Below are 72,089 nucleotides of genomic sequence, written 5' to 3' on the forward strand. Positions count from 1 at the left end.
TGGAACCAATGCTTTGCTTTATTTTTAGGTGTGAAAGGGAAAATGAGTAATTTAAGAACTTCCTCCGGGGCATCCATGTACCTCACGGTGGAACATAGTTCAAGAAATTCATTAAGATGCCTATATGGTTCCTCTTCATCCAACCCATAAAAGAGTGGACACATTTGAATGGTCTCGGGCTTGATTTCATATTGATTAGTCTCAAAATTAGGCAACACAATGCAAGTAGGTGCATGGTATGCATGAAGATTATAATGATCACGAAGGACCATTGGAGGAATTGGAGCTTGAACTTCGGGGTCATGTTGATTAAGAGGTAGGTTTTGCATGAAGCGTGGGCCTAAGTAGCCAAAATTACCCTCTAGATTTTTCATGTGAATGCCTAGAATGTATGATCTGACAAGGTCTATACAAAACTACAAATGACACACAAATCACAACAAAACAAGAAAGCACTCCTCCTTTGCAACAAATCAACAATGAACAAACTTCCCCCACATACAATGTTCCCATACTCCCATGCTTTGATACCAGTGCAAAGAAAAGTAAATAGCCTCCACACGGGCTCACGATTTATCTAAGAAATTAAAAACTAACTTCCACGCGGGCCGACGATTTGACTAAGGGATTGAGTAAGAAAGTCTCACAAAGGTCCTTTAGCACTTCAACTCCAAATTTAAAGCTTAGCTTAGCAATTTTTTTAAATTTTAGCACTTTTCCTTGCTTACTTAGCTCCTTTACTTGATGGCTCCTTTGCTTGCCTCCTAGCTCAATGCTCCTTGTCAAAGATGAACAAACACAATAAGTAATCTAAAGAAAAATAAAAACAAAGTAAAGACACGATCAAAAGAGTCCTAATTCCTAATGAATTCCACAAATACGACGCGCCTAATCCCCGGCAACGACGCCAAAATTTGACGATGGCCGTTCCTATATGCCAAAATAATGTAGTGAATGTGCAGTTCAAGAAAAGCCTTTTGGGTCAAGTTTAAATTTATAAAAACCACTACCAACACTATTACTAAAGTAGCAAGAGTGAGTAGGGATCGTCCGAAGGGATTGGAGTCGTACTTGGTTGTGGAATCGCAATTAGGGTTAGTAGGTCGAGTGATCAAACAAATGGTTGGTTGGTTGATTAAACTAGAGAGCAAATTAAACTAAATAATTGAATGCAATAAAGAGTAAGTAAGAGAGAGAGATCTTGGGGTTTAGAGGTCACCACCAAGCAATGCTTTTCTACACTTCTAACTAGTGACTAATGAGGGTATGTGTGTTGCAATATTGGTGTGTGTGTGTGTTTGGTTGATTCAATTAGCAAGGGTGACCAATTAAGCATACATTGTCTAATCAACATGTGAAAAGCACAATATATCTAGCAATTAAGTATATATTGTCTAAATAGCATGTGAAAAGTATAACATATCTAGCAAGTCATTAATCCTTTCATTAAGCTCACAAGCCAAATACATCACAAGGTTAGAGACATATGCTACTTGCATTAAAAGTATGGAACATCAAACAACTAGCATGGATTGTCCTCTCATCTAACAACTATGCTACCACTACACTACAATTAGGCTAATGACATGAAATTAAACTAATTAAGCTAAGGGAGAGGCATAATCCATCAAGAAATGAGCATGGACCATCTAGAAAATCACAAGAGCATTCTTTTAAGCACAATGTTTTGACAATCTCTAAATCTATAGCACTAATACACATAGACATGTATCAATAACACAAGAAATAGAGGCAAACACATGAACATCTATTCTAGCATACATAGACATATGGATAGAATGAAATGATCAATTGGAAGCATTAAACCACATAAATCATTGAATAAACAAGATATATATATATCAAAGTGTTAAAACATTAATTACAACACTAATCCCTCAATAATACACAAGATTAAGATATAGAAAGCATGCTTGGGGCTAACTCTAGCCCGAAGAGGATGTCTAGCCACTCATGGTGATGTTGCTCTAACCCTCAAGGGCTAACTCCATGGAAGAGATTTGCTCCTTGGTTGATGAAGAGTCTCCAATGGTGTTTCTAGCCTCCTCCTCCTCTAAGCTTGCCCTCTAAGAGAATAAACCCTAGAATTGTATATTGGCCCTCTTTGTAAAAAATAATCCTTATCCTTTTATAGGTAGGCCAAATGACACCCAAAATGAGCTGGGGTCGTGCACACAATATTTCCTAATGATTGGATAAAGGACAACTTTCAATGAGATGGAAATTTAACTTTTTCGCACTGGAGGAAGTTCGATCGATTGAACCTTGGACTTGGATCGATCGAACTAGCTGAGATCCATCAAACTTAGGCTGGATCGATCTAACTGGTTGAGCTTTTTGGGAAAAGACAAATCCGAGATATTTTGGGAGATATTTTTGGGAAAAGGAAAAAAGCGGTTAGTGGGTGGTACAGCTGTGGATAAGATCAATCATTTGAATAAGGACAAAAGTGTTCGATCGATCAAAGGGTGGTATTGGATCGATCGAACTTTGGACTTTTTGCCTTTTGGGCCAATGCTTGGATCTATCTTGAAGTGCTGAGATCGATCATTGTTCGATTGATCGAACCTTGAAGTTGGATCGATCGAACTTTGCTGCTTCCCACCTTTAGCTTCATTTGCTTTCTTCTTTCTCCACTTTGCTCCTTTCTTTGTTTAATCCCAGAATTGCTTCAATTAAGCTCTTATTTGGCTGAGTTAGCTTATTTTTGGGATAAGTGCCTGAAAATGGAAATAATACGAAATCAATCTAAAACGGTAAAGTAAGATAGATAAAGGTGCTAGAATGCCTAAGCTTATGGGGGTTTAAATATGCACTTTTCAGTGCTCATCAAATCTGTAAGACTATCATAGAAAATCTGTATTAAGTGCCATTGAGCAATATCATGGTGTGGACACTTTCTTAGAAGATCATTATATCTCTCCCATACATCATGGAGCTGTTCTCTCGGGATTTGAGAAAGTGCTATGATTTCTCTTCTTATTTGTGTGGTTTTACCCATAGTGTAGTACTTTTTTATGAACTCCTGTTACAACATGTCCCTTAAAGATATAAAATTTGTTGGAAGGGATTGCAACCAAGTTCTTGCTTTATCCTTAAGAGAAAAATGGAAAAGACGCATCCTGAATGAATCATTGGTAAGAGTGGTCAACTTGGTAGTTAAACATAATTCCAAGAACACATCCATGTGCTTATAAGGATCCTTTTTTGCAAACCCATGGAAGGTAGGAAGCATTTGGATCATAGCAGGCTTGATCTCAAAATGGGTTGCATCAGCATTCGGAAATACAAAGCACGAAGGGGAAGTATATGTGGTTGGAATAAAATGATCCCTCAATTATGGTTGCGGAGGAATAGGTGGAACCTGTCCTTCATTACCATTGCCATTACCCAGTGCATCACGCTAATCAGCCATATTATCAAAGGAACTTCCTATTGAATTCAAATGTCTTTTAAGTTTTCTTAATTGACTAAGAGTTCTCTTTATTTTAGGATCATGCACTAAAGGTTTTGACCGATTATGGCGAGTTAACATGCATTAATTCCACTAATCCTAAAAATGACAAAAATAAAAATTTCCAAGTAAAAAGAAAACAGTAAAAACTCACAAAAGGTTTAATAAACTGAAGCTTTCTATCCCTTAAGCGTCTTTGTCCTCACTGCTAATTTGTACCTGAAAATAAAAAGAATTAAGGTGAGATATGAGAAAGTCCGAAGACTGGTAAATCAAAAATAACTAATTAAAAACTAAACTAATAACAAATCTCCCCGGCAATGGCGCCAAAAATTGTTGTGTGTTTTTGTATACTACTTATAAATTTACCACTCGCAACAGCATGAATCCTTGTAGAATAGCACTATATAGAAGGGTGTCGAACCCACAGAGAGATGAGTTATTAAATTTTGTTTTTAACTAATTCCTATTGGTCTACAGGTAACTGGTTGAATAGATTGATTTGGTTATCACAATTATAAATTGAAAATTGAACTAAAATTGAACTGAATTAAACTAGAATGATTAAGAAAAGAAATCTTAGGGCTTTGACTTCACCACAATCATCATACTACGGTTAATTGTTTCACTTTGGGAATTTAACAAATTATGTTTTAAATGAATTGAACTCAATAACATTCGTTTAATTCGGGTTTTAAAGGAAGATGTTTTATAAAATTCAGTTAACTATAACCTATCTACGGTTAGCATGGACTATCCACCTACCTACTCTAGCTATTTTAACTACTTTGTAAATAATCCATCTTTCCTTAGCATAAACTATGAAAAAATTCTTTTATAAAAATGTTCGAACACCATTATATGACCTCTACGCTTATGTCCGGCAGGGCTCCACCAGATACCATCGAATAAGATAGGTTGAGAATAGAAAATAAATAGTTATATCTAAGACAAGGTAATAATAGTTTGTAATCTATTTAAAGCATTAAAACCAATTGAGTTGTCTCAATTACTCATAGTTATATAATCAAAAACATAATATACATTAAAATAACCCCAGAGTTAAGAACAATCAAACCATAATACTAGATTGGGTTACATCAGTACCCTAAGAGAGGAATTAGCTACTTATGATGATGTCGGATATCATCTGTGTTGTAATCATCTCCATCGTCACGGACAACACTTCTCTTCTCAGGATTTTCACTTTCAAGGTTATGGAAACCCCTTGAGCCACCACAGTATCGGCCTTCTGAATCATATAAGAAAAAGGATTTGGAATTTTGGACCTATTCTATCAAGGCTTATGCCTTCTTTTATAGAAGAAAATAAGGATCTGGTGGGCTTTTAGGTCTTGTGGCCCATCTAGAATGATATATGACGTGAAAAGAGAACAATCCCGTAACTTAAATAATCTGACATGTCATGGAAGGCTCGAGCTTTAGGAACACAGGCTCGAGCTTTGAGGTTCAGGCTCCAGCTTTAGGAACAAGGCTTGAGCTTCTTTGGATTGGTGCTCGAGCTTCAATGGATAGTGCTCAATCTTTACTTTGACACTTAGCCAAATTTCTTCAACTATTTTCTGAAGCGTCTTTTTCTTCAATACTTAGAATATTTTTGGGATTGAAATCTTTTAACATTGCTCGATCCAAGCTTCATGGGCTCTAGCACTAGGTACCAGGCTTGAGCATTTGGTACTCAAGGCTCGAGCTTTAAGTGATGGTGCTCGATCTTTGAGGTGTGGCACGAGGCCTGGGAGCTTGGTTCTTCAATTAAAAACAACTCTTCAAATTCTGACGCTTTGTGCTCAAGCTTGAGGGCCAAGGGTCGAGCACCCTTAGGTAAGGTTCGAGCACCCTCTATTAAGGCTCGAGCTCTAAGGTACAAGGCTCGAGCTTCAATGCCTTATTGACATTTTTTTTCTTCTTTTGTTGTAAGGCTCGAGCCTCAACACTTGAGCTCGAGCTCTGGGCCTTGTATTCTTCCAAACTTCTCCATTTAAGCTCTCGGCTTGCTCTGAATGACTGGCAATGACTCTGTAAGCGTTGATATCATCATAAAGTCCCGATTTTAACCATTTCTCTGGGAAAGTACCTACAAACACACATTAAACATAAATCAGTCTAAATATGGATAGAAGTATCACTTTAGGCTTTAAGATACGTATATTTAGGGGCTCGAATATGCAATATTCAGTGCTCATCATTGACTTCTAATATCAGTAAGTTTATCACAGATCAATGGTGCATGGATTCAGTTATAGAGTTAGCTTTTAAAGATGCTCCATTTTAGGCAATGAGTGCATATGTAGGCTATTGGTACCTGACTAACTGTACTATTCACAGATAAATTGGAGGGTGGATGCAAGGACTGAGATTTACGGCTTTTCGTTCTTTATTCATCCAGGTGGAAATACGATGCATCACGATATGAAGCAGATGATTGGAAAATAGGCAGGAGGAGGGACGTAGTGATTTTTTTTTCTCCATGTCTAATATTTATTAGATAGTCGAGGTGGACTATCAGAGATCACCAGATCATTGCAGACATTTCCTATACTAAAGTGGAAATGAGAGAGCATTCTACGGATTTTGTTGAGGGATTGCTGATTTTACACTAGTGTCAAGATTCTAGATGGGATATTATTTGACTGATAAATTACGTCAGCTTAATTCTTATCTATTTCGAACTGGTAGGACTTTAGTTCATACGAATAGAATGGATCACGAGACAGTTTAAATAAATAGAAGTGGTACGGTGATTTAAACTTTATATCAAGTTCCGTTTAGTGGAAGCAATTATTGAAGTAGATGCTCTCAACAATCAACGAGATATTTAATTTTTTGATTAGTTGATGAGTTATCAATTAAATTTATACAATGTGTAATAATAACACTTGTTATTTCCAAGGTAATTCTGGAGGTTAACTTTGAATATCGGAGCTGACCCTGGAGAAGGTGTTGCCTTACTCAGATGGAGTTTAAGGTACTGGAGGAGGATTTAGCAGTTTTTTTAAATAGTGATATGACGGTCTGGCGACTGAGATGGAAAACTTGTAATTTTTCTCAGTGCACTCAGACGGTTAGAAGGTACATCCCGACATCAAATGTCAGTTTTGGTGAACAGGTACGGATAGGGACATGTATATAATTGTTTTAAGTGTAACACCTGCTAGAAAGGTGGGAAAGTTGATCACCAGATATCATAGGAATCTTTAGCCACTTCCTATAATGAATATGGAAGTAGGACTAAACAGGAGTGGATGGTCGGTAGGGATTATCAAGAAAGTTCACTTGAGGACATTAATTAGAGTAATGTTCATTTTAGAGCTTCATAGTAGTTCTATAGTACAGTGATAATGGTGTTATAGCATGTGGATGTCCATTATAGTGGATGCAAAGTGTTATTTCGAAGGAGATTTATAAATATTTTGGAGCAGCAACTTTGCTTCATGTCTATAGACAGAGGAATTGATCAAGAGATTAAATTAGACCATAAAGGATATGTTTGAGGCATATATCTTAGGTTTTCACGGACAATTGGGAGCATTTACTTCACTTTTTAGTTTTTTCTGTGGTAATGTTGGCACAAGGAGGTTGGAGTGACAATGTTTGAGGTTTTGTATATTACATGGTGCAGACCTCTCATTTATTGGTTTGAAATGGTAACTAAGGTCATATAATTAGACCTTGATTTTATTTAAATACATATCGGAGAGAAATATTCTCCTCTGTAATGGTTTGCGCGCGGTTTGGAGGGGGCAACAGATTTTCGTTAATAGTCGAACTCGTATACTAGAGCTTTATATTAGGGAATAGTTTGCTCGTTATATTTTCTGTATAGAAAGCAAGACGATTTTTGGAGAAAAGTTAATTTTACTTATTACATTGACTTTTAGAGGATTGTGTTAATAAATTGAGGCATTAGCCTATGGATTAGCGTTGCCAAATCATTAATGCTAGGTGTATAGGAGTTTTGTGCATATATTCTATGGAACTTGGAGGAATATAGATTATTACTTTGTCAAATTGGGTGGGAAACGTTGTTGTTCGATACAACCTATGAATCGTATGATTATTGTGTTTCTTAAATATAGGAACCATGTATACTACTTGATACATTGGAGTTAAGTGGAGCCATTATAGTGAGGCTGCGTCTACTTGGGAACAGGAGGATGTAATTCACTCACAGTTTCTAGAAATAATGGAAGAAAGTAAGGGCGAATTCTGAGGACGGAATTCCTTTCGTTAGGGGGGAAGAATGTAATACGCCTAATTTTAAAATGATAGTCTCGGTATTTATTTGTTTGTTTTAATTGCATTTTAATTGTTTAATTGATTATTTGACTAATTGCTTATGTGTTTAATTGAATTAAGTGTTACTTGATTAATTGGCTATTTGTCTATGTGTTATTTGTATTATTTGTTTAATTAAATTGGGTACTTAAATGATGTGTTTGATTAATTGTAATTTATTGTAGATTAAATGATTAAATGTTTATTTTATTTTATGGTTATGGTTAGTATTAATGGGCCAACCAATTAGGTCCCATGGACTACTTGGATAGGAGGTTTAATGGGTATGGATAATTACCCATGGATAGTTGTATATGTATATATATAGATATATATGTATATATAAGGAAAGTAGTTTATTAATTAATATTATGATAACATTAGTATTAATAAATAATCTGATGTATATATTTATATAATAAGGATATACATAGATTATATACATAACATATTTTAAGTTACCTTTTTAATATTTTAATATTATTTTTTTCTTCATTAAGTTGACTTAGATTGGGAAAAGGATTAGGGTTATTTTAGTTGTCTATAAATATGTAACTATAGGGATGTAAAAGGGGCTGGAGAATAGAATAAATCACGTAATATAATTTTTAGAGAGAGAGAGAGAGTTAGAGAGAGAACGTGGAAGAGGAAGAAAGAAGGAGGAGAAGAACCATTAGAGAAGAAAATCAGAGAAGAAGGAGTTTGAGATTTTTGATTCGGAAACCTTAAGAGGCAAATTCTTCCTCTATCTTTTTCCCTTTGATTTGTATTTCTATACATGCCTAGGAAATTCAAGGATGCTTAAACATTTAAAATTGAATAATTATGCTTGCTTGAATTGGTTTAGAACAGAAAGTTTTATGTGTTTAAAGCCAACCTCGGTGGTACTTCAATTAGCCGATAGATCTATCAAAACACCTAGGGGCATGGTTGAGGACATACTTATCAAAGTTGACAAGTTCTACTTCTCGGTTGATTTTATGATTTTTGATACCGAACTGGTTGCCAACCCTACCAATCACATTCCAATCATCTTAAGAAGACCATTTCTTACCACCGTGAATGCAACCATCAATTGTAAATTCGGGGTTATATGGACCTTTCTTTTGGTAACATGATGGTTAAGCTTAATGTTTTCAATGCAAGTCGACATCCTATAGATGAAGACGAGTGTTGTCTTATAGATGTCTTGGATGAGGTTGTTGAAGAGTCCATTCCTTCTATTATTACGAAAAGTCAACCGAGGACAATCTTTTATCTCTTCTCTCTGAGGATTCTCTTGCAACTTGTCTTCTTGAAATGTATGGGAATAGTGGATTTGACAATGAGGGGTTAATGAGTGAGGTAAGTGATTTAATGGAATCTGTTGCAAACTTGGATTTTCCACCTTGGAAAGCTCCAAAAGAACCTCTTCCTCCACTCTTTAGCATTCCACCGATCCCATCTTCAGTTTCTCCACCCACTCTTAAGCTTTAAACTATTTCTTCCAATCTTAAGTATGCCTTCTTGGGCCCAAAAGAGACTTTTCCAGTCATCATTTCTTCAAGTCTTGAAGAAGACCAAGAGAATAATCTTTTACATATGCTTAAAGAAAATAAGGAAGTTATTGGATGGAGTCTGGCATATCTAAAGGGAAATGATCCTTCCATTTGTATGCATCGCATTCTCATGGAAGAGGATGCAAAACCTTTTAGGGATGCCCAAAGGAGATTGAATCCAAACCTGAAAGAAGTAGTTAAGAAGGAAGTTGTAAAGCTTTTAGATGTAGGTATTATTTATCCAATCTCTGATAGCAAATGGGTGAGTCCAACCCAAGCAGTTCCTAAGAAATAAGAATTACGGTAATTGAAAATTCAAAAGGTGAGCCCATTTCCAAGCGTACCGCCAATTCATGGCGTGTATGCATTGATTACCGAAAGTTGAATGCCGCCACTAGAAAAGATCACTTCCCTCTACCTTTTATTGATCAAATTCTAGAGAGATTGGCAGGGCAACAATATTATGGTTTTCTTGATGGATATTTGGGTTACAATCAAGTAGCCCTTGACCCTTTAGACCAAGAAAAAACCACCTTTACTTGTCTTTTTGGTACATTTGTTTATAGGCGGATGCCATTTGGTTTGTGGAATACTCCAGGCACATTCCAAAGGTGTATGATGTCAATTTTCTCAGACATGGTGGAAGAGTATCTAGAGGTTTTTAAGGATGATTTTTCGGTCTTTGGGTCTTCATTTGATACATGCCTTAAAAATCTATCTTTGATGCTCAAATGATGTCGTGAAACAAACCTTGGTCTTACTTAGGAGAAAAGCCATTTCATGGTTGAAGAAGGTATTGTTTTGGGTCATGTCATCTCAAAAAGGGGTATTGAGGTTGATAAAGCAAAAGTTGAACTCATTTTTGAATTGCCTCCACCTTCTACAGTGAGAGAGGTTCACTCCTTTCTAGGTCATGCCGGCTTCTATCGTCATTTCATCAAAGACTTTAGCAAAATTGCTAGACCCATGTGTAATCTTCTCGCTAAGGAGACCTCTTTTGTCTTTGATCAAGCATGCTTAGATGCTTTTCATACACTTCATGGTCTATTGTCATCTGGCCCTATTATGCAACCTCCTAACTGGTCATTACCGTTTGAAATCATGTGTGATGCCTCTGATTATGACATGGGAGCAGTTTTGGGACAAAGGGTAGGAAAACATCCATGAGCCATATACTATGCAAGTACGACTTTCTCGGGAGCTCAATTGAATTACTTTACTACCGAGAAGGAATTATTTGCCGTAGTGTATGCTCTTGATAAATTCCGGTCCTATCTTTTAGGGTCTAAAGTCATTGTCTATTCTGATCATGCTACTTTGAGGCATCTTTTGACCAAGAAAGAAACAAAACCTCATTTGATAAGATGGATTTACTTCTTTAAGAATTTGATTTTGAGATCAAAGATAAGAAAGGTACCGAAAATGTAGTTGCCGATCATCTTTCGAGGTTAATGGTAGAATCTTTCCCAAGCCCACCAATTCGTGATTCATTTCCGGATGAACAACTCTTCCAAATTTCTAATGGACAAATGCCTTGGTTTACTGACATTGTGAACTTTCTTGTAATTGGCAAACTTCTAACTAATTGGTCAAAGCAAGAAAATAAGCGTTTCTTTGCCAACATCTGGAATTACTGTTGGGAAGATCCTATCTTGTTTCGATATTATCCGGATCAAATAATAAGAAGATGCATTCCGGAGAATGAAATTCCAAGTGTCCTTGTGTTTTGTTATACCCTTGCATGTGGTGGGCATTTTAGTCCAAAGAAGACCGCCTTGAAGGTTCTTCAAAGTGGGCTATTTTGGCCTACCGTCCATAGAGATGCCTACAATTATTGCAAGGAGTGTGAGAGATGTCAAAAGATGGGGTCGATGTCAAGAAGAGACATGATGCTCTTGACAAATATTTTTGTTGTTGAGATCTTTGATATTTGGGACATTGATTTCATGGGTCCTTTTCTTATGTCTTATGGATTTCAATACATTTTACTTGCTGTTGATTATGTTTCTAAGTGGGTGGAGACTTGTGCTACCAAAACTAATGACCACTCCGTGGTTGTTCCATTCATTAAATCCAACATTTTCACCCACTTTGGTATGCCAAGAGCCATGATTAGTGATAGAGGGAAACATTTTTGCAATCAATTCTTAAGGCAATTATTTCTTAAATACTCCGTTACTCATAAAGTCGCCACCCCTTACCATCCTCAAACAAGTGGGTAAGTAGATGTTTCAAACCGGGAAATTAAACATATTATTGAGAAAACGGTAAACACAGCCCGAAAAGATTGGTCATGCAAGTTGAATGATGCTTTGTGGGTTTACCGAACGGCATATAAGACTCCCATTGACATGTCTCCTTATAGACTTGTATATGGAAAGTCTTGCCATCTTCTGGTTGAGCTAGAACACAAGGCTATGTGGGCAGTTAAAAAGCTCAATCTGACCTTGACAAAGCCGGAGAGAATCGGTTACTTCAATTGAATGAGTTAGAAGAGTTGAGACCCAATGCTTATGATAATGCCAAACTCTACAAAGAGAGAACTAAAGCTTTTCATGACAAACACATTGTGAAAAAATCTTTTGAACCCTATCAAAAAGCATAGCTCTTCAACTCTAGATTAAAACACTTTCCTGGGAAGTTACAAACCAAATGGGAAGGCCCATATGAGATCATTTCTGTTGCGCCTCACGGGGCGGTTGAAATACACAGCTTAAAAGATGGAACTACATTCAAAGTGAATGGACAAAGGTTAAAGCCCTACATTGAGGGGCAAGTTTTTCAAAGACATATAGAAGCCGCCCTTTTGGTAGATCCTATCTATGAAGAGATATAGTGATGCACTCGATGTTATCAAGGGATGCTCAATTTGTTTCTCCTTGGGTATCATTCATTCTTTTTGTTTTCATCATCATAAACTTGCTTGGATTAGTTATGCAATGGAAAATTTTAGGGTTCTTGCCTGTTCGATCGATCACAAGGGATGTAGGATCAATCAAACATCTATCTGCATACAATCATCTCTCTGTTCTATCATGCGAAGAGTCTCTGCATATTTCATCTCTCTGTATATCGTGCGAACTTTTCCTCCGATGGATCCAAGTTTGCCTCGATCGATCCAGCTCTCCCATGGATCGATCGTAGTTTTGTACTTAGAAAATTTTTGGATCTCTGAAAATTTCATCTCTGTCTATCGTTCGAAGCTGTTTGCGAACTTTCAAGTCTTGGATCGATCGAAGTTTGATCGATCATTCTTCGATCGATCAGAGTTGTTTCTAAAAAAAAAAGAGATAAAAAATAATAATAATTATATATATTTGTTTCAAAGTGGCATTCCGTCTTGCGAGAGATGTTAAACTTAGCACCCATTTTGCATATTTCTTAAATTTTTCGTTTTTCTTTTCTTAAAAAAAAAAAAAAAAAAATTTATCACCATTGTGCCCTTATGTGTAGTCATGCTACTTTCATAATTTCTATTGGGCTTGATCTCATATCTCTTTTTTCATATTGTACTATATTGTCTTAGAATGCTTTATTTGCATATTTCTTAAATTTTTCGTTTTTCTTTTCTTTTTTTTTTTTATTTAAAAAAAACAATTTATCACCATTGTGCCCTTATGTGTAGTCATGCTACTTTTATATTTTCTATTGGGCTTGATCTCATATCTCTTTTTCATATTGTGCTATCTTGTCTTAGAATGCTTGATTTGGTTATCTTTATCCCATTTGATATTTGATGTAAGTTTGCTAGTGTGGTTATTCAAATAGGTTGTTAATTCCAAGTTTGGGGGTACACTTTTTCCCAATGGATCATTGCTGGGCTTCATGTCTTTTCCACCACGGTATATTCTTTCCATCTTTTTCATTATTCTCATTGCACATTGTGGATAATGTGCATTTAAGTTTGGGGGTAAGGTGACTCTGTTGCATTCTGCTTAAGTTTGAAACTTAATTGCATGATTGAGATGTGGAATCCTGACTAGTTATGATTTTGATCTTTTGAGGACTATATTGCTTATAATTTAAAAATTGCTTGATTTGAGAGTTCAATACTCATTGTATGCTTTGTGGATGCCATTTATGAGTAAATTTTTCTGAAAGATTGATATCATACTTGCACTTGTGGTTCACATCATCTTGATTTTGTGATTTTTTTGAGATTCACTCTAGGATTCTACACCAGCACAAAAGCACACTAGCATTCATTTTTGGGGTACATGCTTTGTTGATTATTGATTTGGTTATATCCCAATTGAGCTAGTAGTGCATTGAAAGCTTTCATTCTTGATAAAGGTAGATAAGAAACCCTTTTTATTGAGTAGCTGGGATTCTAGCCTCATCAAGCACTGAATTTCTCACGTCAAAAGGTGGAGGGCCCAAACTCTAGGTTAAAAAAAAAAAAAAAAAAATTTGAAAAAGTTGTAAAAGCAAATAAAAAAAGTGAGGACTTCTCCCAAAAGGAGAGAAGTGGGAAATGATTAGATAGAGGTTGTTTTGATTTGTAACCTAGTTGATTTGAGCTTGTAAATCCTTAGGGGTGTTTAAACACCTAATGCCCTAAAGCTGTTCAGTTTGGGAGTCATTGACCTAATGCTCGACCTCATGGATCGCTAGAAAGCTTAATAGATCAACAAATTGCATTATAATTCCATCTTTGATTTTAGGGATAGGAAAAAGAAAAGAAAAGAATAAGCGCACCTAGATGAATAAAGCTTTAATAAAAGGTACATTCTTTGTCTTGATGATCGGTACTAGATTTGTATGTTAGCTTGAGACTGGATATGATCATTTCTTTAGTTGGCTTAGATAACAACATATTACATGCCGGTTCACTTAAAAAGGAATCTAGAGTTGTTTTGATTTGCATGATCATTGTTTTGATGTGTAGAGGACCATATTTGTTTGCTTGATGTTGAAATTTTGGGAGATTGCTTGGAAATAGTTGAAAAATTGCATACTTGAGGTAGAAAATTTCTCCCAATGCTTGTTTGGAATATTGGTGCCTCTTTTGTGAGAAAGAGCTTAATGTTTATGGGTATCATTTCTGGAAACCCTCACAAGACTTCACTCGTCCACTAGGGGTAACCTAGGGGTTTAAATGGCTTGTTGCATGTGAAATGCAATCATGTTCCCCACAAAAGTGGCATTTTCCATTTATTACTTTCTAGTTCATAGTTGTATAGTTGTTCATTTCTTTATTTTATTTGTAGTTCATTGTTAGGGACTAGAAATATTTAAGTTTGGGGGTGTGATAACCGCTGAAAAGTGCGCATTTAAACCCCTTAAGCTTGAACATTCTAGGACCTTATTCTATCTTATTTTTTCGTTTTTGTCTAATTTTATGTTATTTCCCTTTTCAGACACTTATCCCCAAAATAAGTCAATTAAGTTGAATTAGAGCATAAAAGGTGCAATCTCAAGCTTAGTGGAAGAATGGAGCAAAATGGAAGCAAAGTTGTGACAGCCCTGGCTTTTCAAGCCAGTGCGTCCTGTGATGAACCGAAGATTGACCCGTTAACGGATCCAGATGTAGAAAGAAGAAACAAGACAACGGTCTCCCAAGGCACAACACACCTCTAAGACCCTAAAATGACCTTCCAAGAGGTCACGGAACCCAAAGGAATAAAGTGCAGAAGCAAGAGATTGGAAAAATAACAATTAAGCCCCCAGAGCCAAAATAGTCATTTCTAAAAATATGGATTCTGGTGCCAGTAAGCACACCGCTAGAAAGATAACGAAAAACTAATCAAGACGGACTCAAGAATTACATGATTCGGAGTCCGGACGAAGGAGAAACGGCAAGACGAAGAAAAACGAGCACTTAAAGCTAAAAGGGTAAACTGTTAATTATTCAAAAATATCCATTTACAACTGAGCATACTATTAGATAGACGACAAAAAATAAGTCAAGTTCAAAAAAAAACTTATCTCATTTGGAGTTCGGACAAAGGAGAACGAGCGAAAACAAAAATTGACGTTAGGACTAAGAGTATCCCCACGAGCATCCTGACAAGCACCCGGACATGCTAAAAAAAAAAAAAAAAAAGGTTTTCTAGAATTGAGGCTTGAAACGGAGGCCGAAACAAATTTTTTTGGAAATACACGAAGAAGAAACCCCCCTAGAATTGAGTTTTCTACCCGGCTACATGAAAGAAAACAAAGAAAAACATGCTGTGAAATTTCCAAAATGCCCCTAGATCAGAATAGGTCAAGAGGGTCAAAAAGCTGCTACATAGGCTTTTCTGAAATCTGCCAGAACAGAGAGCAAAAATGGGGTCCTTAACGACATTTTTTGGAAAAACACGAAGATGAAATCTCCCCTAAAATCGAGTTTTTTACCCAGCTATGTAGAAGAAAACAAAAAAAAAAAAAACACTGTGAAATACCCAGAATGCCCCTAGATCAAAAAAGGGCAAAAACTCAGAAAATGCAACTTTGCACCAAGTATACATTTGTTCCTAAATGTATTTCTAGGTTGAAACGAATGTGCATGCAAGTGTAATAAATGATATCAAGTGCGCGGGAATGGTCCGCGGCTCCCGTGAAGACCTAATTCAAAATCCGACCCCTCGAAGGCCAAAAATGGCTAAAATGGACTTGGATTCGAAAATTTGAAAACCAAAATTAACAAATGATTTCAAATTACCGTTTGGCCTTTGGCCACACTTCATACATGATTAATGAGACCCTATAAAAGAATAAAAATGAAATTCCACACCCGATGCAAACATGGTGAAGCAATGACTTGTCATTTTTTAATATTTTCATAATATTTCATGAAGTTAAAAGTTACATAGGATGCAGAATAATAGTCATTGGCCTCTGGCCTCATCTCATACATGTCAAATGAATGGTAAATGATGAATTTCATACACAATACACACTCCTATGCAAAAATAACATGTTAAAACCCTAGTTTTCATACTTTTTTCATTAAAGACAAAATTTAACATTTTTGGATATACAAGGATTTCAAATGAAATTTGGCCCTTGGCTATATATCATATACATGGAATGAGTGTCAAAAAGTGTGTTTAGGCACACATTACAAGTCGAAGGCAAATATTTTATTTTTGTCCTAACTATATATTACAACCTTAAAAGGAAAACTCAAACATGCTAACACTTACATGTGAACAAGAATGCATTTAAATGAACTTCAATCAAACGAAACAATTTAGGGATGTTGTGCATCCCAAACCAAGGTATCCGTACCTGAAAACAGCTAGATAACTTTGGGGTGACTAAATAAGTTACTCGTAGGGAATGAGCATGCATAGACCTAACATTTTACAATATTATCACATTAACGTGAAACAATTCAAAGGGATCATGCTACTTAACGTCTATGTCATAAGTGAGACTCAGGAATCATCCTAAGCTACTTTAAAACATTTCTAGCATAAACTACAATATTTATGTGAGTGAACAACATAGGAGTATATAGTGCAACGCAACGAGACATAGGTATCCAAAGTTGTCAAATTGTAACCTAGAATGCGATAACAACCGAAACGGTTCATGCCACCTAGAATCTAAGTCAAGATGCTTACATTGGATCATTCCTAAGTCATATCAACATGAAGCAACATGAATCATGAGATCTATGAAATTGAACAAGGTTGGGACATCTCACACAACACGACAAGATTTAAATCTTCAAGAAATACTACTTGAAATTTAAAGAGTGAAATCAAGGATAAAACATGATGTCTATGTAATTTAAACAAGGTTGGATCATTCCATATAATACGAAAAAGTTTTAAATCTTCAAGGAATGCAACACTTGAAATTTAAAGAGTGAAATCAAGGCAAAGCATAATATCTATGCAATTAGACAAGGTTCGAACATTTCATATAACACGAAATTTTTTAAATCTTCAAGGAATATAACACTTGAAATTTAAAGAGTGAGATCCAAGATGAAGCATAAAGTCTATGCAATTAAACAAGGTTGAAATATTCTATATAATACGAAAAGTTTTAAATCTTTAAGGAATACAACACTTGAAATTTAAAGAGTGAAATCAAAGATGAAGCATAAAATCTATGCAATGAAACAAGGTTGGAACATTCCATAAAACACGAAAAGGTTCTTAAATCTTCAAGGAATAACACTTGAAATTTAAGGAGTGAAATGAAATAATGTGGATACTCGGATATCGCTCAGATTAAAACCGTACTCTCGGGATCACTTTAGGGCTACTAACCCATAGGTACATTCCCTTAGTGCGCACTATAATGTAGGAAGCTCTCTATCTCCCGTACTAGAACCAAGTCCTAGCCATGTCAAGTCTTGATTAATATCGCCAAGTTTTCAAAATCAACAAGTTGTGCAAGTCAAAATCGTATCAAGATATAAGTAATGCGTTAAACCACATTCCATGCACTACCAAGATTTTGGAACACACAAGTCATGCCCTAAGTCTTCAACTATAAATGCATGTGAAATGTCAAGAAATCATAGTATGAATCTACATAAACTACAAACTAGGATATATAGCATATAGAATCCCTTGATGTAAATATACCACTAATAGAAGACACATGATTTAATTATTTGTCTAGCCATACATGAATAATTAAATTACTCCAAGACAATTATGCAAGTTCATTACCTACATTAGTGAAATCAAGATACAATAAGTCATGATGCATGATAAAAAAACAAAAGCCCCATGAAATACAAGTCCAATTCATTAGAACACTAAGTAGAAATTAATTAACCTAATTTATTAATTTCTCTAGAAATCAAAGTTGTCCAAAAATTCTCAAAATAATATATTTGAATGTCCATTCCATGGTGATTGCAAATATCACATCAATTTCACAAAGTGAGCAAGATATAATCATGTGGAATTTAATTAACATAAAAATAATTAAATTACTAATTTTCAATAGTTGCCCAAAAATTCTGAAAATAATATATGTGAATGTCCATTCCATGGTGATTGCAAATATCACATCAATTTTACAAAGTGAGCAAGATATAATCATGTGGAATTTAATTAACATAAAAATAATTAAATTACTAATTTTCAATAGTTGCCCAAAAATTCTCAAAATAATATATGTGAATGTCCATTCCATGGTGATTGCAAATATCACATCAATTTTACAAAGTGAGCAAGATATAAACATGTAGAATTTAATTAATTTAAATTAATTAAATCTCTAGTTCTCAAAAGTTATTCAAATGATTTCAAATTAATATATAACAAAGATCAAGTCATGGCCATGCCATATAACAAGTTTAAAATGGAATACAAGTAAGGTACAATTAAGTAGAATTTAAATTAAATTAAATTAATTAAATCTCTAGATTTGAAAACTCGTTTAAATCATCCCAAATTAATATATAACAAAGATCAAGTCTTAGCCATGCCATTTATCAAGTCGAAAGTGAGTTATATACAAGCTATAATTAATTATTAATTTCTCAAATTAATAAAAGACATACGTACAACTTATATTTCACTACAAAAGTAAGTAAATCCCTTAAAAAAAAAAAACTTAGAACACCCCCTACCTTACTAGAGAAAGGTATCTCTAGAATCTAAGGCTAGCAAGCTCCAAATGATCTACCCTTCAAGGGTTATGTAGAGGAGGATGAGGGGAACAAAAAGTATTCCCAAGGCTAAGGCTAGAAATGAGTGGAAGGCTTCCAAAAATCAAGGTTTTAGCTTTAGGCTTCAAGGTGCTCTAATGGAGGCTAGAGTTTTTGGTGAGAAAGACAAAGGAGATAAGGTGTGATAAAATGTAAGTGGAGGAAATAGAAATTATCCACTCACTATGTGGTATTACACCAAAGTCAACACACACAAGAATGATCAATTACATAAAAACCCCTCTTTAATGTAAAAATCCCAAAGTGGCCCAAAAATATTTGCAAGTAGGTCCCTCCTCTAAATATCTTGCAAACTTAATTGTAAAATGATCCTTAAGACAAAAATAATTACTTTAAGTAATTACACTAGTAACCCAAAAAATAAGAAAGTTTTCAAAGAAAGTGTGCATTTACACCCTAAGGAAGAAAGTGTACTAATGGCATGCATTTCTAGGAAAGTAAAAATACATGTTTCTAAGAAATCATATATCATTAGTGCATGCAAAAGTGGAAGCAAAACCAAACACGAAAAGTGAGGTTACGTGAAAGAAAACACTAATCGGAAAAGAAAAAATTAAATAAATAAATAAAATAATAAAATGAAAAAAAAACAAAATGTGGAAAAAGGTGAGGAGATGTCACATCCCTCATGAAACAACACAAGACATCCACAAGGAAGAGCGTCGAGATCATTCCCGAACACTCAAGATGACACGAAGGGCTAAAACTCGAACTTCGCAAGAAAACTTTAATAGAAAAAAAAAAATCCAAAAAAGTGGAGAAAAGGAAAGGAAGGAAAATAACCAGGTTATTACAAAAGTGGTTAAAGGAAGTCTTCTTCGATCGATCGAGTCAAGCTTCGATCAATCACACAGTGATCGTTCCAGCCATGCCATGATGGATCGAGCCTTTTGTCCTTATCCTCAGAAAATTTCCCTTTTTAATCGATCCAACATTCTTTCGTTCGATCAAACATTTTTGATCTTATCCTCACCTACCACTTTTGTTCTTTTCCCAAAATATCCCGATAATATCTCAGTTCTATCATTATTCCAAAAATGCGCCACCATAGTTCGATCGATCGAAGCACCTTTGTGATCGATCGAACCTCCTCAAGTGTGAGAAAAACAGAGCTCTAGCCAATTAAAAGGTGTGCTCGTGGTTCAATCATTGAGAGGTCCTAGTGCATGAGGTCTGACCATTAGGTGTGACATTTGAGCTACCTATATAAGGATTTTGGCCATTTGGAGGAGATATACAACCAATGAGAGAATTAGATAGCACATACAACATAGAGGTTGGAGAAGTCTAGAGGGAGAGAGGGAGAGATACACACCAATTTGGGAAAGTTCTTCCACTCATCTAGGATTTCTACCAAGAAGAAGAAGATCGTTTCTACCATGGAGATAGCCCTTAAGGGTTGGATGACAAAATCAATGAGTGGCTAAAACATTATCTTGGGGCTAGAGATAGCACTAAGCATGCTTCATAGACTTTGATGTTTGTAATTAAAGGGGATTTATGTTGTACTTGTTGTCTTGACATCTTATATATATAAATCTTGTTTCTACAATGATTTATGTGGTTTTATACTTCTAATTGATCATTTAATTCTATACATATGTCTATGTATGAGGATGAATGTTCATGTGTTTATTTCTAGATTTTGTGACATTGATGCATGGCTATGTGTGTTGATACTATGAATCTAGTGATGGTCAAGGCATGGTGCTTCAATAGATTACGCTTGTGGTTTGTTTGATGGTACATACTTATTTCTTGATGGATTGTGCCTCCTCCTTAGTTTAATTAGTTTAATTTTCATGTCACTAGCTTAGTTGTAGTGTAATTTCCTTACTTTCTTTAATAGGAGGACAATCCATGCTTGTTACTTGATGTTCCATGCTTATGAATACAAGTAGTATATTTCTCTAATTTGATGATGTGCATTAATTGTGGACTTAAGGAAAGGAATAATGGCTTGATTTGATATGTTGTGCTATTCACTAGTTTGGCTAGACAATGTATGCTTACTTGGCCATCCATGCTTGTTAATTCAAGTAATGGCACATATTTTCATTTAAAACATATAATCCCCCTAATCCATCAAACATTGAATGTCTAGGAATGTAATGCTTAGTGGTGAACTCTAAGTCCCAAGACTCCTCTCTTATATTCTTTACACCTCATTTTACTTTAATTGCCTTACATTGCATTTATTTAGTTTAAATTGTAGTCTAATTCAACCAATCAAACCATCTTTTAATCATTTGACCTACTAACCCGACATTGATCTCCAAGCAAAAGTACACTTCCTTTCCCTTAGGATGATCCCTACTTACCCTAGCTGCATTTAAAGTTAGTAGTGGTAGTGGCATTCTCTTAATTTAAACTTGGCCACACTATACACTTCACATTTTTGCAACTAGTGCTTGACACATACCAAGTTTTGGCGCCATTACCGGGGATTGGCACTGTCGTATTTTGGAAATTAATTAGGTTTTAGTACTCTTTTGATCTTGTCTTTATTTCATTTTATTTTGGTTACTTATTGTATTTGTTCTTGATTGGCTCGGTGCATTGAGCCAAGAGGGTGAAGCAAAGGGAAAATTCAAAAGCAAAAAAAGCAAGCTAAGTTAAGCCAAGTATAAAAAGCTAAAAACTCTAAAAATTGCAAGGCAAAGCAAAACAAGGCAAAAATTGAAAATAAATTGAAGTTGCTTAAGGACCCTTTGTGAACTGTTCTAACTCTATCTCTAGTCAAATCGTTGGCCCGCGTGGAGGCAAGTCTTTAAATTCTTAGGTAAATCATGAGCCCATGTGGAGGCAATTTTATTTTTCTTGTATATTGTTGAAAGCATGGGAGTATGGGATCAATATTTGTGGAGGTTTGTTAATTGACTTGTTTTGAAGGAGAAGTGCTTCTTTTTGTTGTTTTTATTGGTGTGTTGCTTGAATATTGTGCGGATTTCATGGAACATCCTCCTTTCAACCAATTTCCTCCCGGAGTTCAAGCTTCGGTTCCTCGAATAATCCTTCATAATCATTACAATTTCCATGAATACTGTGCACCGACTTGCATTTTGCTTCCTAACTTTGGGGCCGATCAATATGAAATTAAGCCTGAGACTATTCAATTATGTCCACTTTTCTATGGCCTAAATGATGAGGAACCATATAAACATCTTGATGAATTTCTTGAGATATGCTCCACCGTGAAACACACAAATGTCCTAGGGGAAGTCCTTAGGTTACTCTTTTTCCCCTTTACTCTTAAAAACAAGGCAAAACAATTATTCAACAACTTAGGGGCAAATTTAATAACTTCTTGGATACAAATGCAAAATGAATTTTTTTTTTTTAAAATTTACCTCGTAAGTTTGACCAATTCAATGAGAACCGGCATTAGAGAATTTTTTCATGGGGAAGGAGAACTTTTTCATGAGGCTTGGGAAAGATTGAATGACTTGTTAAGAAAATGTCCCCACCATGGCATTCCAAAATGGCAAGTGGTTCAATACTTTTATGAAAGCCTATCTGACACTCATAAGGACATAGTTGATACATCATGTGGAGGTTCATATTTTGGAAAGCATGAAGATGATGTTTGGCACCTTTTGAAAAAATGAATGAAAATTCATTGCATAAATACCACACTTCTCAAGTAAGTCATGATTCTAATGAAAAAAAGAAAAAAATGAAAGTGTGTCAAATTGAAAGTCCAATCCAGATTGTAGTCGAGGTCAAAACTCTTTCTCAAAGACTTGATCAATTCTTACGGAGTCAACAACCGGTTATCAAATCATCTCCTTTTCATCACTCCCATCATTCTTATGAGCCTTGTATGATATGTTATAGTGTTTTACATTCTACTTTCAATTGTCCCCATGGACATGTGTTTAACGAACACTTTGAACAAGTCAATGCTACATTTGCTTACCCTCATTCAAATGTTTATGTTCTGGTGTGGAATGAAAATTAAAGTCTTTTTCAAGCTAAAAATTTTCAAAGTAGATATGTCCTTCCTCATAAAAGAAATGAAAGTTCTCAAGGATTTGTTTCATCTTCTTCTTATTATCAAAGAATGAATCACTATTCTCATCCTCAAGCTTATGATTCTCAAAATTGTTTTCATCATCCTCATGCTTTTTCTAGTAATTCTACATTTAAGGATAAGGTTTTGGTGGCTTTGGGTAGCTTAGAAATGAACACTAAAATGTTGCATTCTCATTCTCAATCAATATCGAAGCTTGAATCCCAAATCGGGATGATAGTTAATGCATTGAATGCAAGAGAAATTGGTAAACTACCTAGCCAACCCGAAAGGAACCTAAAAGCCCAATACTTTATGGAAGCAAACCCTACATCGGGGTGTCCTTCCTAAGAGTAAGTGCAAGCTATTACTTCTTTGAGAAGTGGTTGGCAAATTGACAATAAGGTTAAAAAACCAAGTGAAGATAGTGAACTAGTGCAACCCAAAGTTAGCACCCGTCCCGTTTCCGATCCTATTCCTACTTCCTTGGAATAAAATATTCCCATTAAGAATTCTTAACCTTCTTCATCATCTCCTTAAATTGAAAAATCTTATGAGCTGAAAGCTCCATTTCCATATGCCTTGAGAGAGACTTTGCCTTTTGGGAGGCAAGAAGGAAAAATCCGTGACATGATGGAAGTATTTAAACAAGTTCAAATTCCGCCTTGTGCAAAATTTTTGAAAGACCTTTGCATACAAAAAAGAAAGAACAAGGGACAAAGCCCTAAAAAAGTGTTCCTCATGGAGCAAGTGAGTTCCATCATTCAACATAACACTCCACCTAAGTTCAAAGATCCCGATGTTCCGATCATTTCATGTGTGATTGGAAACCATGAGGTTCGTAGAGCTCTTCTTGACTTAGGAGCAAGTGTTAATTTGATTCCTTACTCTATGTATGTCCAGCTAGGTTTGAATGAATTAAAGCCAACCTCGATGGTACTTCAATTAGCCGATAGATCCATCAAAACAGCTAAGGGTATGGTTGAGGACATACTCATTAAAGTTGACAAGTTATACTTCCCAGTTGATTTTGTGGTTCTTGATACGGAACCGGTTGCCAACCCTACCAATCACATTCTAATCATCTTCGGAAGGCTATTTCTTACCACTACGAATGAAACCATTAATTGCAGATCCAGGGTTATGGACCTTTCTTTTGGTAACATGATGGTTAAGCATAATGTTGTCAATGCAGTTGACATCCAATCGATGAAGACGAATGTTGTCTTATAGATGTCTTGGATGCAGTTATTGAAGAGTCCATTCCTTCCATGATTATGAAAAAGTCATCCGAGGATAATCTTTCATCTTTTCTCTCCAAGGATTCTCTTACATCTTGTCTCCTTGAAATGTATGGGAATTGTGGATTTGACAATGATGGGTCAATGAGTGAGGTAAGTGATTTAATGGAATCCGTTGCAAGCTTGGATTTTCCACCTTGGAAAGCTCCAAAAGATACTCTTCCTCCACTCTCTAGCACTCCACCGGTCCCATCTTTAGTCTCCTCACCCATTCTTGAGCTTAAAACTCTTCCTTCCAATCTTAAGTATGCCTTCTTGGGCCTCAAAGAGACTCTTCCGGTCATCATTTATTCAAGTTTTGAGGAAGACCAAGAGAATAATCTTTTATAGGTGCTTAAAGAAAATAAGGAAGCTATTGGATGGAGTATGGTAGATCTAAAGGGAATTGACCCTTCCATTTGTATGCATCGCATTCTCATAGAAGAGGATGCAAAACCTTTTAGGGATGTCCAAAGGAGATTGAATCCAAACATGAAAGAAGTGGTTAAAAAGGTAGTCGTAAAGCTTTTAGATGCAGGTATCATTTATCCAATCTCTAATAGCAAATGGGTGAGTCCAACCCAATTAATTCCCAAGAAATTGGGAATTATGGTAATTGAAAATTCAAAAGGTGAGACAATTTCCAAGCGTACTGCCAATTCATGGCGTGTATGCATTGATTACCGAAAGTTAAATGTTGCCACTGGAAAAGATCATTTCCCTTTGCAATTTATTGATCAAATTCTAGAGAGATTGGCCGGGCAACAATATTATTGTTTTCTTGATGGATATTCGAGTTGCAATCAAGTAGCTTTTGACCCTTTAGACCAAGAGAAAACCACATTTTCTTATCCTTTTGGCACATTTGCCTATAGACGAATGCCATTTGGTTTGTGCAATGCTCCAACCACATTCCAAAGGTGTATGATGTCAATTTTCTCAAACATGGTGGCAGAGTATCTAGAGGTTTTTATGGATGATTTTTCAGTCTTTGGGTCTTCATTTGATACATGCCTTAAAAATCAATCTTTGGTGCTCAAAATATATCGTGAAACAACCCTCATTCTAAGTTGGGAAAAGAGCCATTTCATTATTCAAGAAGGCATTATTTTGGGTTATGTCATCTCAAAAAGGGGTATTGAGGTTGATAAAGCAAAAGTTGAGCTCATTTATGAATTGCCTCCACCTTCTACGGTGAGAGAGGTTCGCTCCTTTCTAGGTCATGCTGGTTTCTATCGCCGTTTCATCAAAGACTTCAACAAAATTGCTAGACCTTTGTGCAATCTTCTCACCAAGGAGACCCCTTTTGTCTTTGATCAAGCATGCCTAGATGTTTTCATACACTCCATGGTCTATTGTCATCTGCCCCTATTATGCAACCTCCCAACTGGTCATTACCATTTGAAATCATGTGTGATGCCTCTGATTATCCCATGTGAGCAGTTTTGGGACAAAGGGTAGGAAAACTTCCATGCCTCATATACTATGCAAACAAGACTTTCTCGGGAGCTCAATTGAATTATTCCACTACCGAGAAAGAATTACTTGGCGTAGTGTATGCTTATGATAAATTTTGGTCCTATCTCTTAGGGTCTAAAGTCATTGTCTATTCTGATCATACTGCTTTGAGGCCTCTTTTGACCAAGAAAGAAACAAAACCCCGTTTGATAAGATGGATTTTACTACTTCAAGAATTTGATTTCGAGATCAAAGATAAGAAAGGTACCGAAAATATGGTTGCCAATCATCTTTCGAGGTTAATGGTAGAATCTTTCCCAAGCTCACCAATTCGTGATTCATTTCTGGATGAACAACTCATCCAAATTTCTAATGGACAAATGCCTTGGTTTGCCAATATTGTGAACTTTCTTGCAATTGGCAAACTTCCAACTAATTAGTCAAAGCAAAAAAAGAAGCGTTTCTTTGCCAACATCCAGAATTACTATTGGAAAAATCTTATCTTGTTTCGATATTGTCCGAATCAAATAATGAGAAGATATATTCCGGAGATGAAATTCCAAGTGTATTTGTGTTTTGCCATACCCTTGCATGTGGTGGGCATTTTAGTGCAAAGAAGACCGCCTTGAAGGTTATTCAAAGTGGGTTATTTTGGCCCACCATCTATCGAGATGCCTACAATTATTGCAAGGAGTGCTAGAGATGTCAAAAGGTGGGGTCGATGTCAAGAAGAGACATGATGCCCTTGACAAATATTCTTGTCGTTGAGATCTTTGATATTTGGGGCATTGATTTCATGGGTCATTTTCCTATGTCTTATGGATTTTAATACATTTTACTTACCATTGATTATGTTTCTTAGTGGGTGGAGGCTTGTGCTACCAAAACTAATGACCACTCCGTGGTTGTTCAATTCATTAAATCCAACATTTTCACCCGCTTTGGTATGCCAAGAGCCGTGATTAGTGATGGAGGGAAGCATTTTTACAATCAATTCTTAAGGCAATTATTTCTTAATTACTCCGTTACTCATAAAGTCGCCAACCATTACCATGCTCAACCAAGTGGGTAAATAGAAGTTTCAAACTGGGAAATTAAACATATTATTGAGAAAACGGTAAACACAGCCCAGAAAGATTGGTCACGCAAGTTGAATGATGCTTTGTGGGCTTACCGAACGGCATATAAAACTCCCATTGACTTGTATATGGAAAGCTTTGCTATCTTTTGGTTGAGCTAGAACACAAGGCTATGTGGGCGGTTAAAAAGCTCAATCTTGACCTTGACAAAGCCGGAGAGAATTGGTTACTTCAATTGAATGAGTTGGAAGAGTTGTGACACAATGCTTATGATAATGCCAAACTCTACAGAAAGAGAACTAAAGCTTTTCATGACAAACACATTGTGAAGAAATATTTTGAACCTGGTAAAAAAATATAGCTCTTCAACTCTAGATTAAAACTCTTTCCTGGGAAGTTACTGATGAGTGCTCAAATGTGACGTATTTTAGCACCTAAGTTAGGGTATTTTAGTCCAATCATCTATCTTACTTTTATGTCTTAGATACTTATTTATGTTATTGCCTATTTCAGGTGAATAATGTTCAAACAGGCTAACAAGAGCCATTTAGACCATTTTTGGAGTTAAGGAGCAAAGTTATAAAGAAGCCAAGAAAATTGCATCAGAGGAACTTCGATCGATCGAAAAGAAGGCGGTGCCAGCTTAGCAAAGTGGATAAGTCCCGAAGATATTTTTGATGCCACGTCAGCTTCGATCGATCAAAGTTAAGTGTTTGATCGATCGAAATGCCTGCTGGCAGTAAGCTGTCTAATTCCTGAGTGCGCCAATTTCTACCTACTGTGCATAGCTGCGAATTTCCTCCAATCAGAGGCTATTATTCTACTTGGTCCTTACTCAAAGGAGTGTGTAATTAATTTACTGAACATATTGTAGTAGATAGAAGAAAATGATTATTTTTTACCAATTATAGAATAGATAGTTTTTCTCTCTAGAATTAGGGTTTTGGGGAAGAAAGCAAGGATGCAGATGATGATGCCAACCTCCAAGATAGCCCTTTAGGGTTCCAATTTCACTACAATAAGTGGCTAAATCGTTCTCTTGGGGTTAGAGATAGCCCCTAGGCTTGCTTCTCAAACCTAGCTTTTGTGTATTTTTGGGGATTTTAGTTGTAATAAATGTTTTGACCATGAATAAATATAGATCTTGTGATTTCTACTTGATTTATATGTATTAAAGCTTTCAATTGATCATTTGGCTCTAGTCATATGTCTATGTATGCTAGAATTAATGTCTATGTTTTTATCTCTAGATTTAATGAATTTGATGCTTGTCTATGTGTATTAATGATGTTAATCTAGTGATGGTCAAGGCATGGTGCTTAATGGAACACTTCTGTGATTTATTTGATGGTTCATACTTGTTTCTTGATGGATCGTATCACATCTCTAGTTTAATTAGTTTAATTTCATGTCTCTAGCCTAGTTATAGTGTAATTGCTTTAATTTCTTAGGTAGGTGAACAATCCATTCTTGTTTCTTGGTGTTCCATACTTTTGAATGCAAAGAGTGTATATCTCTAGATATTTGTGTGTGCATTAGTTGTGGTTTAATTGAATGGAATCTTGGTCTCATTTGATAGGTTGTGCTATTCATTAAAATTGGCTAGATAATCTATAATTATTTGCCATCCATGCTTAGTTTCAATTAATATCACACACACACACACAAAGTTACAATTTAAATTTCCCCATTAATGTACAATTGCTAGTGTTTGATGAAGTGAAGCTTAGTGGTGACTCTATGCCCCAAGACCTCTCTCCTATATCTTTTCCCTATTTCTAGATTGCTCTTTTTACTTGCATTAATCTTTAATTGCATTGTAGCTTAAGTAATTAATCACCAACAATATTTGATCATTCGACCTACTAATCTAACATTAATTTCCATCACAAATACACCTCCAATCCCTTGGGACGATCCCTATTTACTCTAGCTATATTTTTAGTTAGAAGTGGTAGTGGCATTTCATAAATTTAAACTTGGCCACACTACACACATTTTCATTGCAATTTAGTGCATCGACACGACAAACACCAAGTTTTGGTACCATTACCAGGGATTTGGCACAGTCGTATTTGGAAATTAATTAGGAATTAGTACTTTTTTGATCTTTTATTATTTTTATTTTCATTTTATTTTTAGTTACTTATTGTGTGTGTTCTTGATTGGCTAGGTTAATTGAGCCAAGAGAGTGAAGCAAAGGGAAATTGAAAAGCATGAGAAGCAAAAGAAGCTAAGCAAGAACATAAAAGCTTAAGAATAAAATAAAAATTGCAAAGCAAGCAAGGCAAAGAAAAAATTGAATAATCATTTGAAGTTGCTTAAGGACCTTTTGTGAGCCTTTCTAAATTCAATCTCTGGTTAAATCGTGAGCCCGCGTGAAGGTAATTTAATTTTTCTTGCATAGTGTTCAAAGCATGGGAGTATGGGATCATCGTATATGGAGGATTGTTGATTATTGATTTGTTGCAGAGGCGAAGTGATTGCTACTTGCTTGTTGCTTATTTTTGTTTTATTTATGCATACATGGTCGTAGGTCATTAAATCCTACTCTTGTCCCACTTAATTTGAATCTTGAATCATTTGTTCGTCATTCTAAGGGAAAGGGTAATTCTGGTCATTCCATTTCATCAATGGAAGACATCAATGATGACCAGGTGGAAGACCTTAGTCACATAGACTAACAAGGTATCCTACACCATAATGTGCATCATGACAATATTCAAGTACCATTAGGCATGCCAAGGCCTTTCATTCCACCACAACAACAAGGCCAAGTTCCATTGGGAATGCCTTGGCCAATTTTTGCTCCACAACCTCCTATTCTTCAAAGCAATGAAGGTGCTTATGTAGCACCATCGGTTGTGAATCCTCTTCTTGCTTTACGTGACCATTATGTGCCTATTGAATATAATGCACCCACTTGCATTCAATTACCCCCTTTTAGAGCACATCACTATGAAATTAAACCATAAACTATTCAAATGCTTCCCAATTATCATGGACTTCCAAGTGAAGAACCTTATAAGCATTTGGATGAGTTTCTTGAAGTATGTTCCACCGTGAAATACATGGACATACCGGAAGAGGTTTTGAGATTAAAAAATTTTCCTTTAACTCTTAAAGATAAGGCAAAATATTGGTTCAACAATCTTAGGCCTTTTTCGATAACTTCTTGGGCAAAAATGCAACAAGAGTTCTTGAAGAAGTACTATCCAGTTTCAAAGACCAATGCCATGAGAACTTCAATTCGAGAATTTTCTCAAGGGGAAGGGAATTGTTTCATGAGGCATGGGAGCACCTTAATGATTTGCTTAGGAAGTGTCCACATCATGACATTCCTAAATGGCAATTGGTGCAATTTTTCTTCGAAAGTTTGTCGGATAATTTCAAGGGTATGGTTGATGCATCTATGGGTGGTTCTTATCTTGATAGACATAAGGATGATGTATGGCGTCTTTATGAAAATATGAGTGAAAATTCAATGCATCGATCCTTGTTTTCTAAAAATGGTAGAAATTTAGGTGGAAGGTAGAATGTCAGCTTGTATCAAGTTGATAATTCCAATGACGTAGCTGTCGAGGTCAAGTCTTTATCTCAAAGGTTTGATTAATTTTTGATCAACCAAAATTCGGTGAATCAAGTGTCTTCCTCCCCTAATCATGTTCATCATCATAATTCTAATAAATCATGCATGACTTGTTCTAGTGTCTTACATTCTACTTCCAATTGTCCCCATGGACATGTGCAAAATAAGAACCATGAACAAGCAAATGCCGTCTTTGTCAACCAAGGGAATAATCCATATGGCTCACATTACAATCCCGGGTGGAGGAACCATCCAAACTTCTCTTGGAAAAGCCAAGGGGAAGGCTCAAACCCTCCTTAAGGTGGTTTTCAAGGAAAGTATGTTCCACCTCCAATGCAAAGCCAAGGTTCCCAAGGTTATATATCATCTTTTCAATCATCACATGGAAACCAATTTTCAAACTCTCATTTTTCTAATCAATCATCTTATTCTCAAGGAAATTCTAGGAGTCTCGCTTTTGAGGAGAAAGTGTTGACCGCTTTGGGTACTTTAGAGACAAACACTCATTTGCTTCATTCCCATTCCCAATCCATTGCTAAGCTAGAAACCCAAGTTGGGCAAATAGTTAGTACTTTGAATGCTAGAGAAAAGGAAAGATGCCTTTAAATACCCTACCAAAGTAACAATTTGTTGTGGAGACCAATTCCTTATCGGAAGGTCACACAATTGAACATGTCAATGTGGTGACAACCTTGAGAAGTGGAAAAATTGTTGACAACCAAGTTGATGTCCAAAATGAAGTGTGTGAACCGGTGCAACCAAAAGTTGACACCCATCTCATTTCCCATTTTATTCCTCCTTCATTGCATGTGCATGAGCCATTTGTTGAAAAAGTTTTGAAAGATGATTTGAAAACTTCTTGTGTTGAAAGTGATTCAAAGAAAGATTTTAAAAAAGCTTTTGAGCCTAGGGCTCCATTTCCGGATGCCCGAAAAGGGTCCATTTCTCTTAAAAAGCAAAAGACCAAAGTGAATGAAATAATTGAAGTGTTTAGGCAAGTGAAGATTAATCTTCCACTCTTGGATGTATTCAAAAAAATTTCGACTTATGCCAAATTCTCGAAAGATCTTTGCACCCAAAAGAAGAAAAACAAAAACTAATTACCAAAGAAAGTGGTCTTGACTGAGCAAGTTAGCTCCATTTTGCAACATAACACTCTCCCAAAATTTCAGGACCCCGGTTCACCTACTACTTCTTGCATCATTGGTGACCATGTCATTAATCGGGCTCTTCTAGATTTAGGAGCAAGTGTTAACCTTCTTCCATATTCGGTGTATATCAAATTGGGCTTAAGAGACTTGAAACCGACGTCGGTAGTTTTGCAACTAGCCGACCGATCCATCGAAAAGCCCCGGGGTATTATTGAGGATGTCTTGATTAAAATTGATAAATTCTTCTTCCTGGTTGATTTCGTTGCCATTGACACGGAACTGGTCCCGAATCCCAAGAGCCAAATTCCAGTTATCCTTGGCCGTCCCTTGTTGTTAACTTCAAATGCCAACATTAATTATAGGACGGAGATAATGAAAACTTCATTTGGGCATATGAAGGTGAAGTTGAACATATTTAATCTAACCCGTAGTTCAATAGATAAGCATGAAGAAGTGTGTGTTATGGAAAAATGTCTTGACAATGAATTTGAAAAAGTTGAGTCGTTGCTTGAAGATGAAATTTCCAAAAGTTTATCTTCCAAAATGATTTCAAAGAATGTTGTTTTGAAAACAAATTTTGAAAGGGCATGGAAGCCTAAGAGTAGCATTAACAAAGGACCATCAATCTCCTTTGAATCAAATCCAACAAGTTCTTTAGGGAACAATTTGTTTGGTGGGATTCAAAAGTTAATTCAACCCATTAAGGAGGGGATGCTAAACAAGATTTTTGATTCGGGCTAAAAGAGCCCAACGTCTTGCTAGAGACGTTAAAGACTTGTGGATTTCGTAGGGTTTGACAACTCTATTCCTCCCCCATTTCAGTTTTTGCATGTTTCTGCGTTGTCTAGATATGTGTTGCATTGAAAAATCCGGCTTAAGAGCCATTTTCTGTATTTTGAGTACCGCTAGGGACATTTTAATCGATCAAACTTAAGTTCGATTGATCGAAGTCTCACTTCGATTGATCGAATCCCCTGTGATGAGGACTCTTCAGTTTCCATTTCAATCGATCAAGGGTAAGTTCAATCGATCGAAATCCATTTTGGATCGATTGAAGTTAAGGGTTCGATTGATCGAAGTATTTCGATCGATAAACAATTCGTCTTTTGAAATTTTTGGAAATCCCTTTTGGCCGGTTCAGCTTCCTATTTTTATTTTTCTTTTCACCCTATTTTTCCTATTTTTCTTTTCTTTTTATATTTTCTTTTTCTCCCTCCCTATTCACCTTCTCCTTCATTCAAACCCTAGCCTCTATAACCATCTCTCTCTCTCACCAATTCTCTCTTATACCCTCTCATCTCTCTCTTAATATCTTATTCTCTCTCCCTTAACACCACCTCACCACCTTTCTCTCATCGCGGCGAAACCCCAAGAAGCCAAAGCCACCGTCGGTAACCTCTTTTAACGCTGACGATGCTTTTGGCCATTCAGCCAAGCTCCTTTTCCACTAATCTCTCTATTTCTCTCTCGTTTTACATTTTATTCATCACCTCCGGCCGATTTAGGCCAAGTAGGACCCGAATCAAGATCCGGCGAGTTCCTGAAATTCTGGTGAGACTTCGGTCACCTTTTCTGACGCCGGCGAGGTTGAAAAACCTTTGTTTTCACTCCCGATCTGTTTCTCCACTCTTTTCTTCTCTCTAAATTGTTCGGTGAGCTCCAAATCTTTGATTTTTATTTTTGCATCAAGTTTATTTTTTTATTTCTTATTTTATTTCTTATTTTTATGTTGTTTGTTGCTTTCTTTTTAATTTTGATTTTAGTTTTGCATAATTGTCATTTTATAAATTCTTGTACATAAAAAAATTGATTGAAAACAAAATAGAAAATTAAAAACAACAAAAAAACAAAAATATATATAAAAATGCAAAAAGTTAAAAAAAAAAATTGGAAACAGTTGAGTTGGGCATGACCTTTGATATATGTTGAATAGTGCTGGAAAACTTTGGAATGAGATGAATCTAGTTGATTGTAGTTGTTAAAAGGAGAATAGGCAAATTAAATTCGTTTTGTGGATTGTTGTGGGCGGTGTCCCTTCTTAATTGTTGAAATTGCTTGAATGGATTGTTGAAGTTGATTTAATTGTTGAATTGTTGTGTTGAAAATTTTTTGGGATGTTCATTTTTAAGGGGAAACCATGCCGGATTTTTGAAAAATTTCTACACTTTGATTTTAAAATAAAAAAGGGCATGTGATTTGATTCTTAGACTTTGAGATGGAATTTGAAAAGAATTTTAAAATTGATTTTGGATTAAAAAGAAAGAAAATTTTTTATTTGTTTCAAAAGAAGAAATGTTGATGTTGATTTTGAAATGGCTGTGAAAGTTTAAATTGTTGTGAGCATAGTTCCATCTTGTCTTATTTGTTTTTGAAAAAAAGAATACATGGGTTTGTTCTAAGTTGTCTCCATTGATTGTAAGCATGACTTGATTTGATTTTGTGCTTTTGAAATTGAAAATGCTAAGTCTTGTCTTAATGCATGTAAAATGTTTCAAATGGACTTTTTTGCAAAAATCTTGATTGGATTGAGTGCATTATTTTTGTAAAATGAGCTTTCATTATTAACATGCTTTGTGATTACACTTGTTGGGTTTTAAATGATTTAAAAAGTGAAATTTTTGAGCTTTGATTGAAAAATATGAAGTTGAATTGCATGATTCCTTCTTTTAGTTTTCAGACATTGCATGATTCTTGTCATAAGGTTTTTCTACAGTGCAATTGAATGTCTTGACCCCAAAGTTTTCAAAAATTCCAATTTTACCCCAAAAGTGTTGAGAAATTCCAAAGTTGACCAAAATGCCCTTGAGTAGGTTAAAATTTGTTCCATTTGATTCCTTTGCATCCATTTGCATGTTCTAAGTGCCTTTGGACTTGTATGTGATCCAATTCTTAATTCTTGCCATGCTACGGCAGCAATTTGATATCTCTTGACATTCTTTATCATGATTTGGATGTTATCTCTATTCTTTAGCCTTAGTTGAGATTTTGAACTAAAATGTGAACCAAGTTAGGACCGCGTTTACTTGATATTGCTGTTTATCTGATTACATGCCATTGTCCTGATATCTTATACACTGGTGATCTATTCTTCATGACCGAGGTTTTGTCTAGTCTATATTTTGATTTACAGATGGTAAGCTTCTTGTTTTCTCAATATTTAACCATTCTCTGCTTTATTTAAGCATTAGAGGAGGTCACGAGCCATAAGTGATCATAGGATGTTGATTTTGTTGCATTACTATACAGGATATTTCTTTGTCTAGAGTTGTTCTTATTTGTGCATCATTTAGATATATTATATCTAGTTGCATACCATGTCCACGATTCTTTCTTGAACTTGTTTATCATAACATGCCTTGGATTGCTGTGTTTTGCAACCGTGCATTTCACTTAGTTTTTATTGCATGACATGCCTATTTCTTGAGTCCTAGGTTGACACTTGCCATGCCTATATGTTCTATGTTATCCTGTTGCTCTATTTTGATCTTCATTGTTGCACCTGTAGACATTCTTGCTAGGAATTGATACGATGTCATCCTAGAGTCTACTTGTCATTTCATTACAACATCTTCTTGAGTTTTAGGTTTGTGACTGCATGTTGCATCATTTATGCACATCACAGCCCATGCTTGTCCTGTTGATCATATTTCTACTCATCTATTTCATATTTGACTTTTCTGCCCTCTATGCTATTATTGCCTATATAATCTGTTTTGTTTAGCTGAGGTATGTAGAATGTTGATTCTGAAGCTTTCTTAATCATTTCTTGCACAAGGATGATCCTATTTATCTATTCACCATTTCTATCTGTTTCAGGCATGCTTTGTGTTTCCTTATCAGTTGCTTACAATATTTTTTACCGGTGCACTGATTTATAATTATTTTTGCAGATGCAGCTTAGAAGAAAGACTTTTGCCAGAAAGAGAGTTCCTAGAGTGCCACAGCCTGCATATCCAGTTGCAGAATCTTCCTCTTTATCTTCTTCTTCTTCATCATCTTCCATGGATGCCAAACATGCCATTATCAGAGGGGTCCCACTTGAGTCTTACGCCAATAAGACACAGGATACCGAGTACAGATTTGATACAGAGCTATTCACTACACTTGACCAAACTAAGTGGTCATATGAGGAGCTCATGAGGTGGGGCATTAATTCCATCATGACTCCAGTAGATACAGTTGTCTACCCCCGGTTGGTTGCTCTAATCTACCAGCACCTCTGGATGGATGAGGGTGACAGACTTCTTCTACACCTTACCATTGACGGTCAGGAGATCGATATTTCTCTCCCGACCATAGCTGCTGCCAGTCGATGCCCCCACACTTCTCCACTGGCTGATGATACTCAGGAGCCACTGTTCCCTGACCATCCACTATTTCCCACTGAGTTGACCATGGTAGCCACACTATCTCCACAGGTGGCATATGAGGGGCACACATTTGTAGACTGGGTTAAGATTGATCCCCGGTACTGGTTATTCAATTTTATGTTTCACCTCAATGCTTTCCCTACTGGTTATGGCACTCAGAGGAGAGAGGGGATCTTCCAAGCTTTATATTATTTAGATCAGGGTTACTGGTTCTCCATTCCTGCACTCATCTGGGAGCTTATCCACAAGTTTTGGAAGAACTTGCATTTTTCACCTACCACCAGAGCAGAGACTTGGCCATTACCGTTTGGCCATTTGATCACACAACTACTCTTAGACCAGGGGTATCAGTTTGACCCTTATGAGTGCTGAAAAATACGTATTTAAACCCCTTAAGCTTGAGTATTCTACGACCTTTATCTATCTTATTTTCCCATTTTAGATTAATTTCATGTTATTGCCCTTTCCAGGTGCTTATCCCCAAAATAAGTTAATTCAGCCAAATTAGAGCATAAAGGAAGCAATCTCAAGCTGAATGGAAGAATGGAAGAATGGAGCAAAGTGGAAGCAAAGTGGTGAAAATCAGTAAACTTCGATCGATCAAGAATATTTTCGATTGATCCCACCTCACCAAGATAGATCATATCCCTTGTCCTTATCCTCAAGAATTCCCATCTTTGATCGATCTAACTTTCTTCAGATCAATCGAGCTTCTTTGATCTTATCCTCACCTACCACTCTTGTCTTTTTTCCAAAATATCCCAAAAATATCTCAGATTTGTCTTATTCCAAAAAGGTGCCGCCAAGGATTGATCGATCTGGCCTTACTTTGATGGATCTGGTCACAGTTCGATGGATCTCATTTGAATTCGATCAATCGAACCTCTTCAAGTCCGAAATAAAACAGAGTCCACGAGACCTGACCATTGGGTGTGACACTTGAGCTCCCTATATAAGGATTTTGAGCCATTTTTACATATAACATAGATATCTCAATATAGAATATCATATCTATCTTGGAGAGGAGGCTAGAGCTTAGAGAGATATACATTATTTTGGGAGTTCTTCCATTCTTCTAGGGTTTCCATCAAGAAGAAGATCATTCCTACCATGGAGATGGCCCTTGAGGGTTGGATGACTACATCAATGAGTGGCTAAACATCTTCTTGGGGCTAGAGTTAGCCCTACGCATGCCTTCTAGACCTTGATGTTTTGTATTTTGAGGGGATTTGTGTTGTAATCTTGTCTTGACATTTGATTCATATATGAATCTTGTTTTTACAATGATTTGTGTTGATTAATACTTCCAATTGATCATTTCATTCTATCCATATATTTATGTATGCTAGAATATATGTTCATGTGTTTATCTCTTGGTTTTGTGATATTGATGCATGTCTATGTGTGTTGATGCTATGAATCTAGAGATCGTCAAGGCATAGTGCTTAAATAGAATACTCTTATGGTTTGTTTAATGTTTCATACACATTTCTTGATGGATTGTGCCTCTACCTTAGTTTAATTAGTTTAATTTTCATGTCCTTAGCTTAGATGTAGTGTAGTTGCTTTAGTTTCTTATATGTGAGGACAATCCATGCTTGTTGTTTGGTGTTCCATACTTATGAATGCAAGTAGTATTATTCTCCAACTTGTTAGTGTATTGATTGTAAGCTTAAAGGAAGGAATAATGGCTTAGTTTGATATATTGTGCCATTCACTAGGTTGTCTAGACATTATATACTTAATTAGTCATCCATGCTTGTTGATTCAATCAATCACACCTCTTTGTATTTAGTGGTGACCTCTAGATCCCAAGACCTCTCTCTTTTGTTCTCTACCCTTTATTTATTTTAATTGCCTTGTATTGAATTTATTTACATTGTAGTTTAATTAACAAATCAAAACACCTTTTGATCACCCGACCTACTAATCCGGCCTTGTTTCCATATTAACATAGCCCTCAATCCCTTGGGACGATCCCTACTCACCCTAGCTATATTAGTAGTTAGAGGTAGTAGTGGCTCTTTATAAATTTAAACTTGACCACACTTTTCTTACAACTTTTGTGCACATGCGACGACACACACCAAGTTTTGGCGCCGTCGCCGATGATTGATTTGGCAATGCCGTGTTTTGGAAACAATTAGGAATTAGTACTCTTTTGATTGTGTTTTTAGTTTATTTTCTTTTTAGTTACTTATTGTGCTTGTTCTTGATTGGCTTGGTGAATTGAGCAAAGGAAGTCAAGCAAGGAAGAATTGAAAAGCAAGGAGCTAAGCTAAGCATAATAAGGCTAAAATCTAAGAATTTGCAAAGCTAAGCGGAAAATTGAAGAAAAATAAGTTGAAGTTGCTTAAGGACCCTTTGTGAGATCTTCTAACTCAATCTCTAGTTAAATCTTCGGCCCACGTGGTGACAAGTTCTTAAATTCTTAGATGGATCATGAGCCCGCGTGGAGGCAATTTAATTTTCTTTGCATATTATTAAAGCATGGGAGTATGAGATCATTGTATGTGGAGATTTGTTGATTGATTTGTTGTAGGGGCGAAGTGATTGCTATTTGATTGATTACTTGTTATTTGTTTTGTTAGTGCATGCATGGTCGTAGGTCATTAAATCCTATCCTTGTCCCACTCGATTTCCATCTTGAATCAGTTGTTCGTAATCCTAGGGGAAAAGGTAGTTCTTATCACTCCATTTCATTAATGGATGAGCAACAAGACGACCATGTGGAGGACCTTGGTCACATAGACCAACAAGGCATCCTCCACCCTAATGTGCATTATGACAACATCTAAGTACCATTAGGCATACCTAGACCATTCATTCAACCATAACAATAAGGACAAATTCCATTGGGAATGCCTCGGCCAATTTTTGTTCCACAACCTCCCATGGTTCAATTAATCATGGTGTTCGTTTTGCACCACCAGTTGGGAATCCTCCCATTGCTTTGCATAATCATTATGTTCCAAATGAATACAATGCACCGACATGCATTCAATTATCCTCATTTAGAGCACATCACTCTGAGATTAAATCGCAAACCATTCAAATGCTTCCTAACTATCATGGACTTCCAAGTGAAGAACCGTATAAGCATTTGGATGAGTTTCTTGAAGTGCGTTCTATCGTGAAATACACGGACATGCCAGAAGAAATGTTAAGACTCAAACTTTTTCCTTTTACCCTTAAGGACAAAGCAAAATATTGGTTTAACAATCTTAGGCCTTTTTTGATAACTTCTTGGGCAGAAATGTAACAAGAGTTCTTGAAGAAGTGCTATCTGGTATCAAAGACCAATGCTATGAGAACTTCTATTCGTGAATTTTCTCAAGGGGAAGGGGAACTGTTTCATGAGGCATGGGAAAGATTTAATGACTTGCTTAGGAAGTGTCCACATCATGACATCCCTAAGTGGCAATTAGTCCAATACTTCTTTAAAAGTTTGCCGGATAATCAAAAAGGAATGGTAGATGCATCTATGGGTGGTTCTTATCTTGACAAACATGAAAATGATGGTTGGCAATTGTATGAAAGTATGAGTGCAAATTCCATGCATAGATCTTTGTCCTCTAAAAATGGTAGAATTCTAGGTGGAAGAAAGAACGTCGACTTATATCAAGTTGACAATTCAAATGACATAGCTGCCGAGGTGAAATCTTTAACTCAAAGGTTTGATCAATTTTTGGTCAACCACAATTCGGCAAATCAAGTGTCTTCCTCCCCTAATCATGTTCATCATGCATATAATGAATCTTGTATGACTTGTTCTAGTGTCTTATATACTACTTCCAATTGTCCGCATGGACATGCTTAAAGTGAGCATCATGAAAGTGTTGACCGCTTTGGGTACTCCAGAGGCAAACACACAATTGCTTCATTCCCCTTCTTAATCCATTGCTAAGCCAGAAACCCAAGTCGGGCAAATAGCTAGTACTTTGAATGCCAGAGAGAAAGGGAAGACGCCTCTAAATGCCCCACCAAAGCAATAATTTGTTGTAGAAACCAATAAAGGTCACACAATTGAACATGTCAATGCGGTGACGACCTTGAGAAGTGGGAAAATTGTGGACAATCAAATTGGTGTTTCCAATGAAGAGAGTGAACTGGTGCAACTAAAAGTTGACACCCGTCTCATTTCACATTCTATTCCCCCTTTATTGCATGTGCATGATCATCTTTGTGAGGAAGTGTTGAAAAATGATTTGAAAAGTGATTTGAACAATGGTTTGAAGAATTCTTGTGTTGAAAATGTTGTAACAAATGATTTTGAAAAGGTTTTTGAGCCAAAGGCTCCATTTCCGGATGCCTTGAAAGGGTTCATTTCTTTTGAAAAGCAAAAGACCAAAGTGAATGAAATCATCGAAATGTTTAGGCAAGTGAAGATCAATCTTCCACTTTTGGATGCAATCAAACAAATTTCGGCTTATGCCAAGTTTTTAAAAGATCTTTGCACCCAAAAGAGGAAGAACAAAAGCCAAGCACCAAAGAAAGTCGTCTTGACTGAGCAAGTAAGCTCTATCTTGCAAAACAACACTCTCCCAAAATTTAAGGATCCCAGTTCACTTACTACTTCTGGCATCATTGGTGACCATGTCATTAAGCAGGCTCTTCTTGATTTAGGAGCAAGTGTTAACCTTCTTCCATACTCGGTATATGTTAAATTGGGCTTAGGAGACTTGAAACCGACATCGGTAGTTTTGTAACTTGCCGACCGATCCATAAAAAAACCCCGGGGTATTATTGAGGATGTTTTGATTAAGATCGATAAGTTCTTCTTCCCCATTGATTTGGTTGTCATTAACACAGAACCTATCCCAAATCCCAAGAGCCAAATTCCCATTATCCTTGGCCGTCCTTTCTTGGCAACCGCAAATGCCAACATCAATTGTAGAATGGGGATAATGAAAATATCATTTGGGTATATGAAAGTGAAGTTGAACATTTTTAATCCAACCTCGAGTTCAATAGACAAGCATGAAGAGGTATGTGTTGTGGAAAAGTGTCTTGACAAAGAAATTGAAGAATTTGAGTTTTTGCATGGAAGTAAAATTTCATTAAGTTTGCCTTCAAAAAGAATTTCTAAAAGCATTATTTCAAAAGCTAGTATTGAAAGGCCATGGAAGCCCAAGAATTGCATGGACAAAGGACCGTCAATCTCCTTTGAGTCAAATCCAACAAGTTCCTTTGGGAACAATTTGTTTGGTGGGATTTAAAGTGCTTTTCACCCTGTCAAGGAGGGGATTCACAACAAGATTTTCAAACTGGGCTAAAAGAGCCCAACGTCTTGCTAGAGACGTTAAACACTAGTGCTTCGTAGGGTTTACAACCCTATTCCTCTCTCATTTCTATTTTACCTTTCATTTCTTACGTCGTCTAGATATGTTTTGGGTTCATACACATTGCTTAGGACTTTGGTTGAGAATGCTTGCACTTTCAGTTTCGAACGTGACATTTAGTGTCTGTTCGATCGATCTGAGAAGAAGTCAGATCGATCGAATCTCATCTCTGCATCCAATCATCTCTCTATCCCATCGTACGAAAATTTCCTGTATATTTCAGCTCTCTGTGTATCGTGGGAACTTCATTTTCGATCGATCTGAGTGTTCCTGCATAGCTGGATATGAGAGGTTGAGGTATACCCTGTTAGGTCTAGGTACTCATGCCCACCTTTGGGTACGTTTTCGCATGTGGCCTTCTATTCAGGTTGAGACCCCCTTCGTAGTCCAGTAAGAGTCCTTAGTGTGGTTATACTTATGTACGGACTATTAGCTATTGTTGAATTGATTAGGATGTATATGCGTATCGAGTTTCTGCTTGGATTGTAGTAGGTTAGAACTTGTTCGTGGGCCTGACCCACTTCTATATTTCAAGTACTCGTCAATATCAGACTTAGACCTGATCGTGCTGAGCAGAAACTACTGCTCACTCTTCCGACGACATAGGATTCTCTCCACAACTTATTTCTGGATGTTTCTTTCAGTTGTTTTATTTCAATTTGGATTATTATTAGGGGTCCACTAGAGATGGATTCCCGAGTTGTAATCATGGAGGTTTTGGAAGTTGGATTTTATTAAGTTTTATTAGTTGAGGATTTTATATTAGTATTCTTTTCAGCTTTTAACATTTATTCTTATTTCGTTTTGTCGTCTGTGTTCGTTTTAAAAATATTAATTGTTTGATATTCCCTCAGGTTTGGGCCTGGGCTTGATCAACCCGTGTCTCGGATCTGAGGTGTATCACAGTTGGTATTAGAGCACTCCGGGTTCAAGTGTCTCTAGGATGTTTCGTATTAAGACTTCCGCGTAGAGTTTTCTCTTGATTAGAGCTTAAGTTTAGGATTCAATGTATTCCTTACGGTTCGTTTAGAAATAGTATTGATTTCTGTTCATTCCGTGTTAACAGATTGTTAATGCTAAGAGGGGACGGAACTTGCAAGGGAACAGGCAATAGAGGAGAATGGCACGTAGGTAGCAGGAACGCCTACATCGTCAGTAAATGGAGGAAGAGTAACAAAGGCTTGGGTTTCAAGATGATGATGGTTAGTTGCAGGAGGCAGTTCAACAGACTCGGGATCAGGGAGGAGATCCAGAGTATCCTCCTTACATCAATGACCTCATTGCTCGGGCTGTAGAAGCTGGGGTAACAGCTGCACTTCGAAATTAGCCTCAGGTATAGCCGGCACCGTTACCAGCACTGGTTATTCAGACTGATACTTGGGAGAAGGCCAGGAGTTCTTTTACAAAAGGGAGTCCACCTGAGTTCACAGGCTCCACCGATGTGAGAGCAGCTCACCAGTGGAAACAGGACATCGAGCAACATCTTCCCTTGTTTCAGTGCACGGAGGTTCAGAAACAGATGTTTGCTACATTCAAGGTAGTTGGGGATGCACTACAGTGGTGGGAGTCAGTTACCACCGTAGAAGAGAGGATGACATTGACTTACGATCAGTTTAGTGCACGCTTTGATAAAAAGTACTTTCCTTATGTAGTTAGGGCAGCCATGAAGATTGAGTTTCTTAATCTGCAGCAGGGGAACATGATAGTGGTATAGTATGAGCAGCAGTTCACACGCTTGTCTCTCTTTGCGCCGGAGGAGGTGGATATAGAGGAGAAGAAGCGCAACAATTTTGTTAAAAGACTGATGTAGTCTATCAAGAGAGCTATCACAAGTAGTCCAGCCTATAGTACCTATGCTCAGGTGGTAGACGCCACTCTACAGCAGTATCAGTTGACTATAGATTTCAGACAAGCCAAGGGTAAGAAGCGGGGTGACAGAGACTCTGCTAATCATTCAGCTGAGAAAGGGAATGGGAATGGTCACTGACAGAATAACAAGGGCAAGTTCCAGGGACAGCAGCTTTGGAAGAAGCACAAGGGTGGATTCGATGCTCCTAGGGATGTGGCACCTGTTCAGCGACAACAGAATGGGAGACCACAGGCAGGGCAGGGTCAACCACAGACTAACCGACATAGGGGGCCATTTGGTACTTTCCAGGGTAGTTATTATTCTTGTGGAGAGTATGGTCACACTTCCAGGCAGTGTCTTACAGTAAGACAGGGACAGAGACAGGGACAGGGATAGCATGTGCAGCAGGGGCAGAGGGCTCCAGTACCTTTACCAGCTCCACAGGTTCCACGGATTCAGGGACAGACACATCTGGCTTTACCAACGCCACCGCAGCCACAGGGATATGCACCGCAGCAGTTATATTATAGCAGGGTGTACAACCCTAAGCCACATGATATGCAGACACCTCAGGCTATTGAGGGTAAGTTTCCTATTAATGGTTTACTTGGACGTGTTTTATTTGATACGGGTGATAGACACTCATTTGTAGCTAGGACTTTTGTTGCTTTGTCTGAGATGACGACTCGGGTATGCAGTAGACCACAAGGTATTTCTACACCATTAGGTGATACAACCATTTTACATGAGAGTGATGGGCCTGTGACACTAGACATTGGTAGACTCAGATTTGTAGCCAATCTGCAAGTTTTGGACATGCACACTTATTATGTGATACTTGGGATGGATTGGTTATCTCACTACCATGCCCAAGTTAATTATTTTGATAGGTCTATTGTGTTTACCATACCTAGTCAGGACATGTACATTGTTGTTATGCCACGTTCTAGCGGGGTCACTAACACTTATTTGTTTCATATGGAGGAGGAAACGGAGGAGGGGACTACTGTATCAATGGATAACATACCAATTGTATAGGATTTCCTGGATGTATTTCAGGAGATTCCAGGGTTGCCGTCTAGTCACGAGATCGACTTTGTGATAGACTTAGCTCCAGGCACTACGCCTATTGCTAGGGCACCGTATAGGATGGCACCAGTGGAGATGCGCGAGCTGAGGGATCAGATTCAGCAGCTACTCAGCTAGGGTTTCATTCGCAGGAGTACTTCACCCTGGGGAGCACCGGTTTTATTTGTGAAGAAGAAGGATGGTTCACTCCACTTGTGTATAGATTACAAGGAGTTGAACAAGGTTACGATTCATAACAAGTATCCTTTGCCCAGGATTGATGACTTGTTTGATCAGTTGAAGGGAGCTACTTATTTCTCCAAGATTGATGACTTATTTGATCTGCGGTCTGGATATCATCAACTTCGGGTTCGGGAGCAGAATGTTCCGAGGACAGCGTTTCTCAGTAGATATGGATCTTATGAGTTTCGGGTGATGCCGTTCGGGTTGACTAATGCACCAACAGTGTTCATGGATTTAATGAACAGAGTCTTCCGGGCTTATTTGGATCAGTTTGTCATTGTTTTCATTAATGATATCTTGATCTATTCTAGGTCAGAGGATGATCATGCTAGACATCTTCATATAGTGTTGCAGACGCTTCATGAACACCAGTTATATGCTAAGCTCGAGAAGTGTGAATTTTAGCAGTGGGAAGTGAAGTTTCTGGGTCACGTGGTGTCAGAAAGGGGAATAGCGGTGGATCCAGCCAAGGTTTCAGTAGTGGTTGAGTGGTGACAGCCTACTTCACCTACCGAGATTCAGAGTTTTCTCAGTTTGGTAGGATATTATCGGAGGTTCATCTAGGGGTTCTCTAAGATAACTGGACCATTCATGCATCTAACTAAGAAGGGTGTACAGTTTGTATGGGATGAACATTGTCAGAAAGCTTTTAATGAGCTAAAGACTAAGTTGACTTCTGCACCGGTTTTGTCTACCCCGCAGAGCGGGATAGAGTATCTGGTCTACACAGATGCTTCTTTGCAGAGTCTTGGATGTGTTTTGATACAGGAGGAGCGAACGATTTCGTATGGATCTCAGAAGCTTAAGCTTCACGAGCTTAATTATCCAACACATGATTTGAAGTTGGCAGCTGTGGTCTTTGCCTTACGTATTTGGAGGCATTATCTGTTAGGTGAGTCCTTCAGATTATTCAGCGATCACAAGAGTTTGCAGTATTTGTTCACTCAGCGGGAGCTGAATATGAGATAGCGCAGGTGGTTAGAGTTTGTGAAAGACTATCACTTTTTTATACAGTACCACCCAGGGAAAGCGAATGTGGTGGCGGATGTACTCAGTCACCGACCTGTTGGTAGTCTTTTCGCTCTATTCACTACTGAGTGGAATGCATTGGAAAAGGTTGATGAATTGTCGGATGCTTTCATGGCTTGTATGGTAGTTACAACTTCTATCATTCACAAGGTTTTGAAGGCACAACTAGCGGATTAGTAGTGTATTGACAAAGTTGCAGAAATAGTTTCCGGAGAGGTTCCATTCTACCATGTTGGGGCTGATGGAGGTTTGAGGTACAAGGCATGGTTAGTGGTACCTTCTGCTGATGATTTGGGGAAGGATGTGATGATTGAGATTCACCACTCTGAGTTCTTTGTTCATCCAGGGGGTGACAAGATGTATCAGGATATGAAGCGGCAGTTTTGGTAGGCAGGTATGAAGCGGGACATTGCTCTATTTGTCTCACGATGTAGTACTTGTCAGATGGTCAAAATTGATCATCAGAGGCCGCTACGAGCTCTACAGCCACTGCCGATACCGGAGTGGAAATGGGAGAGCATTTCTATGGATTTTGAGGAGGGATTGCCAAACTCTTTCAAGGATCACAACTCTATTTAGGTTATCGTGGATGGATTGACGAAATCAGCTCATTTTTTGCCTATTCGCATTGACTTCACTTCGGAGCAGTTGGCGAGACTTTACATTACCGAGATTGTGAAGTTGCATGGCATTCCATTATCTATTATATCGGACAGGGATTCGAGCTTTGTGTCAGGATTCTGGAAGAGTTTTCAGCAGGCTTTGGGTACTAAATTACACCTTAGTATTGCCTATCATCCCCAGACTGATGGACAGACTGAGAGGGTTAATCAGATTATGGAGGATATGCTTCGATCATGTGTTCTGGATTTTAAGGGCCACTGGAATGATTACTTACCGCTTGTGGAGTTTGCTTATAATAATAGTTTTCAAAAGACTATTGGGATGGCACCATTTGAGGCGTTATACGGCCGCCCGTGTCGATCGCCTATTTGTTTGATGGAGGTTGGTGAGAGCAGATTCTTGGGTCCTGAGTTCATCAAGGATTCTTGGTAATTACTTTCACTATTAATGTTATCAACTGTGGGATGGTATGGAATAGTTGGTATTTACTTTCATTATTAATGTTATCAACTGTGGGATGGTATGGGATAGTTGGTATTTACTTATACAATTGTATTGTCAACTGCTGGTTGTTGGATGACATGTACCGGTATAGGACGGTGGCATGCCTAGGTTAGAATTTGTTTCAAAATACCAAATCCTACCTACACGGAATAAGGGAATGGATTCCAAAATAAATCCTACTTATACTTAGGTTAAAGAAGCTGAACAAGTTGAATGACTAATAGGATTTCTTGTTATCTATGTTAAGTCAAAGAAGCTGCATAAGCTGAATGACTAATAGGATTTCTTGTTATCTATGTTAAGTCAAAGAAGCTGCACAAGCTGAATGACTAACTGGATTTCTTATGGATGGATAGGATAAGACTTTAAATATATGTTATGGTACTGCGATCTGAGCTTGAGTCCCAGAGTCGTCGGTTAGGGAGCGTATATGTAATAGGATGCGTAGCTGGATATGAGAGGTTGAGGTATACCCTGTTAGGTCTAGGTATTCATGCCCACCTTTGGGTGCGATTTCGCATGTGGCCTTCTATTCAGGTTGAGACCCCCTTCGTTGTCCAGTGAGAGTCTTTAGTGTGGTTATACTTATGTACGGACTATTAGCTATTGTTGAATTGATTAGGATATATATGCGTATCGAGTGTCTGCTTGGAGTGTAATAGGTTAGAACTTGTTCATGGGCCTGACCCACTTCTATATTTTAGGTACTCGTCAGTATCAGACTTAGACCTAATCGTGCTGAGCAAAGACTATTACTCACTCTTTCGACAACGTAGGATTCTCTCCACAACTTATTTCTGGATGTTTTTTTCAGTTGTTATATTTCAGTTTGGATTATTATTAGGGGTCCACTAGAGATAGATTCCCGAGTTGTAATCATGGAGGTTTTGGAAGTTGGATTTTATTAGGTTTTATCAATTGAGGATTTTATATTAGTATTCTTTTCAGCTTTTAACATTTATTCTTATTTCATTTTGTCATCTGTATTCGTTTTAAAAATATTAATTGTTTGATATTCTCTTAGGTTTGGGCCTGGACCTGATCAACCCGTGTCTTGGATCCGAGGGGTATCACACTAACCCGTTGGTAATATTACCCCTAGTGCACATTATCTCGACAGGGAGAACTCATACCTCCTGCACTAGAGCCAAGCTCTAGCCATATCATAGTAACAATGTCTCAAGTGACTCCAAAATAATAAGTTAACAACTTATATATTTATCAAATAGTACACGAAACTACCTTTATGCACAAGTAGGTTGAAACCACACAATACATGCTCTAAATCCACAACTACTATAGGATGACAATGTCGAATCTTTAGAGTGCGATTCGTTACACGCTATGATAACATCACATGTCGAATCTTCAGTGTACTATTCGTTACACGCTATAATAATATATTTCAATATTGAAAACATGAACTGAAGAATCTAATACAAGTCTAAAATCATGCTTTAAACACAATACCAACGTCAAGCGCATGATTTAAATCAATAATGCAATAGAAACGAAAATTAATCAAGTAAACTAATTAATTCCTCTAAGTTTCAAATCTCAACCATACGGCCTCTAATTAACACTTGTTAAACAACATAGAAAGGTCATTGCATATACCAATTCAAAAACTTGATTAGGCCATTTGAACAATAAAAAATGGAATTTAACTAAATCATGATAATCAAATTCCTAAATTCTAAAACAACATCAAATGGTCCCAAATTAACATATGCTAGTATACAAGTCCTAGTAATCACAAATATCAAGTTAAAAACTTAATTAGGCCAATGAAACCATTAAATAGATTTTAATTAATCCTATTAATTAAAATCTCTAGATTTTCATACTTATCCAAATGCTCTCAAATTAAAGTATGTTAAAGAATATGCCAAGACTTAATTTAAAAGTATAACACAAGTTAATTTCATGCAAGGTACATCTATGAGAATTAAACTTTCACAAAAGATAATTATTAAATAAAAAGTGTAATTCTTATTCAAATAATTCCAATTTAATATATGTTAACAAACATATCAAAGCATAATTTATCATCATGCCATAATTCAATTCTAGGCTATATACATCCTTGTAAATTAAATCTCATGCAAGGAAATAAATATTACTAATATTCTAGATTTGGTACAAGGCATGTAAACAAGTTGTATAATCATGAAAAACACTCAATATAATACATACAAAATCCTAAAACATTCCCTACCTCCATTTGAGGTGAAATCTCAAATCCCCATCGTAATGAAAGTGCTCCGAATTCGACGAAACTTTGGGGTTTTGTCGGGGACAATACGGTGAAAAAGAATCCCAAGGAAGCCCCATCAAAATTGCAACTTGACTTCAAACCCGAACTCAAGAAATGGCCAAAAATGTATTCTAATAAGGGGGAAATATGCGCGTCGTCAAGACAAGCATTAAACACTAAGGCACTACGATGTTTTAGCAAAGGGAAGAAGCTTAAAAGAGGAGAGAAAAGGTGGCAGCCCCATGGTCTTCCATGGCTGCCGGCCAAGAGAGGGAGAAGGAGAGAAAATTCTGATTTTTCTTCTTAAGACATTCTATTTATAGTAAAACCCTAAAAGTGTCCTAAAATGGCCCCGCCGGGTCCAGAAAAGTGGAATTTGAGCAGACGTGCTCAAACGGAGAAACTCCATGAATGAAAAAGAACCAAAATGAGAAAAAAAAATAAACAACGGAAGAAACGGCGTCAAAAATCGAGTCCCGAGCAGATAGATATGCCTCGAACAAGTTCGGCAGCAATCGGGGCCAAAAACCCTGAAACTGGAGTAAAACAACTAGAAGGAAATCCTAAGAGTACACAACTCAACGAAAAGTGAAAATGAATCCCGTACGAGGATCCAGGCTCAAAACGAGGCATTTAGCAGTAACTTTCATTAATTGCACAATGGCCCTTCCAAAAAGTGAAAACTGCATAACTGGTCCCGAATGAAAATATCTTCCAAAAATATTTTCTTAAAAACCCCTGAAATAAAATATCTTCAAAAGATATTTGTGAAAAACACCCCAAGAAATAAGAATATTTTTGAAGAACTATGGATCCATGCCCCTATGGACACCGGGAGCAACCAGAGTGCTTTTCTGCAAAAATAAAGATACGTATTTTGTGAAAACCACATAGAATGAAGGCACGTGAAGTCGGAAATCAACTTCGAGCACGAAAAGTGAGGTTGTGTCAAAAAGTGGCAAACGGGGAAAAGACAAAATAGGGAAAAGGACGAAATAGAGAAAAGGAAGAAAAGTGAATAATGTTCGAAAAATAAAAATATGGAAATGACACGGTCCTCAAAGGAAGTTGTCAATCCAAGAAAAATAGTCTCAGAAATCATTCTAGAGCACTCGAGACAACACTAAGTGACGAGAAACCGAGCTCAGAAAAGGAAAAGAACAACGGAAAAATATCCATAAAAATCTGAGAAAAATGAAAGGAAGGAAAATGAGCAGGTCATTACACGGTTTATCATTAATAACCAATTTCGTTATCGTCGTTAACTAAATGTCATCATCCTTATCACAGACCCGTCGTCATACAGAAGTTGAAGAGATCTAGTGGCTCGTCAACCCTTGGTTATTTTATCATTAGGTCAAAGTAGGTTTTATTTTTTCCCTATCATATATATCATTGACACATGAGATCCCATGTATCTAAGCACTTGGTGCATTGGTATTTATTTGTTATTATTATTTATTTTTGAGAAGTAAGATTTAGTTATAACTGTTGTTTATATATAACATAAATATGTACATGGCCCAAAGGCCCATTTTAGGCTTGAGCCCAACAAAAAAAAATGAATCATGGCAAGAAACCCAACCCATATTGGTAAAGCTAAAAAATCCAGAGTCAAGACGATTGAGCAATCCGATAAAAATCTGATCCGGTTAGAACTTTGTAGATCGGAGCTTCGCTTTACTATGCAAGCCTTATCCAGAGGGCCAAAATCACATCCAATTCATAAGGAAAGATGAAGAAATGACATGAAGTCCGGTCTCGAACCTAGGGTCCCGATGCGGAAGCATGCACCATGTCAACCCCACTATTGACGAGATAATGAATGGTACCTGAAACCCTTTTAATCAACGGTAGAAAGAAGAGTTGAGTTCCACTCTTACTCATTTGGATGTTCACTCAGCTTTAGGAAAATCATTTCATGACACTTGGGATTCATAGAAGCAACGTGGGTTAAAAATCAGTCCATTTAAGATGCTAAACATTCAATGCCCCCATGGCTCCAACGAAAATAAAATAGAACACCACACGTAAACAATTTTTCCATCATATCCCCGAAGTGGGCTTGGACCATTCTATACCCTTTATGCACATTTTACTCCTCTCAAATGAATATATGAATAAGTAATAACATTTATCTCTTCCATTAACCTGCACATCTTTACATGATTTAAATCATACAATACAATAATAGAACAACTCTAATTTTTTTTTATTATATAGAAATTGCCAAATAAGAAAACATGATTTAACATCAATAACGGTTATAAAACTCATGGTATTACACCTATTACTTAAAAAATGTCCGGACATTCCATGTGATGACTCGAAATCATAGGTTGCGATCAACATGGTTCGAAAACCTAAAGCCACCACAACAACATTGAATCACACAGTAATCAACTCCAAAATTCAAATAACAAACCTACATTCATGGTTAGGGGTGATTCGGGCAAAGAAATACTATCCGAACACAAAATAAACAAATAAACAAGTGTTATTTCCTTTTGAAAAGAATTTTGTGCAGTGGCGAATAGAAAATCAATAGAAAGTTCATTTTAGATGGAGACGGGACAAAACAAATTTTTTTGGAAGCTAGACTGTAATATTTTTGTTTTTCCCCATTTTCTATTTTCTGGAATTTTCTAATTTTTTGAGGGTATTTTCGTCTTTTCTCGTTTTATGTGCCGAATACCGTGGGGTGTGCCTGGTGTGTCCAAGAGTTGGTCGAGGTATTCCATTGAGTTCAAGACTCTTGGAAATGTATCGGTTGTCATTTCGGTATTTTTCCTTTTTTCCGGCCGGACGGTCCTGGGTGGGACCTGCTACCGGAATTGTCGCGTACGGGGCTTTGTTTGGGCCCATTTGCATCTCATTTATTTTTATTTATTGTGTTTTATGTGGGTGTGGTATAGTGTGTGTGTATATATATGTGTGTGGTGGTAAATGAATAAAAAGGAAAAGAAAAATCAAAAAGATATTTTTGGTGGGACCCACCACTAATGTTATTAGTGGCCATAAGGCCATTTTGGCCTCAAAATCCTCTCTTTCCCATAAGCTACCTCTCTCTCCCTCTTCTGGTTCATTTTTCTTTTTCTTTGTAAGCAAATTTCAATTTTTGATTTCTTTTTCATTCTTTGGAATTTTTGGGTGCCGTTTGCGGCAAATCGGAGAGCACGACGAGATCTACGCGTGGGTGTAAACAATTCATCATTTGGTTCATTCTAGGGATTTCAAATTTTTGGACCCATTTTGGGAGTTTTCATCCTTCTTGAGGTAGGGGTGTTTAGTTCACAATTTCTTAGATTTTGTGAGTTATTTTTGCATAATTGTTGCCTAGTATGCTTTAATTGTGTTGATTTCCCTTAAAGTGGCTAAATTATTGTATGTGAAGTATATGATTATGTGTATTGGTTATATTGTGTGAGAAAGTATGCTAAAATGTTTATATTTTATGCCAATTATGTTATATGAGTTGAAATTTGTGACTTAGAAGCATGGTGTGGAATTTGAGATATTTCCTCTAATGTGTGCACGTTGTGAATGTTTGAAATTACAAGAATGAAACTCTTTATTGACATAACATTGTAAAGCATGAAGCATTTATGCACTTCATTGGGAATGGAATGGATATTATGGTTTGAAAAAAATGAGAAATTGGTTTTGAAATAAAATAAATAAATAAATAAAAAATATAAAAAGGGAAATTCATTTTTGGAAGGAAATGAAAAGTTATTTTGAAAATGGGGAGCGGCATCGCATAACATTGCATTCCATTAGTATGACTTGACTTGCTTGTGGTGTTGTTGTTGTTGTTGTTTCAATTTCCCAAAATGACATGATCCCGCACTTCCTTGTTCTATGCTTTGTATGGATTTATGGGGTCTCAAGAGGTGTGTCTTAGGCACTTCCTACTGCGCTTTTAGCTCACCCTATTATTTAATAATTTTCAGTTTTGGGAAAAGAAGGGATGGGCGACAACCCATCGCAAATTAAGATTGGACTAGAACTCTTATTTTGTTGTCTTTTGTATAGAAACATGATTATGTACCTTTTATATATATAAAAAAAGGTGTAACTCGTATAGTGTTGTAATGGTAGAATTTTTGTAAATAAATATATTTCATGGACTGTAACTTAATATAATTAAAGTGATTCCTTGTTTGGAGGAGATGGAGGAATGGGATATTTTGTATGTATGCGTTGATTTTGGGGATGTTGTATATTTTTGCATTGTGCATTGGAACATGAAAGATTAGTTTTGAGGCCAAGTGAGGCCATTGCATTTTATATATATTTCAACAAGTCATAGTAGGACGTTTTTCTGTAGAGGTCATGCCGAAATTTTAATTTTTATTTGTATTTATTTTATTTTGGATCGTTACAAAATTGGTATCAGAGCTTTAGGTTAGAAAACCTAAGGACAACGGGTAGGTTGACCTAGAGGGGTTACAATTGAGTTTGACGGTGTTACATGTTTATGTGGTTATTACTTGTTTTAGTTAAAAGAATGATTTATCACTATGTGTTTACTTGCATGCTAAATGATACTGTGTTTATTGTTATTAAGTTGTTGTTTGATTAATTTGAGAGCATGCCTATTTGCTAAATGTTTATGTGTAGCTGATTATATGATTAAGTTGCCAAATACATGTTTGATTTATTACATGCTTAATTGTTAACTGTTTGCTGTTGATGAAAGCATGCTTAGTTGACTACGTGTTTAATTGTTAAGTGTTTATTTTTATTTAAAGCATATTATACAAATTTTATTGCAAGTAATTGAGTACGATAGTTATGATTCTGTTTTGGAATGTAGTTGTGTGTTAGGGTTTACATTGTGGTCGTTCATCCACTAGGGAGTGGATGTAGGCATAGCTTGTTGGTTTCCTTGTTAACATGTTTGAGTGTTCGTGACAATGTTGTGTTTTGAGTTGCGGAAGGTTTTAACCCGCGTATGTGGGGAGTTTAGTCATTCTTATGTTTTTGAACGTTTTAGTTCTTATCGAACGGATAGTATGAGCATCATAGCTTGTGGATTGTGCTACTTCATGTATTCTTGTTTTGATCATATAGTTGTTTTTGTAGAACCGTGCTTGAGGACGACGTAAAGAGATAGATCCGAATGAAGTTCGACAGTGAGCAGGTGAAGGGCCATCCCAACTAGATAGGGTTTTAATGGGACAAGGCCGAGATAGAGAAGTGGATGATAATTTGATAAGTGCCGAATATTGCATACTCAAGTGCCCTTAGTTACATTAGTTAAGTCCATTATTTGATTATTTTATGTAGATTATCTTCATTTGCATGTTTTATTTATTTTTAGGTTTGTTTGCCAAAAAGGAATAAAAATGATGTTTTGATGAGTTCTTGAATATCAAAGTGCGCAATGCTGAAGTTTACAGCCTGGCAATAGTGGTGTTTGACTTTGCTTGTCATTTTTGACCCAAAAAACTTAAGAACTGGACTTTTATTAAAACATGGCGTACTTAGAGCCTTGAATTAGCGTTCCAAATCATCAAACGGTTCGTCATTTGGAGTTCGGAGTAGAAAGTTATGGCCTTTTTACCAAAGTAGCTTAGAGTAGAACAAGTAGAAGAATGCAATCTGTTACATCTTCGAGCGCTCGAAGAAGTACCTTCGAGCACTTGAAATTCGGGCAGAATCACTTCGAGCATCTTCGAGCGCTTGAAGCCACTTCTTCGAGCGCTCGAAGGAACATTTTTGGCCCACTTGTGTCTTGAATCCTCCAACTTCGGATTTCCCTCTTTTATGAGTTGGTTGGAGATGTCTTTTGGGGGGAGTTGAGCCTCATTTTAAGGGGGGTTTGGTAGGCTTATTGGCTACAAAAAGGGAGGGGAACCAAGAGATTAGATATCATCACATATATATCTTGCAAGATTTTTGGAAAGAGAAAAGGGAGAAGAGGATAGAGTTCTTGTGGCTAGAAAGGTGGAGCTCGAAAATGGAGGGAGCTTTAAAGTTTCTTCCTTCTTTTAGGGCATCCATAGGTAACTAACTCCTCCTCTAGGGAGGTGATGGAACCCTCATTGTAAGCATGTTCTAATTTTGATTATATTGTGGGAAAAATAATATACTCTTGTGGTGATTCCATAATCTAGAACTTTTACTTGATGTAATGAACTGATTTTGATTTAATGATCATGTTGAATCTACTTTCTTGTCTTAGAATGTATGTTTTCATGGTTGTATGGTTTACATTTTCATTGTGACAATGAAGATGAGATTTTTGGAATGGTTTTAATGGCATGTTGTTGAGAGATTTGATAGGCCATAGCTTATGTTCTTCTTTTGATGGCTTATTCTTAATTCTTAGCTTCATGTGCTCTTATAATGTGATTGATGACTTGACAATTTCTAGCTTAGTGAACATGTCCAAAATTACACTTTAGTTTAGGTAGTTAAGCATGTAAAATCTTTGATAAATTGTTCTTGTTTATTGATTTCATGAATCCTTTGAAGGTAATGTAGTAACCTTAAGTAACTACTTATCATAGCCATATATTTATGTTGTTTTCCCCCGAATGAATTATAGTCTAGCATGTTTATATTGTAGGTGGTGAAGTTGCTTCCCTTGCCCTCTCTATCTAGATCTCCTTCTTTTACATTCCTTGCAATTTACTATTTTATACATTCCTAAATTCATAGTTTAAGTGACAACCCAACAAATCCTCTATAAACCTCCTTATCATTCTAAAAGATGATTTTAGACATTTAGGTTGCCATAGACTAGCAGTCCCAGTGGTTCAACTTACCCGACCAATAGCCCTATTTTACAGTGATTTGTGCTATTGCAAAACGGGTTGATTTATAATTGTAATTGATCCGTCGATCAATTTTTGGCCCCGGCACAAATAGTTTAGCAACCGAAGTTCGAGGGTTAACTTTGGTTTGATTGTTAATATTGTGATTTGTGAATATTTCTTGTATGGTTTTGACTATCTTTGTGTGTAAGTTGTTTGTGAGATTCTGGGGACTTGATGCTCGCCGAGGGAACGCTAGCAAATTCGTAAGTCTAAAGGACTCTAGGTAAGTCTCTTGACCTTCTAGTTTCAAAATTGTGAATATCTCGCATGTGTTTAACTTAGTGTTATTTAGTTGTGAAGCCTTTGTTGAGGCTATTGTCTTATTTATTTTCCATTGCAAAGCATTGGTCCTTGTCGTGGCCATCTAAAATTCTGTCTTGATAATTGAGGAGAAAGGGAGCATCGTATATGGAGTTGACAATGATGAATTGTTGTGTTGATTGTATTATGTGTTGTTGATGTTTGGCCGTAGATTACTTTCCCTACCCACAATTGACTCGCCCATTGACATAAATTCACTTGAAAGAACTCTTAGACGAAACCTTAGGGAATCTTCTCATATAAGAGAACTTGAAATTGAGTTTAATACAATGGCGGATAATGAAGGAAATCCTGGGAATGCGGGGGTTAATAATGATATGGCTTAAATTCCAAATGTAGAACCAATGACCCTCAGAGACCATTTCATCCCTACCACCTATACTTCACCCTCATGCATAGTGATGCCAAACATTGATGCCCCTCAATATGAGATCAAATCTAGTACCATTCAAATGCTTCCATCCTTCCATGGCTTTGATAATGAAGATCCATATAAACATCTTGATGAGTTCCTTGAGATCTGTTCGACCATCAGGTTGCGAGGTTTCCCTGAAAATGCATTCTATTTACATCTTTTCCCATTTTCTTTAAAAGATAGGGCAAAGTATTAGTTGAACTCCCCTGCTGTAAATTCCATCACTTCTTGGGCTCAATTGCAGCAAGAATTCCTAAAAAAGTATTATCCAGTGAGTAAAACCAATTTAATGAGGCGTTCCATTCTTAGCTTTTCGCAAAGCGAGGGGGAACAACTCCATGAGACTTAGGAGAGATTTCAAGATCTTCTTAGGAAATGTCCGCACCATCTAATCCCAAAATAGCAATTGGTGCAGGCCTTTTATACTGGGTTAACCGACCCACATAGATTGATGGTTGACTCATCTTGTGAGGGGATGTTCATGTCTAAAAGTGCGGATGAGGAATGGACCTTACTTGAGAATTTGAGTGAAAACTCGTCACAGCATAATTCTTGTGGTGGTCCAACCTCAACCAATACCAAGAACACCAACCCTTGTCAACCGAAGACAATGAGAGAAGAATCATCTTAAGTGGATGCCATAGCTCATAAATTCTATCAATTGATGGCACTACATCTCTCCCCCTTTTTGTCTCAAAATTCGGCAAGTGCGGTTTACACATCATGCACTAGTCCTTTCCATCTCTCGGAAGATTGCCCCACACCGGAGCAATTTTCTAATCCAAATCAAGAGCAAGCAAATGCCATGTTCTCGAGGCCCGGGAATAATCCATATTCCAATACTTACAATCCAAGATGGAGAGATCATCCGAATTTCTCGTGGAGGCAACAAGCCCCACAAAATTCGCAATTCCAAAATCCGAGGCATCAAAATCAGCCCCCTTCTCAATTTCAAAATAGGCAATTTCCAGCCTCTTCAAGTTATCGCCCTCCGTATAATCCAAATGTCTCTAATCAGCCTACTGTGTTTCCAACCGATGAAATCTTGGCTGCAAACAAGCAAATGATGGAATCATTGAATAAGCAAATGATGGATTCCAACAAGCAACTCTTGACATCTTTACAACCCACTCTCCAAATGGTTCATTCTCATACTCAGTCTGTGATGGCCCAAGTTTTGTAAACCCGGTGCGTCAGTGATGACCAAAAGATGACCCGATAACAGATTCGAAATGCGGAAGCGAAAGGTGAAACAACGGTCTCTAGAGATACAATGCATCTCTAAGACACCAATGTGACCCTTAATGAGGTCATGGAACCCAAAGGAAAATAAATGCGGAAGTGTCGTTTCAAAAACGGACAAAATGGAACCTAGGGGCAAAATGGTCATTTTGCAAAAAAGTGGATTCAAGTGCTATCGAGCACACCACTGGAAATACAATGAAAAACTAATCATGATGGACTCAATAATTTTATTATTTGGATTCCGGACGAAGGAGAAACGACAAAACAAAGAAAAACGAGTAATAAAGCTAAAAGGGGAAAATTGGTAATTATTCAGAAATATCTGGGTGCAACCGAGCACACCGTTGGATAGAAAATGAAAAAATTAATCAATTTAAAAAAAAAATTCACTTGATTTGGAGTCCGGATGAGGGAGAAAGGTCAAAAACAAAATCGATGTCGCGGCGGCCCGACGAAGGCCGTGACAGCTACAGTGCCGTCAACCCACTACTGCTGCAACTGAGAGTAAAAACGGACATCTAAACGGACTTTTCTAGAAAAATTCAAAGAAGAAACCGCCCCTAAAATCAAGTTTCCTACCCCACTCATGATCGGAAACAAAAAAAATGCATTGTAAAATGCCCAGAATGCCCCCAAGAAAATCTGGTCAAGGGGGTAAAAATTACTCCGAGCTGCTGCCCAAAGAAAGGAAATAGGGCTTTAGGAGGTTTTTAAATTGCCTAAATTGAAAATTCAATCTTAAAATACACCCACAAGACCCCCGGAAGTTTCGGATCGGTCGTCACACTTTTCAAAAAAAAGTTGATGAATAGTACCAAGTACATTTGCACTAAAAATCTGCAAAACCTGGCAGCAAGGATTTTCCGGACAAATATGGATTTTTAAGGGTCAAGATGGCATTTTCTGGAAAAATACAAAGAATAAACCCCCCTCAAAATTGAGTTTTCTATGTGACTTGGAAGGAAAAATGAAAAAAAAAATGCATTGTGAAATACCCGAAATGTCCCTGGAACAGAATAGGGTAAAACTCCCTAAAAATGCTACTTAGAGTTTTTGTTTCATCAAGGATGGTGTTGTTTGCCAAAGTGAGTATGCAAGTGCATGCAATATGATAAAATAGATGTACCAATATGGCCTAAAGCCTCTTTACATTCCATTAACAAGTTTTAGCATACAAAGCCTCCATAGTTGATAAAAATACATTTTCAAGCAAAATATGGCACCAATTGAATACAAGTGCAAATATAAACTTGCTTGGCCCTTGGCCTCATGTCCTACATGTCAAATGCATTAAAAGGAGTTTACTTATGTACACTTTACATACGTAGAATCAAAGAATACAAGTTTGATACATAAAGCTACCAAACGATCCAAGGCAATGAAATCTTCAAGTCTTGAGTCCTGTACCTGAAATATGCCCCAGTATCGTAGGGGTGAGTAACATAAAGCTACTCATAGGAGTTGAGCATGCATCAACCTAGCATTTTACAATTTTATCACCTTAAGGTGAAACTTATCAAAGGAGTTCATGCCACCTAACGTCTATATCAAAATGAGACTCAGGAAGCATCCTAAGCTACCTTAAAATATTTCTAGCATAATCACATTGTTCATGCAATTCAAACAACATGGAAATATGTTATACAAAGCAACAAGATATAGATTCTCAAAGTCTTCAACTTGAAATCCAAGATACGAAAACAATAAGAGTGGGTCATGCAACCTAACGTCTATATTCAAAGTGAATCTATAGGATCATTCCTAAACTACATTTGAAAAAACACAAATTATGATATCGATGCAATTTAACCAACATTGAAACTTCTAATACAATGCTTAAAGCATGATTTCTCAAAGTTAACATCTTGCAACTTAAAATGGGAAATCAAACAAAGAACAACAAGTTACGATATCATCTAGTTATCAACTTGAAATGAAATACGAAATCAAACAAAGTGGATACTTGGACGTCACGCCGGATCAGACCGACAACATAATTTGTAATACCCCGTATTTTATTAAAGAGCTTAATTATTTAAATTCATTTATGTGTAGATTTCTTTACCTATTATTGTGCATGCTACATTATTATATTAAGTTCATTTAATTGTGCATGTTTTCTTATTTTATATTTTTATTGGTAAGGTTTATATTAAGCAATATTAGTTAATTAAAGTATTATATTTGTATAGTAAAGTATAATTATGATTGTAATGTATTCTTATAAAAATATAATAATAATAATAATAATAATAAATATATTAATAATATATTAATAATAATAATAAGAATATAATAATAATAATAATTATTATTATTATTATTATATTGGTATTAACCAAAGTCATGTGATATGTGTGATTATGATGAGTTCATTTATGTTATAAAGAAGACTTAGTGGCATGCCTTAAAGTAATAATAATAATAATAATATTAGTAATAATAAGACTAACTAAATATTACTAAATCAATGTAATGATGAAAAAAAAAATTAAATCTTAGGATAGGATTTCATTCCCATAGTTGAACCTTAGGACATTTTGCTTGACTTGGCTTGCTTGGCTTAAAGTGATATAGGTAGGAATGTGAGGAATGGGAGAATTAAATGTAAATTTAGATATTTTGTATTATATATATTATATAAGTTAGTATATATATATTAGTTAGCCAACTTACCCTTAAGGCAACTCACCTAAGTAGAAAAGAAAGAATAACAGTGAGCAATTGTTGAAGAGTGAAAGGAAGAGAGAGAAAGAAGGGAGCCTGCACCGGTGTAGGCGATTTTACCCGACTATGCGCAACCGGCGGATTTATTATAAATCCAAAAAGGCAAGTTATTATCTACTTTTCCCCTTTGAATTAATAAATTAATTGCTTAGTTTATTTTTATGCATAGAGACCAGGTTAGGAGGTTAATAAATTATTAATTTTAGTTTATTAAATTAATAAAATTTTAATTATATAGAACGGTATATATTTATTTAATATCCTATGAAATTAATAATGGCTGAAAATAATTAAATAAGGCTTTAGGGATTTTTCTAGAATTTTCTAGATTTTTCCGGGGCTTTTCTGCAATTTCCGGTGACCTTCTGGCGAGTTTTCCGGTCGCCGGCAATAGGGGAGATGACCGGAGTGATCCGGTGTGATGCAGCGCACCATAGGAGGGTATGCGCGCACATTTGGGCCATTAACAGGAGCGATTGATCCGGTGCACCGCAGTCCATGTTACCGCGGTACACCCGGATCTGTGAGCGTTGGATGGAGGGAAGATATGGTGAGATAATCCGGTGTGACGCGCCTATAGGAAGCGGATGCAGGAGCGAACCAGCAGTCGCCGCGTCAGCAAGTGACTATTACGCGCGCGTGGATGATGCCACACGCGCGTGGAGGCGCGTGTGAGCGCGTGAGAGAGTGGAAAACATAGGGCTAGCGTGGGGAAGCTTAGGGCGGCGGGTGGGGGCGCGTGAAGGGCCCTGTCAGCTGCTGGAAATTACCAGAATACCCCTAGGGCCTGTTTTGTAAATTCCAGAACCTTAAACTTGGATTTTTAGGTACTGTGTTTGTATTTACGGGTTTAACGGGCCACAGAATTATTATTTAATACCCGTTACTTATTCTTATGGCCGATTAATCTTTTCTAAGCATGTATTGGCTCGTTTACAGTACGGATATTAATGTGATTTATTTAACGACATTGTTAAATATAAATAGTGTTATTATCTTATTAAATGGTATCAAACATTACTGTTAAATTAAATAAATCCATGGTTTTAGTCATATAAATTATCCATGATATCTTATAGGATGTTTATACTGTTAAATGATATATAAACCATGATTATTATGCTGTGTGCATTTCAGGAAATAAATGGACTGTTTAATTCTGTCGCATTTATATTATATGGATGTGTTGCCATATAGAACCATGTTAGCTGGCTAATAAGTTTAGACTCATTTATACCTTATGCATTCGTTGCTATAGACAGATGTGTGGCTGTCGGGGTATGTGGTTTAATATTATTGGCATATGTTGCCTAATTGTTATGCTCAGTAACTTATTAGTATATTGAGATACGTTACTACTGTGTAGTCTTTACAGTCTGTGTTGTCAGTACCGTGCACCATGTATAATAGCTGATTTCCCGGGTAGGGAAAGGCGACACTTAACCACCTAGTGTGAGTCTAAGTAATCACCGTCTATTCTGGTTGAGGTCATGTTATACATTGGATAGTTCCCTTAGGATGTATGCAAATATAGTACTCGTCCGATTCATAATGATTAATTTATTTGATTCTCTGATTTGGGTCATAGTAGAGAGGACTTGCTCGTGGGGTTGACCCACCATTGTTGCTATTTCAGGATACGGTCAGTACCCGTTCCAAGGTTGAGGTTAGCAGTGAGGGAGCACCATCCGAACTCATCTACTCTTACGATTCAGTTCAGGGTAGAAGTTTTATGTATTACTTCAGTTTCAGTTTTTATTTACTTTTGACGTTGAACTCTCAGGTTTATATTTAGGGATCCTTGACATAGGATTTCCAAGTTGTAATGGAGTACTGTATTAAATAAAGGATGGATGGATGTTGTATTGTTTAGTGTTCTTTTCCTGTCTAAATTCTTTATTTATCATCATTTTGTATTCTATGCTTGTATATTGCCAATTATTTTTGATATCCCTCGTTTTTCGTGTATAAGCCTGATCAACTTATGCGTGGAAAATGTGGGGGTGTCACAGTTGGTATCAGAGCATTCCAGGTTCGAGTGTCTTAGGGATCTGTGATTACTATACTTCCGCGTTGTGTATTCTGATAATTAGAGCCTAAGTATTAGGGTTCTTTGTATTCTTTTAGTCGGTCCATTATAATGTACTGACGTTAGATTTTTCTGAATTCAAAAGAAGGATGTCTCGGCGTGGGACAAGGAATGCGAACCGTCATCGCAGTATTTCCCCAACTCAAAATGAGAATCAGGAATTTTCCCCTCAAGTTGCTGATATTATTGTACGAGCTGTAGCAACAGGAGTAACATCTGCTCTACGAAACCAGCAACCTCCTCCGATAGTACCTGTTCCTGAACCAGTGGCACAGCCAATGTCATGGGACAAAACTCGTCACTCGATTATCAGAGGGAATCCACCATCGTTTGCGGGGTCCACAGATGTCCTGTTAGCATATCAGTGGAAACAGGAGAGCGAGCGTCATCTTCGGATGGTAATCTGTACCGAAGTGCAGAAACAGATGCTAGCTACGTTTATGCTGATAGGCAATGCCTTGCAGTGGTGGGAGTCTATTACTATTGTCGAAGAGAGAACCAGATTGACTTATGCTGAATTTCAGACTCGCTTTGATGACAAGTATTTTCCTATGTCGGTAAGATCAGCGATGAAGACTGAACTTCTGGATCTGCAACAGGAGGATATGACTGTGGCTGAGTATGAACAGAAGTTCATTAATTTGTCATTATTTGCACTAGAGGAGGTTAATACGGAAGAAAAGAAGAGAGACAGCTTTGTTAAGGGGTTGATATGGCCGATTAAAGTGGTGATCATAGGTAGTCCTGCATATAGTACTTACATCCAGGTGGTTAATGCCGCTTTACAGCACTGCCAGATGAGGAGTGATTACCGGAAGTCCAAGGGAGATAAGCGGGCTAACCGAGACTACCAGACAGTGGAGAAAGGAAGCAGCAGTGGTACCAAGTCCAATGATCGGGGCAGATTTCAAGGACATCAACCTTGGAAGAAAAATAAAGGAAACCCAGATGTGCAGAGGGATGAAGTCCCTAATCAGGGTAGACAAGGTGGGGTAACTCAGACCGGACAGGAACAGTGGTCGGGAAATCAACAGAGAAGGCAGGCAGGTCCTTTTACGGGACGTTGTTATCACTGTAGAGAAATTGGGCATCTGGCCAAGATGTGTCCCAAAGCTAAGCAGGGACAGTATGGGCAGCCGAGACCTAACCAGCCATTACCTCTACCGGTCCCACCGATGCCACGTGGGCAAGTTCAGAATTTTCCGGCACTTCCAGCACCACCATTTCCTCCGGGACAACCTCCACAGCAGTTGCATCATGGCAGAGTTTATAACTTCATGCCACATAATGCGCAGGCTCCTCAAGCTATTGAGGGTATGTTTTCTATACATGGTAGAACTGCTCGTATACTGTTTGACACCGGTGCATCACATTCTTTTGTGTCTAGATCTTTTGTTATCTTATCGGGTATGACGACTCAGTTATGTGACCAACCTCTCAATATTTATACACCATTGGGAGTTGGCGCAATTTTACGAGAGTGTAGCGGTGATATCCTTATAGATATGGGCCGGCTTCGATTTCTTGCAAATTTGTTAGTGTTAGATATGCATTCGTATGATGTTATACTTGGGATGGACTGGTTATCTCAGTATCATGCTCAGGTTAACTGTTACGAAAAGTCTATTGTATTTGCTATACCAGGACAAGAGATGTATCTTCTTGTTGTACCACAACCTGATAGAGGGCCTAGCACTTATCTATTCGTTCTTGAGGAGGACTCACAGGAAGCGACTGCGGTATCTCTTGACAGTATTCCGGTAGTACAGGAATTCCAGGATGTATTCCAGGAAATTCCAGGCTTGCCACCGAGTCGAGAGATAGACTTCGTCATTGATTTAGCTCCAGGCACTACGCCTATTGCTAAGGCGCCGTACAGAATGGCACCAGTGGAGATGCGAGAGTTGAAAGATCAAATTCAGCAGTTGCTCAGCCAGGGATTTAGTCGCAGGAGTACTTCACCATGGGGAGCACCAGTACTGTTTGTTAAGAAGAATGATGGATCTCTTCGTCTTTGTATTGATTACAGAGAACTGAACAAGGTCATTATTCGCAACAAGTATCCGTTGCCTAGAATTGATGATCTGTTTGATCAGTTGAAGGGAGCTGCTTACTTCTCAAAGATCGATTTAAGGTCTGGTTATCATCAGCTACGAGTCAGAGAACAAGATGTTCCAAAGACAGCATTTCTCACAAGGTACGGATCTTATGAGTTTCGTGTTATGCCTTTCGGTTTAACGAACACTCCAGCTGTCTTTATGGACTTGATGAATAGGGTATTCAAAGAATACTTAGATCAGTTTGTCATTGTTTTCATTGATGATATTCTGGTTTACTCTAAGTCGGAGAAGGACCATGCCAGACATTTACGCACAGTGTTGCAGACACTTCGAGAACATCAGTTGTTTGCGAAGTTTGAGAAGTGTGAATTTTGGTAGAAAGAGATCAAATTTCTGGGTCATGTAGTGTCAGAAGAAGGGTTAGCAGTAGATCCAACCAAGGTTGCGGCCGTTATGGAGTGGGGACAGCCTACCTCACCGACAGAGATTCGCAGTTTTCTGGGATTGGCGGGGTATTATCGCAGGTTCATCCAGGGATTTTCCAAAATTGCGGGTCTATTTACTCATCTGACTAAGAAGAATGTACCATTTGTATGGGATGATTCTTGTCAGACTGCTTTTGCTGAATTGAAGAGTAAGTTAACTTCTGAACCTGTCTTAGCCACACCTCAGAGTGGAATCGAGTATTTTGTATTTACCGACGCTTCTCTGAAGGGTTTGGGTTGTGTGTTGATGCAAGAAGAGCGACCAGTTTCTTATGGGTCTAGGAAGCTTAAGCCTCATGAGCTTAATTACCCGACTCACGATCTAGAGCCCGCAGCAGTGGTTTTTGCCTTGCGTATTTGGAGGCATTATCTTTTGGGGGAGACTTTTCGATTGTTTAGCGATCATAAAAGTCTACAGTATTTGTTCACACAGAGGGAACTGAATATGAGACAGCGCAGATGGTTGGAGTTCGTAAAAGACTATCATTTCTCTATACAGTATCATCCAGGGAAAGCGAATGTTGTAGCAGACGCATTCAGCCGCCGACCCTATGCCAGCCTTTCGGCTTTGTTTGCAACAGAGTGGGATGCTTTGAAGACTGTTGATGAGTTAGCAGACGCTTTTATGGCATGTGTGGTAGTAACTCCTTCTATCATTCATCAGGTCATTCAAGCGCAACTCTCAGATCAACAGTGTATTGATTGGGTTTCGGAGTTAGCCTCCGGAGATGTTCCTTTTTATTCTATAGGGACTGATGGAGGATTGAGGTACAAGGGACGTTTAATTATGCCTTCAGCTGACAATTTGAGAAATGTTGTGATGAGAGAGACACACACTTCTCAGTTCGCTGTACATCCAGGGGGAGACAAGATGTATCAGGACATGAAACGCCAGTTTTGGTGGGCCGGCATGAAAAGAGATATAGCTATCTTTGTCTCTAAATGTAGCACCTGTCAGATGATTAAGATTGATCATCAGAGACCGCCAGGATCGCTACAGCCACTTCCCATACCAGAGTGGAAATGGGAGAGTATTTCAATGGACTTTATAGAGGGATTACCTACTTCACATCATAATCACAACTCTATTTGGGTCATTGTTGATAGATTGACCAAGTCCGCTCATTTTCTGCCTGTTCGTTCAAACTTTACTTCAGAACAGTATGCTAAGCTGTATATTGCAGAAATGGTGAAACTTCATGGCGTACCATTGTCCATCGTATCAGATAGAGATCCGAAGTTTGTATCAGGATTTTGGAGGAGCTTTCAGCAGGCTTTGGGTACAGAACTTTATCTTAGCACTGCCTATCATCCTCAGACAGATGGACAGACTGAGCGAGTTAATCAGATTTTAGAAGACATGTTGCGGGCATGTGTTCTTGATTTTAAGGGCAATTGGGAGGAATATTTGCCGCTTTCAGAGTTTGCTTATAACAATAGTTATCAGAAAACTATTGGTATGGCACCATTTGAGGCTTTGTACGGTAGACCGTGTAGGTCTCTTGTCTGTTGGCTTGGAGTTGGTGAGAACAGCTTTTTGGGTCCTGAATTTATTAAGGACACGTCAGAAAAGATCGCTATCATTAGGGATCGGATGCGTACAGCTCAAAGCAGACAGAAAAGTTATGCTGATCGTTGAACTCGTATTTTGGAGTTTAAAGTTGGTGATCAGGTTTTACTTAATGTTTCTCCTATGAAGGGAGTAATGCGGTTTGGGTCAAAGGGTAAGTTATCGCCTCGGTTTGTGGGTCCTTTTATGATTACAGATCGGATTGGGGCAGTAGCTTATCGTCTGGCTCTACCAGATAATCTTCATAGGGTACATAATGTTTTTCATGTATCCATGCTGCGGAAATTTCTACGGGAAGAAGATCGATATCAACACATTGATGTGGGTGAGATTGAGTTGCAACCCGATGCAACCTATTTGGAACAACCTTACTGTATTCTCGATCGTAGGAATCAAATACTGCGCACGAAGACTATTCCCTTAGTACGGGTACAGTGGAGTCATCATAGTGCTACAGAGTCTACTTGGGAACGGGAAGATATTATCCGTGCCAAGTATCCAGAGCTCTTTAATACAGGTATGTAGTGAATTTCGGGGACGAAATTCCTTTATTAGGGGGGGAGAATGTAATACCCCGTATTTTATTAAAGAGCTTAGTTATTTAAATTCATTTATGTGTAGATTTCTTTACCTATTATTGTGCATGCTACATTATTATATTAAGTTCATTTAATTGTGCATGTTTTCTTATTTTATATTTTTATTGGTAAGGTTTATATTAAGCAATATTAGTTAATTAAAGTATTATATTTGTATAGTAAAGTATAATTATGATTGTAATGTATTCTTATAAAAATATAATAATAATAATATTAATAAATATATTAATAATATATTAATAATAATAATAAGAATATAATAATAATAATAATTATTATTATTATCATTATATTGGTATTAACCAAAGTCATGTGATATGTGTGATTATGATGAGTTCATTTATGTTATAAAGAAGAATTAGTGGCATGCCTTAAAGTAATAATAATAATAATAATATTAGTAATAATAAGACTAACTAAATATTACTAAATCAATGTAATGATGAAAAAAAAAATTAAATCTTAGGATAGGATTTCATTCCCATAGTTGAACCTTAGGACATTTTGCTTGACTTGGCTTGCTTGGCTTAAAGTGATATAGGTAGGAATGTGAGGAATGGGAGAATTAAATGTAAATTTAGATATTTTGTATTATATATATTATATAAGTTAGTATATATATATTAGTTAGCCAACTTACCCTTAAGGCAACTCACCTAAGTAGAAAAGAAAGAATAACAGTGAGCAATTGTTGAAGAGTGAAAGGAAGAGAGAGAAAGAAGGGAGCCTGCACCGGTGTAGGCGATTTTACCCGACTACGCGCAACCGGCGGATTTATTTTAAATCCAAAAAGGCAAGTTATTATCTACTTTTCCCCTTTGAATTAATAAATTAATTGCTTAGTTTATTTTTATGCATAGAGACCAGGTTAGGAGGTTAATAAATTATTAATTTTAGTTTATTAAATTAATAAAATTTTAATTATATAGAACGGTATATATTTATTTAATATCCTATGAAATTAATAATGGCTGAAAATAATTAAATAAGGCTTTAGGGATTTTTCTCGAATTTTCTAGATTTTTCCGGGGCTTTTCTGCAATTTCCGGCGACCTTCCGGCGAGTTTTCCGGTCGCCGGCAATGGGGGAGATGACCGGAGTGATCCGGTGTGATGCGGCGCACCATAGGAGGGTATGCGCGCGCATCTGGGCCATTAACAAGAGCGATTGATCCGGTGCACCGCGGTCCATGTTACCGCGGTGCACCCGGATCTGTGAGCATTGGATGGAGGGAAGATATGGTGAGATAATCCGGTGTGACGCGCCTATAGGAAGCGGATGCAGGAGCGAACCAGGAGTCACCGCGTCAGCAAGTGACTATTACGCGCGCATGGATGATGCCACACGCGCGTGGAGGCGCGTGTGAGCACGTGAGAGAGTGGAAAACACAGGGCTGCACGTGGGGAAGCTTAGGGCGGCGCGTGGGGGCGCGTGAAGGGCCTTGTCAGCTACTGAAAATTACCAGAATACCCCTAGGGCCTGTTTTGTAAATTCCAGAACCTTAAACTTGGATTTTTGGGTACTGTGTTTGTATTTACGGGTTTAACGGGCCACAGAATTATTATTTAATACCCGTTACTTATTCTTATGGCCGATTAATCTTTTCTAAGCATGTATTGGCTCGTTTACAGTACGGATATTAATGTGATTTATTTAACGACATTGTTAAATATAAATAGTGTTATTATCTTATTAAATGGTATCAAACATTACTGTTAAATTAAATAATGCCATGGTTTTAGTCATATAAATTATCCATGATATCTTATGGGATGTTTATACTGTTAAATGATATATAAACCATGATTATTATGCTGTGTACATTTCAGGAAATAAATGGACTGTTTAATTATATCGCATTTATATTATATGGATGTGTTGCCATATAGAACCATGTGAGCTGGCTAATAAGTTTAGACTCATTTATACCTTATGCATTCGTTGCTATAGACAGATGTGTAGCTGTCGGGGTATGTGGTTTAATATTATTGGCATATGTTGCCTAATTGTTATGCTCAGTAACTTATTAGTATATTGAGATGCGTTACTACTGTGTAGTCTTTACAGTCTGTGTTGTCTGTACCGTGCACCATGTATAATAGCTGATTTCCCGGGTAGGGAAAGGCGACACTTAACCACCTAGTGTGAGTCTAAGTGATCACCGTCTATTCTGGTTGAGGTCATGTTATACATTGGATAGTTCCCTTAGGATGTATGCAAATATAGTACTCGTCCGATTCATAATGATTAATTTATTTGATTCTCTGATTTGGGTCATAGTAGAGAGGACTTGCTCGAGGGGTTGACCCACCATTGTTGCTATTTCAAGATACGGTCAATACCCGTTCCAAGGTTGAGGTTAGCAGTGAGGGACCACCATCCGAACTCATCTACTCTTATGATTCAGTTCAGGGTAGAAGTTTTATGTATTACTTCAGTTTCAGTTTTTATTTACTTTTGACGTTGAACTCTCAGGTTTATATTTAGGGATCCTTGACATAGGATTTCCAAGTTGTAATGGAGTATTGTATTAAGTAAAGGATGGATGGATGTTGTATTGTTTAGTGTTCCTTTCCTGTCTAAATTCTTTATTTATCATCATTTTGTATTCTATGCTTGTATATTGCCAATTGTTTTTGATATCCCTCGTTTTTCGTGTATAAGCCTGATCAACTTATGCGTGGAAAATGTGGGGGTGTCACATAATTACTTTAGGGTTACTAGCCCATGGGTAACCTCCCTATATGTGCACTAGACTATATAGAGGGACAATCCCCCGTACTAGAACTTAGTCCTAGTTGTAGCCAACAACAACATCCCCAAGTTTCCAAAATCAACAAATTGTGCAACAACGTATATATATATTAACATGTATATACAAGATATCAACCATTTACGAAGCACAACCCAATTTTGGAAACATATACAATACATGCTCAAAGTTTACAACTACTATGGCATGAAAGATGTTAAATACAAAATGTGCAATTCTTTACACATAGCAACAATATATTCAATAAGGAAAAACATATTCTCATGAATATAAAAGTAACAACTATATTATCCAATACTCAAAAGTAATTAAGTGAACATACACCAAATCCAAATCCATGATTTAAATATAAAAACAACTTCCAAGATGCAATTAAATACATGGAGTAATAAAATAGAATGTAATTAGACATAAATAGTTAAATTCTCTAAATTCTAAGTTAATCCCAAATAACCTTAATTTAATATATATTGAAGGACATGTCATGGTCATCACATATATAACATCAAATGACAATTTAAGTGATTAAAGCACTTAAAGTAAAATTAATCAAGCTAATTAATTAATTTCCTCTAGATTTTTAAACAATTCCAGATGCCCTCAATTTAATTTATGTTAGAGAACATGCCAAGGCCTATTTAAATACCACATTACAACTTGATTTCATACTTGATACAACCATGTGAATTAAACTTTCACTAAAGATAAATATTAAATAAAAGTTGTAATTCTTAATCAAATGAGCCAAATTTAATATATGTTAACCAACATATCCAAGCGTAATTTTCTAGCATGTTACAATTCAATTCCAAGTCATACATATCCTTGAGCATTAAATCCTTTACAAAGAAATTAATTAAAATTAAATTCCAAGATTTATACAAAACATGCATACAAGTTGTATAAGCATATATAATCATTAATACAATACAAATATAATCCTAAGACCCCCCCTACCTCAATTTGAGATGAAAATCTCAAAAGCCATCAAAACGAAACGGCTCTGAATCCGACGAAACTCCTAGGTTTTGTCAGGGACAACATGATCTATATGAATCTCCAAGAAGCCCTATGAAAATCCAAACTTGGCCTAAATCCCAAACTCAGAATTTGGTCAGAAATGGTTTCTAATAAGGGGTAATTGTAGAGAACGACGAGGCGAGCAACAAATGCAAAGGCCGAAGGATTTTCACTTAGGAAAAGTAGGTTAAAGGAGGAGAGAGAAGATGGAAGCTCCATGGGCATCCATGGCTGCCTTTGGTCGTGCAAGGAGAGGAGGAAGAAGAAAAAAATCTGATTTTTCTTCTTTAAGGCACATATTTATAGTAAAATCACAAAAAGTGCCTCGAAAGGGCCCCGCCGGGTCCGGAAAAGTGGATTTTGAGCAAATGTGCTCAAACGGAAAAACTCCTTGAACAAAAAAGATTCAAAATGAGAAAATATGAATACCGAAAGAAACGGTGTCAAAAACTGAATCCCAAGCAGAAAGTTATGCCTCGAACAAGTTCGGCAGCAACCGGGTCTAGAAACTCTGAAACTGGAGAAAAACGACCAGAACGGAATTCTATGAATTTACAAGTCAACAAAAAGTGAAAATGAATCCCGTACGAGGATCCAGGCTCCAGACGAGACATTTTGCAATAACTTTCATTAATTGCACAATGGCCCCTACAAAAAGGGTAAACTGTGAAACTGCCCCAGAATGAAAATATCTTCCAAAAGATATTTTCTTAGATGCCCCTGAAATAAAATATCTTCAAAAGATATTTATGAAAAACACCCCAAGAAATGAAATTAATTCCAAAGATTTATGCATCCATTTCCCTATGAGCACTAGGAGCAACCAGAGTACTTTCTTGCAAAAGTAAAGATACGTATTTCGTGGAAACTACTCACGATAAGGATACGTGAAGTCAAAAACCAACTCTGAGCAAAAGAAGTGAGGTGGTGCCAAAAACTAACAAACGGAGATAAGACGAAATAGGAAAATGACAGAATAGAGAAAAGACGAAATAACGCATAGTATCCAAAAACGAAAAATGCGAAAATGACTCGGTCCTCAAAGGAAGTTGTCAATTCACATGAAAGAGTCTCAGAAACTAATTCTGAGCACTCAAGATGACACTAAGCGACGAAAAACCATCCACAGAAAAGAAAAGACAACGGAAAAAATTTATCCGTAAAATT

Source organism: Cornus florida, unplaced genomic scaffold (assembly GCF_030987335.1).
Source record: "Cornus florida cultivar Cherokee Brave unplaced genomic scaffold, ASM3098733v1 CherokeeBrave_3.0.0_Hap2_Chr02, whole genome shotgun sequence".
Lineage (NCBI taxonomy): Eukaryota > Viridiplantae > Streptophyta > Magnoliopsida > Cornales > Cornaceae > Cornus > Cornus florida.